Raw genomic sequence first — 57,973 nt, 5'->3', positions numbered from 1 at the left:
CTAAGCTTGGGTGAAGGAGCACTGGCTTTGGGAGCTGGGCTCTGTTAAATAAATTTAGAGCACAGGATAGGTGGGTATTGTTCTGGAGACTTTTGCTATGAGTGGATTATTTATGGGAACCTCAGAGAGAAATCGAGGCAGGGTGCCTGCAGGGTTGTCCGTGAGGGGGTGCCCTGGAAGTGCTGACCCTGTTTCAGGCAACCAAAAATGGAGGCATCAAACATGACTGGTTCCTTTTGGAAATGTGTGCCTGCACTCTCACGTCACGTTGGTCAATTCCACCCGGATGTCAAGGCCTGAGCTCACAGGACCCGATCCAAAGCCCGTTGAAGTGACTAGAAAGCCTCCAGCTTTGGACCAGGTCCACAGGGAGGGACCTTTGCATATGGAGCTGAAAATTGGGATGGCTGGGTTTGCAGCCAAGCTGTGTGGCCAACACATCTGATTTGCTGTCTACTGTCACTTCCAGGCCCGTATCAGTGTCACAGCTTCCCCATTCCTCTCTCTGTGTCCAGGATTATCCCCCCAGCATTAGCTTGTGTCTTCTCCCAGCGTGGGTCCCATGTGACGGTTTCCTGCTGGAGAGGGGTGAAGTATGAGTGAATAGCTGTGCAAGTAACGTCCGATAGCTAGTGCTGGTGACCCTTCCATGTACAGGTTCATGAGCGTTCTGACTTACTAGAGTGCTCACCCAGTCTCTAATAGTAACAGAGGGAAAGCCATAGGCGCTGTCTGACTCCAAGGGGAGACTAAGAGAAGCCAGAATAGCCCTTCCCGGCCTCCAACAAACCCCACACCCACCCGAAGGTTCCCTCCCACAGCAGGATCCCCTCCCACAGCCTGGAGCTATCCAAAGTGCCTCATCTTCTGTTGCCCTGCCCCTTGTGTGGTCATTAACACCAATGCCGAGTGTGTTACCAAATCAGACTGCATTGCACACCCTTTCTGCACTGGTGTAAATGCTTGCACAAGCGGCAGGGGACATTTTCAGCCTTTCAAACACTCTGTTGGTCTTACTTTAGTTTGACAAGAAATTCTTTTGATGCTTTAGTGAGATCTATCTGCAGCCTTAAAGCTGGGAGCAAAGCGGTTTCCTCTTGCTTGGTAATATGGTATGTCACCAAGACATCAGGCAACCCCCAGACTAAATCAATCCGCCAAATTCACACTTCCCCTTGCTTTAGTTCAGTTGCATGCTGCTAGCCAGTTACCTCTCCCTGCTGTACAGAACGGGTGCTTGGAAACGCAGCAGTCTGACACAGGAAGGGACTGTTCCTGGGAGCAGTGCTGCAATGCAGTGGCTGGGAAAGAGAAAACATGGGAAGGGAAAACAGCTGTCTGGAAAATTTCCAGAGGAACGGTTTTCCGTCGGAAAACGCCAGTTAGTCAAAAGCAGACCATTGTGTGGAAACGGGTCCATTTTTATAGCAATGGCCTTTTAAAAGAAAAAAAAATGTCCTTTGAGAAGGTCAAAGTGACTTTTTCAGAGCAGAATGTGTCAATATTCTGTTTTGAAAAGTTTTTGTTTCAATGTTTTTCATTTTCTATTAACATATAAAGAATAAAGTAAATATAGAATATAAAGTTTTAAAAGCTCAAAAACAGAGCTAACCCTTTTGAGGTTATCAAAATGTTTCGATCTGATGAGCACAAAATTCCTTTTTTTCAGGATGTAATTGCGTGAGAAAGTTTGAATGTTTTTGTTTTTCTTCTGTTTCAGAATGGAAAAAAAACACCCCAAAATCGTGGCGTGTCCCACTAAACCAAAAAAACCCTGGTTCTTCCCCCGCTGTAAGGGGGAGACTAGCAGGAAGTGGAAAGAAGCTGTATAAGGAATTCATAGCTGAAGAGCTGGAGGAGGGAATGAGATGGGAGGGGCGCACATAAGAAAAAAAAAGCCATGTCATAGCCTCTGCGGGACGAATGAGTATCATGAACGTCGCTATGAGGAGAGAGAAAGCTGGATGTGTCATTGTCAGTTTCCAGACCGATAAATTAGAGGATATAGATTAGCTAATCATAAAACCCCGTAACCAACGGCTGGAGTGTGCATGTGGCTCGCTGCCCTCTGCTGGATGGGATCAGAACTGCCAGAGCTGAACACAGATCCCCACTAATGGAGGGGGCGGTTTCTTGTGCTGAAGTGGCAGCATCTGGTGCTTTGGGGGAAAGATCTGAGTTCTGTCCCTGCATCTCAGACAGCCGTATCAGGCAGCACAGTGACCGTGTGATCACAGTGGTCCCTTCTGGCCTTGGAATCTGAGTGTGTGAATCTAAAAACGAGGTTCCTAGAGGGCCACCGCTTGCGGTGCAGTCCCAGCAATGGAGCGTGTCCCAGCAGGGTGGAGAATAAAGTGTAGGCAGAGGCAGAAAGACAGGAACAGAGGCAAAGACGCTCCCTAAAGGTAGCTATGGGGTCTTGGAGGACAGAAAAGGCAGACAGAGTCTACAGCAGAGGGGGAGAAAGAAGATCTGGTTCTGTCAGCGCCATCTCATTGAAGCCAGGCCGGGGCTGCTGCTACGCCGGAGCACTCGCACCATTGCCCCTGGCGAGCCGATGGTACTTCTGGCCGGCTAACGTTTGAGTCAATGGGCACAGCACCTTGCAATCTCAGCCCCTGGGAGAAGGGATGAAGACCTGGACTTAGGTAAGGGGTTTCACAGTTAGGGCCCTGCGGCCTAAGGCAGGAAGAGGTCCCTAGAGGGAGAGGGGAGAGAGAGAGCCATGAGAAACACTGAGGAAGCAAACAGTGCAGAGTGAATCAGAGATGGGTTCATAGGCGCAGAGGAAAAGAAATGGGGAAGTGAGTCTAAAAAGGGGGCACTGGAAATTAAGGCCAAAGTGACTAGGGCAGAGATTTGGGGACCCCAAACTGTGATGCCTTAAAGGATGGTCAGCACCCACCCTCTGAAAACCAGGCCCCTTTTAGGTGTCTCCAGTTGGCCCCCCAAATCCCTAGTCACTTTGAAAACTGTCAGCCTGATACCCCAATTCTGTATTGACATAATCACAGCTGCCCAGGGGTATGGGGCTTTGCCAGCACACATCTCAGGGCAGGGCTGGAGAAAAAGGCTGAACTAAACCTGTGGAGAGTGTGGTGTGTTGAGGACTATGTTGGAATTGCAAGCTATCACTTTAAGAGCTGGGTGGGGGGATGGAGGGAGGCAGCTTTTCATAGTCCTGTTGGCAGGCAAGGGCTCTGTAAGGAATCATGCAATCAGAGTCAATCTTGAAAAAGCCAGCTTAAAGCAAGGTACAGTGAGTTGTGCTTCTCTGCTTGGGGGAGCAGCCTGTTTTTTCTCTCTCTGTTTTTGGGTTCTGGTGTGTTACTGTTCTGAATTCTAAGAAATAAAGTTGTGTTACATTGCAACCTTCCAGCAAGAGTATTTATGCTTTTATCTAGATTCTTTCTGTATGTGCTCTGAACATAACAGAGAGCTAGCTCCATAACCTGTTGCTAGCCAAGAAGCGTATAAACCTGAGATATTGCCTCTCTTTTGGATGCCACAAAAAGAATCTTTCTTGGCTAAAAAGAAAATAGAAATAAAAAAAGTTTCTTTTATTTTTACTGAATTCTGATGATTTTACATTGAAAAATAAAACTCCAATATATTTTTTGGGATATTTGGAATAGGCAACGGTACCCAAACTAAAGCTTTAATGAAACCAAACACATCTAGCATTTTTTCCTATTCTAAAATGAAACAGGCCAACATATGAGAGCCATACATTACATCTGATAAAACAGCAGGGTTTGAAATCTTCCATCTGGCATAGAGATGTGCTGCTAGCTCAATATTACATAGGATTTCTATTTAAAATATGTATATTCATGTCCAAACAGCTCTGAGGCCGAATGTTACATTAGAGTTCATGCTTAAGTTATTTCCAGAAAATAATATGATGCCCGACAACTTATAATAAGGAACTCATCAATACCTATAGAAAATTACATGGACTCGTGTGTTACCAGATTTGGCTCGGGATGCTGGTCTTTTGGTAGACATCAGAGAATTACATTCAGGGCTGGGAGGAATCATTTTGTATTTGCAATAAAGCCATTCATTGTTTTGTTTTTGTCCTTAGGGCTTGTCCTCAGGGTCGATCCAAAGTCCACTGCAGTCAATAGGAGTCTTCCTAGGGTCTGGATCAGACTTTATGAGACTGATCCTGAAAAATGCTGTGCCCCCACCTTCCACTGAAGCCAGAAGAGGTTGAGCATTCTGGACACCTTTCTGAAGGTGCTCAGGAGTAGGGGTGCCTAAAAAATCCCCACTGACTGCTTTGGATGGAAAATTGGGCTTTTCACGTGACAGTTTTTTTCTGAAGTGGCTACTTTCCCCAGGAAATATTGAGTTTTTGTTGAGAAACTGAAAACTCAAAAAAACTGAAGGGTTTTTTTGGGGCAAAAACTGAAAGCTTCTGGGTTTTGGCCAAAATTTTTGTTTTGTTTTGTTGTCAATGAAAAGCGGAAATTTTCCACAAAGTCAAAAAGGAATTTCCTTTTGGTTTTTCTCAAAATGTTCTGTGGAAAACCCCCATTCCCAGCCAGCTCTACTCAGGGGATATCAGTGTCAGCATCTGTGGCTGGACTTGATATGAAGGGGTATAGACAAGGTCCTACCCTCAGCAGGGCCCCTCATTTCAGGCTCTAGTTACCCTAATTTATGTTTGAGATGCACCCCATTCTATTGAGACATTTTTCCAGCTGCTTGGGGCCAGAGTGGCAAAGAATACTGAGACTGTCATGAAGATAACATCCTCATCTTGAGTATCTCCATACTTACCAGACTGCAAGATACAGTGCAAATTGCAGGGGAGTTCTGAGTGACTCTGCCCATAATTAAATGCCATACCTCCTGTGCTGAGAATTCAGACATCACCTATGATCTCGAACTTAAGAGGTGACTTGATCACAGTCTATAATTATCTGCACGGGAAAGATTTCTGAGAGTAGAGAGCCCTTAATCTATCAACTAAAGTGTGACAAGATCCCATGGCTGGAAGCTAAAGCTAGATAAATTCAGACTAAAAATATGTTTCAAAATTTTACCAGCATTGTAACAATTTACAAAAGGATGCAGTGATTCATAGATTCCAAGGTCAGAGGCACAATTGTGATCATGTAGTTTGACCTCCTATTTAACACAGGTCATAGATTTCCCCCCAAAATAATTCCTAGAGTAGATCTTTTAGAAAAACATCCAAGCTTGATTTTAAAATTGTGGTGGATTCCATGATGGCGAATCCACCACAACCCTTGGTAAATTGTTCCAGTGGTTAATTACTCTGACTATTAAAAATCTGTGCTTTATTTCCAGTCTGAATTTGTCTAGCTTCAACTTCCAGCTATTGAATTGTGTTACACCTTTCTCTGCTAGATTGAAGATATTTGTTCCCCATGTGGGAACTTCTAGACTGTGATCAAATCACCCCTTAACCTTCTCTTTGTTAAGCTAAATAGATTGAGCTCCTGGAGTCTATCAGTATAAGGCAGGTTTTCTAATCCTTTAATCATTCTCATGGTTCTTCTCTGAACCTCTCCAATTTATCAACATCCTTCTTGAATTGTGGCCACCAGACCTGGACACAGGATTCCAGCAGCCGTCACACCAGTGCCAGATACAGAGGTAAAATAACCTCTGTGCTCCTACTTGAGATCCCCCTGTTTATGAAGCCCAGGATCGCATTTGCCCTTTTGGCCACAGCATCACACTAGGAGCTCACATTCACCTGATTATCCACCACGACCTCCAAAACCTTTTTCAGAGTCACTGCTGCTTCAGACAGAGTCCCCCATTGTGTAAGCATGGCCTACATCCCTTGAAGTCTTTAATTCAAGATGGGATGTCTTTGCAAAAGATGTGCTCTAGCTTAAAACATTTAGTATAAAAATTCACAACCAGCTCGGGAAAGGAATTTGCTTCAGAAATGATTCCTGAGCTTCCTTCACACAAACTTTAACTTAATGGAGCACGAGACAGAACAGAACTAGCTGATAAACCATGTGGATGGATTAACTACAGTTTTAACAATATGTCACTACAAAAGGAAATAGAGACTCATATTTAAATTCTACACATAGAAGACAGGAACTGGCTTGGAGCCTGCAGGCTCGGGAATATAAACAGCTCAGGGAAATTATGATGCTCTTAGAAAATAAATCTCTGCTATGTCTCCATGCAAAGATCCCTTAAAAAGGTGGATTGTAACACCCCTCGCTCCTCAATCATGGGGAATTAAGCAGGGTCTTAGTGCAGGGGCTCTCATGCTGGGGGTCTCAAGGTTGTTACATGGGGGTTGTGAGCTCTCAGCCTCCACCCCCAAGCTCCAACATTTATAATAGTGTTAAATATTTTTTAAAAGTTTTTAATTAATAAGGGGAGTTGCATTCAGAGTGCTGTGTGAAAGGGGTTACCAATACAAATGTTTGAGATCCACTGTCTTAGTGGTTCCAGTCAGTTAGTCGCAGAACTAGGAACAGAACATAAGATCGGCTATATTGGGTCAGACCAAAGGCCCATCTAACCCAGTATCCTGTCTTCTGACAGGGGCCAATGCGAAGTGCCCTAGAGGTAACGAACAGAACAGGTAATCATCAAGTGACCCATCCCCTGTTGCCCACTCCCAGCTTCTTGCAAACAGAGGCTAGGGACACCATCCCTGCCCACCCTGGCTAATAGCCATTGATGGACCTATCCTCCATGACCTTAACTTATCCTCCATGAACTTATCTAGTTCTTTTTAGGAAAACACGGTAGGCTGGGAAATGTAGTCCAGTGTGGCAACCATGTTTGTAGTCCTAGTTTCTGGCAAGGCATGATGGGAAATAAGGAGTGTATATAAATAGTACCTTTTCCTCAGGTCACAGAGAAGTCCAGAGGTAGTTTGGCTATTCTGATGGTCTCTCCTGCCGGGTATAGATAAATAAACATGATTTCTGTATCTTTATTTTGCTTTGTCAGGACTTTTGGGCAGACAGCTCAGGGTGTTTAGCACAATCTGAGATCATGGCAACATTTTACTGTGGTTTGGAAAGGATTAAAATAAAGATCTACCCCCAAGTCAGGGGAATTTTCTGTTTACACATTCCAACGACGCTGCTTTTTTAAAATCAATGTCTTTGGCCTGAGGTTGTGACCGATCACAAGATGGCTGACACTAGCTGTAGCTCATGTCACCTGGGCAGTGCTTTTGATGGCAGAACAGTACAACAGTCTTAAAGCAGCTTCTAACCACACTGTTAATAGTCAGACATTAAGGTGGAGCACCTCTTGTCTGTAAAATTCACCTTTGGAAACAAGGGGAGAGCTGCCGTCTGAAAGAGCAGAAAACCCAGCCCATTTTGATAGTAAGTGGGACTACATCAATCCCTGACCTGTCGTAGGTACCTTTGGCAACATACCAGTTTAACCATGTCCCCAAAATTGTTTCATTGCTGTTTCTTGCTCCTGCAGAAATCCAGCAAGCTCAGAGCAGTTGCAATGGGAAAGCAATGGTCTTACCTTTAAGGACACAACCGGCAATTACATTTAAAGCTATACTCTTTTTTCCCCCCTCTTTTTCTTTTTTCTGAATAGCATGCAGCACCATCGATCTTTCAGCTGGGCTGAGTGAGCCCATTTGGCTACGTTCTAAATGGTACATTGCACAAAGGCAAGCGGTCACCCTGGAAAAGTTTGCCTCGGGAGGTGTGAGAACAGCCCCTGAGGGGAATAGCAAGGTTGTACCCATTTTCTTTGACAGAAAGGGCTTGTTACCTTCGGGTTTGCTGACACCCCAAGGTAGAATGCAGCAGATGGTCACCCTGAATGCTGCACTTTTACATAATACCTTCTGCTCTGCCTCTAGGGTGACCAGATGTCCTGATTTTATAGGGACAGTCCCGATTTTTGGGTCTTTTTCTTATATAGGCTCCTATTACTCCCCACCCCCTGTCCCGATTTTTCACATTTGCTGTCTGGTCACCCTATCTACCTCTAATGTAGTACAATTAATAGAATAATTGACTTTACTGCTGGAGCAGCACTCCCAGGCCTGGCCTTCACTGCTAAGAAAGTTACTCTGAGGTAAGAAATGCAGCTTACACTTGTGAGCTAGCCTGAGGTAAAACGCAGTGAAGACCAGACACTTTTGTTTTATGGTGAGGTAAACGAGGTGAGGTCAGAGCTATGCCCCCATCCATGATTGACCTTGGCAATTTTACCCTGTGATAAAACTAAAGTGCCTCATCTTCCCTGTGTTTTCATCTCAGGATAGCTCACGTGCATTAATTACCTTGATGTAAAAGACACAGTATTTTGAGCAGTGAAGACAAGCCCCTCATGTGGCCATTTAGGGTATGGCTACACTGTAATTACAAACCCACGGGGCCACATCAGGGTTGCGCAACTGTATGGAGGGCCGGGTAGGGAAGGCTGTGCCTCCCAAAACAGCCTGACCCCCCCCCCCCCTCCAACCCCCCCCCCCCCCCTCCCCCCTCCGCCCCCCCCCCCCCTCCCTCCCCCCCCCCCCCAGGACTCCCACCCCCTATCCAACTGTGCTCTGCTCCTTGTCCCCTGACCATCCCCTTCCGGGACCCCCCGCCCCTAACTGCCCCCCTCCGGGATCCCACCCCCTTATCCAACCCCCCCTGCTCCCTCTCCCCTGACTGCCCTCCCGACCCCTACCCACACCCCCGCCCCCTGACAGGCCCCCCAGGACTCCTACTCCCAACCCTCCCTGTTCCCCATCCCCTGACCGCCCCCCCAGAACCTCCGCCCCATCCAACCACCCCCTCCTCTCTGACTGCCTCCCAGGACCCCCCGCTCCCTTACCCAACCCCCCCCTCCCCCTTACCAGCAGCAGGAGCTCGCAGCCGCGACACCCGGCCAGAGCCAACTGCGCTTCCCACGCTGCCCAGCGGGAGCAGTGGGCCAGAGTGCAGCCCACGCAGCGGCGTGGCTGCAGGGGAGGGGGAACAGCGGGGGGCGAGGGGGCGGGGACTAGGCTCCCCGGCCGGGAGCTCAGGGGCCGGGCAGGATGGTCCGTAGTTTGCCCACGCCTGTGCTAGCTTCACTCAAGCTAGTGAAGTAAAATAGCAGTGTAGCGCGGGCAAGCTGGCTGAGTATGTACCCAGGGATATGAGCACCCAGGTCCCATTGAAATGAATGGAAACTGGGTGTTTCTTTAGTGGCTTTTAAAATCTCGACTGTCGTTGGAATCTTCCAGTCAGGTCTGACTGTCTTTCGAGCACACTGCAGTTCAAACGCACGTTGTTGAGCAAAAGGCATTTCTGGGGGCGTTTCTACAGCCTGTGCTGTGCAGGGGGTCAGACTAGCGGGGTCACAATGGTCCTTTCTGGGCGTAAAATCGATGGATCTATGATAGTGAAAATTCAGCATGATCTTTAAAACGTAGAGAAGTGGAGGGGAAGGAGGTTTAATAAGCACAAGAGCAAAGTGGTTTGTGCAGAGGGCGGGAATAGTGTAATGCAAGCTGTAAGTACAGCATGGGAGAATCCAGGCTGGGCAGCTAAGGGAGACAGATTAAATGTGTCGGCAGTGTGATCTGTCGCTGATGAGTGCTCTATCGGGGACTATCAGGAGAGATTTCCCATGTAAAACAAAGATACTGCTGCAGTATCAAGGTCTGGTCCTGCTGCCATTGAAGTGGATAGCAAAACTCCCACTGACGTCAGCGGGAGCGGTGCCATGCCCTTAGGAGACAGCAGGCTGAGAGCTGTGTTCAGCTTGGGGCACTGTGCTAGGGAAAGAAAAGGACAGTGACGAGGACTTTCAAAGATCTGAAAGAATCTAAAGTAGGTCAGCAAAGAAAATGATCAAAGGTTTAAGTGGCTTGACCTCTGAGCAGGGGTTATAGAAAGCGAACCGGAGAAAAGATGTGTGAATTGAAACACGAACCTGCCATTAAATACATATAAGGATGTTCCCACTTGAAGAGAGTGATTATTCTCCAGAGCCAATTGTGACAGAACAAAAAATAACCATGGTCTTAAAGCTATAGCAGAGAAACTTTAGCTCCAAGGGGAGAACACAGCAAGCTTTCTCGCAGAAGATCAGACTAGATGATCCTAATAAGATCTATAAATCAACTTTGGGACAGGGATTGCAACTATATATGTTTGTACAGCACCTACCCCAATAGGGCCCCAGCCGATTGGCCGTTAGGCGCTACCACACTGGAAATGTTAAATAATAAATGTTTACCATTCTACGATTCTATGAGCTGGACCTGATTTTCAACAGCAGATGGGTGCACGTTTGCCCACACACTAGTAGGGATACATGAGGTGATCCCCATTTTGTGTGCGTACATGCCCAGTCGGGTGCATGCCCAAATCAGTGTTAGCATCCAGTAATGCACATGCTAACAGGAACACACTGGCCCATGTGTGTCAAGCTATCTGCTGAAAATCAAGCAGATGAGGACAGTTATGGGGCTAAGACAGATGCTATGGAATTGCCTTTTCCGGAACCATTCAAGGCCTTAAGTAAAAAGTCAGCAATCTGAGGTTGCTTTAGGAGCAAGGATAACTGTGATGCAGAAAGACAGATGAGATCAGTGGTATCAGACTCTCTTGGTGCAGAGGGGCCAAATTCCACAGTTAATTATGAGTAGGGCCCTACCAAATTCACGGTCCATTTTGATCAATTTCATGGTCATGGGATTTTAAAAATCGGAAATTTCATGATTTCAGCTATTTAAATGGGAAATTTCAGTGTTGTAATTGTAGGGGTCCTGACCCAAAAAGGAGTGGGGGCGGGGTCGCAAGGTTATTCTGGAGTGGGGCCGTTGTGGTACTAGTAGCCTTACCTCTGTGCTGCTGCTGGCGGTGGCGCTGCCTTCAGAACTGGGCAGCTGGAGAGCGGCGGCTGCTGGCCGGGAGCCCAGCTCTGAATGCAGAGCCGCCGCCAGCAGCAGCACAGAAGTAAGGATGGATGGTATGGTATTGCCACCCTTACTTCTGTGCTGCTGCTTCTGGAATCATCTAGCCATGTGATCCAACCCAACATCCCGTGGTGATCTACAGTATGTGAGACAGGAGTTCTAATTTAGATTGTTGGCCCTGAACACAAATCCCAGCTCTTCAAAGTTGAGTCTGCAGATTGTCTTCTCCATTGTTGCGTTAAGAAAAATGTTAAGATCCCATTATTCCCTTGGAGTATTATGCGCTCTCACTACTTATTTCTCCAAAGGGCAAGACATCTCTGATGTTCTTCTATTATCTTCTCCCTTTGTTGAAACACTGTCTTGCCAAAGATCTAATTAAGCTGTAAAACTATTTCTAGTTGACAGAACTACAGTAGACTTATTACTCCAGTTCTATTCTGCTGGATTTAATTAGAGGCTGTGAAGATTTTTATTTTATTTTATTTTATTTTTTTGCAGTGTGTCCTAACACATCTGGAAGTTTATATTTTCAATTTTTTTCTGTTTAACAAAGAGAGAGAATTCCTGGCTGATCTCTGCCACATTGTGAGTTTAATTAAATTTGTCAGCTTTTGGATTGACATTTAAACAATATTTTCTCCCTCTCTCTACAAAGACATTAGTTATCTTTAATGCAGTTTATAAATGTCTGAACTTTTCAATAATTTGTATAGCTGCCAATTTCATTTATTTCAAGGAGTCTGTATTACAGTCTTAGAGACACTTCCCCATAACAGGAAATTTCCACTAGAGCTGGTTGAAAAAATTCATCACTTTCCTTTTTTGGACGGTTTAAAGTTGAAACTTTTCAACTATCTCTAGAATTGGTTGGAAAATGGCCCACAATTTTTTTTTCTTCATTTTTTCATTTGAAATTTTGATTGAAATTTTTCTTTTGACAATTTGGAACAGTTCACATATCTCTACTGCACTATTTTCCCTCAGCTTTGACAGCCTGGTGGAAGTGATACATACAAGAAAACCTACATCTCTTGAACAGACACACTGTCTTTCCTATTCTATAGAGAGCAGAGACCAGCAACATTTGGCAAACTTTACACCAATCACACTGAAAAGCAAAAGTGCACTTTGGGCCAAAATCTTGGTCCTAATGATGTCAATGGCAAAACAGCCACTGAGATCAGTGGAACAAGGATTTGGCCACGGGAGCTTTGCAGAATCACATCAAACATTGGGAGGTTTTGCCTTTCTGAGAAAGTTGGCTTCAGCTAGAACTTGGTGGAACTGCAGGCATAACTATGACTTTCCAGTATTTTTCAGCTCGTCTATACCTTATTGGTAGGGCCCTACCAAATTCATGGCCATGAAAAACACATCACGGACCATGAAATCTGGTCTCCCCCCATGAAATCTGGTCTCCCCCCCATGAAATCTGATCTTTTGTGTACTTTTACCCGACACAGATTTTACGGGGGAGACAAGCCTTTCTCAAAATAGGGGTCCCGACCCAAAAGGAGTTGCGGGGGGGAGGGTTTCACAAGGTTATTTTAGGGGGGTTGCAGTATTGCCACCTTTACTTCTGCGCTGCCTTCAGAGCTGGGTGACCAGAGAGCGGCGGCTGTTGGCCAGGCACCCAGCTCTGAAGGCAGCACCCCGCCAGCAGCAGTACAGAAGTAAGGGTGGCAATACTATACCAGGCCATCCTTACTTCTGCGCTGCTGCTGGTGGTGGCTCTGCCTTCAGAGCTGGGCTCCCCGCCAGCAACCGCCGCTCTCCAGCTGCCCAGCTCTGAAGGCAGCGCCGCCGCCAGCAGCAGCGCAGAAGTAAGGGTAACAGTACCACAACTACCCCCTAGAATAACCTTGTGACCCTCCCAACTCCTTTTTGCGCCAGGACCCCTACAATTACAACTGTTTCAGAGTAGCAGCCATGTTAGTCTGTATCCGCAAAAAGAACAGGAGTACTTGTGGCACCTTAGAGACTAACAAATTTATTAGAGCATAAGCTTTCGTGGGCTACAACCCACTTCTTCGGATGCATATCATAATTACAACTGTGAAATTTCAGAGTTACGTAGCTGAAATCATTTTACAATTTACAATTTTTAAAATCTGATGACCATGAAATTGACCAAAATGGACCGTGAATTTGGTAGGGCCCCAGTTATTGGTAATCTGACGGTCGAACCTAGGAGCCTCAACTGAGTGCTTTACTCCTTGGCGTGTCCTCGGAGGAGTTTTAGAATAATGTTTTTAAGTTGCGGGGGATTTTCATGCTCCATTTCTGTCTCTTTGGCTGCTGAGCAGAGAGGGATGCAAGTGGTTAATGTGGCAAGCTGCCCTGCTATTCAGACTCCTACACTCTGGCCCTGCCTTTCCTCCTCCTTTGGCACTGCAGGAGAAGCCAGTGGGGCAGAGGCTACACTGTGCAGTGCTCATGTCCTCCTGAGCATGGGGATGCAGTGCAGTTCCCTTTGCAGTGGCTGCCATGGCAGGGGAAGGGCAGGTGCATTCGCAGTGAGGCAGCTGCATACTGCTCAGTGCAAGGTACGTCTCCATTGCAGTCGGGGCGTGTGATCGCAGCACACATAGACATACCTGAGCTAGCGTTAATCTGGCGAGCTCGGTTACAGTGACGCCATGGCAGCACAGGCTTCAACATGAGCTGTACAAGCCTGCCCGGGACCCAAGGTACACACTCAGCACTGAAGTCTGTGCTACTGCGGCTTCTCTGCTATTGGTACCTTGGCTAGCTAGATGAACGCTAGCTCTGGGATGTCTGCAGGTGCTGCAACCACACCTGATTGCAGGATAAACATACCCAGTGGGGCTCGACCTAACAACCAGACCCAGCCTTGGCAAATACCGGTGGGGCTGCAACTCTGCTGCCATCTCCCCAAACATAACTGAACCCTGTCAGCCCGGATCACACTGCTGTGCACAAGGCTGGCTATGGCTTGAGGGAAGGGCCACAGAGACGTATCCAAAATGTAACTGACCCAATAGAAAGTGTTTTGCGATGGGGAATCTCTGTCTTGGAAATGCAGCCCAGGTGCTTGTCCCCTTCCAACCCCAGCGATCGAGTTACCCTGGCTTGCCTTTTCCAAACAGTCTTCACTAGGAGAGCTGATGATTTGGGCCAGCTCCCTAGCTGTGGTGCAGTGCAGCTCTAGCTGGAGTTCTGGCCCTAATGAAAGCTGAGGTTCTCCTCCCGAAGGCCCAACCACTCTGGTCACAAGCTGCTTGTGCAAAGTCTCAGCCACTCAACCCTGAGCCACTCAATGCACCAGTTTATCATTAAGGCCCTGAGCCCGTGCAACCGCTTCCTGCTGCAGTCTGCCAGCGCCTCCCTCCCCCTCCAGTTTGTGAACCATCAGGGCAAGGAAAGGCCCAACTTTCCTCCAGGGCAGGCAGGGAGCTGGGAGAAGGGCGAGGCTGGGGACTCCAGGGGGGTTGTGTTTTGGGGATGAGGTGTGAAGTTTGTGCAGCTGGCAGGGAAGGGGTCTCAGTGGGTCTGGTCAGGGGCGGCTCTAGGCACCAGCAAAGCAAGCACGTGCTTGGGGCAGCCCATTTGCAGGGGCGGCAGCCGGGGGATCCAGCCTGGGAACTGAGAACCAAGAGGGGGCCCTGGGAGCTGTAGTTCCTTGGTTAGCTCCCTGCCTATAGAGCCAGCCCTGGAGCAGGGAAAGAACTACATTTCCCAGCATTCCCTTGGCCACTACCAACAGGAAAGAGGGGGAGGGAGCGAGGAAGCTGAGACCTCATGCTGCAGTGAATGGAGAGCTGTGCTGTGAGTAGGGATTCCATATTTTAACATTCAAAAAATAGGACACTCCACGGGGAGGGAGCAGCCCCACCCTGCCCCCATCCACTCCCTCCGACTGCCCCCCACAAAAACCCCAACCCATCCAACCCCCCTGCTCCCTGATCACCCCCTCCCGGGACCCCTGCCCCTAACTGCCCCCCAGGACCCCACCCCCTATCTAAGCCCCACTGGTCCTTGTCCCCAACTGCCCCCTCCTGAGACGCCCCCCAACTTCCCCCCTAGGACTCACCCCCTACCTGTCCCCTGACAAACCCCTGGGACTCCCATGCCTATCCAACTGCTGCCTGTCCCCTAACTGCCCCCCCCAAATCCCTGACCCATTTAACCCTCCCTTCTCCCTGCCCCTGAATGCCCCACCGAACCTCCGCCCCATCCAACCCCCCCTGCTCCCTGTCCCTTGACTGCCCCCCCCGGAACCTCCTAGCCCTTCTCCAACCCCCCAGCCCCCTTACCGTGCCACTTAGACCAGCGTGTCTGGCTTCGTGCAGCGCCAGACACGCTGCTGCATACATGCTGCTGTGCTCTCCTGCAGAGCCACAGCCCCCTCCCCCCCAGCACCTGCCTTCCAGATTTGAACACCTCAAAATTCAGGAGTGCTCAAGCTCAGTTTGGGCAGCTGTTACTTCATTTCTCCCAAATCAAATATACCGATCCACTGTAACTTGCTGTAGAAAAAGTAGGATAAAATTGAGCAAGAAATGCTTCCCAGTGGTTATTAGGACTGGAATTGCTATTTTCAACAGCCATTGCCTTTTGTTTGTTTGTTTGTTTAAAAGGAAGACAATGATATTGCATTGGCAAATTCCCCATAGAAAGAAAGAATGGAACAAAAGAATAATAAAGGCAGCTCAACTTTTCCTCATTTATGTAGGACAGTCTTATAATATGCATCCAGATATCCTCCAATCACACAAACTGAAAATTGTTCCACTTTACTGCAGTTCTGTAACCTATGGGAACCAATCCTGTCTGTGTTCTGTGCACATCTAAAATTCCTGCTGAATGACCTGCCGTGGGAGCGAGTTACCAGTGACCCAGGGCTGCGGCGGAAGGAGAGTGCAGGTGGGGTGGGTGAGCCCAGGGCTGAGGCGGCAGGGTGTGTGTGTGTGGGGGGGGGAGAGCCCAGGGCTGGGGCGGCAGGGGGGTGCGGGTGAGGGGGGTGAGAGCCCAGGGCTGGGGAGGCAGGGAGGTGCGGGTGAGGGGGGTGAGATCCCAGGGCTGGGGCGGCAGGGGGGTGCGGCGAGGAGCCCAGGGCTGGGATGGGAGGCAGCCAAAAATTTTTTTGCTTGGGGCGGCAAAAAACCTAGAGCCGGCCCTGGGTCTGGTACGCATGCGTTGGATCTTGAAGCGTTTGTCAAGAAGTGCCCAGGCAGGTGCGCAAGCATTCAGACAGGTCTCACTGAACACACTCATGGCTTTGAACCCAGGAGATCTGGGCTCTGTCACTGACTTCCTGTGTGACCTTGGCACAGTCACTTTGCCCCCAATTCTCATTTACACTAAGGCCCATTTTACACGGTAAGAGGCCTGAAAGTGGGTCTAAAGGGCCCTTGGCGCCAATGGGTCCTTAGCGCCGATGAGAATCTGGCCCTGGATCTCAGTGCCTCGTCTGTATAATGAAATGAGAGCTGGTGACCCTTCCTTTCTCTTGCTCGTCCTTGGTCTTGTCTATTCCGAGTGCAAGCGCTTTGGGGCAGGGACTGGTGGCTATAGATTAGTCTGTCAGCCTGTATTCACAGGAGTCGCTGTATTGACTTCACTGTGTGAGTAAATGCTCAGCAAAGCTAGTAATACACTCCTTTGTATTTGGGCTCTCCTGACATTACCAGAATACACCAACTGAATTATAATTATAACAGTGTGGGAACTGGGTAAGGAGGGAATGGGGGCTGGAATCGTTTAGATAAGGAACTTCTAAGCATAAAATAAAATTACTGCCACTATCCTGTTTCACAGCGAACGCCCCTCCCTGATGCCCCATTCAAGGATATTTTGATTCTAAGACAAATGTTTATAGGTGAGTTTAAATAACCTTCTGCAAATAGTGTTGGAAAATGGCAAATAGTGGGTAGGCCTCCTGTGAGTGGCTGGAGGAAGGAGGCATTGCCCTGCGAATGGAATGATTAAAAACAAACCACGTCACAAGCAGCTGTGCAGAAAAAAAATGGAATTGTATTTTCAGATTGTTCTCGGACGCCGGGCAGCTCTGTGCTGCTGAGGTCCATCTGGCACAATGAGCTTTCTCCTGCTGACTCTGCTGCCTTGGTTAGCCATGGATTGGCCTGCCCGGTCCTCTCATTAATCACTATGATGCATGGGTTTCTCCTCTTGCTTTCAGGAGGCTCTGGCTGCTAGCCACACATTCAGGCTGGGCGGTTACGCAGCACCCTGTGAGGCGTGACACATTCCTGCTGCCGCGAAGGCACCGGGCGACATTTGGCACAGCTGCTCTCAAGTCTTGTGCGGGGGGTGGGGCGAAGGGAGGGGTGTGCTCTGATGCAACTAGCAGCCCTGGCACCACGCTTTCCTCGTGGCATTGGGCAAAGGATCACCCTCCCCCATTGCAACTTGACAAAAGGTGTGATTGCTTTGAAAACCCGCCAGCACAGGAATCGTTGTGTTCTTTTGCATGCTTTAGCTACTTTATCTGAAGAAAATGGCTCTGTTTTCACCGCTTTTCATATCAGGACGAGGCCAGCTTTGCTCCCAAAGTGTATTCTCACTGGGAAACAGTCCTGGTTTGCCCTCTCACTTACCCTTCAGGGCCAATGCCAATATGGGGGGGATTTTCAAATGCATCTGAGTTAGCTGCCCCATTTCCATTGAAAGTCACTGGGTTTAGAAGCTTTTGAAATCTCTGCCCCAGAAGCATACGGCACAATCTTTGTTCTTTGTAGTTTAAAAATAAGACTCCCATGGAAAAAAACAATTACTGTTATTAGACCAGAGGCCTCCACCATGATCAGGGCTCCTTGGAGCCTCGGGTGGCCGCTATCACATCCCCAGAATACTAGAACTTCCCACTACACATGGGATGAGAATCATGAGGTTACAGTGCACGGAGGACACCATTTTGAAGAGCTCCCTGCCTCGGGATGCCAACCCTCCAGGATTGTCATGGAATCTCCAGGAATTAAAGATTAATCTTGAATTAAAGGTTATGTCATGTGATGAAATCTCCAGGAATACGTCCAACCAAAACTGGCAATCTCAGGCCCCTGCCAGCATGACCTCACATGCACTGTGTGTGCAAGGTCATGCTGGTTGGGGCGAAGCAGCACGCTTTTCAAAATGGCGCCCCCCACCCCCATCTGGGAGACCAGACAAAACCACATCCAGTTTTGTCTCCATACTGGACAGGGGACAGAGCCATAGAAAAGAGGATGGTCTGGCTTAAAACTGGATGAATGGCTAGCCTACAGGTGCTAGGCGCTATACAAACACATAGTAAGGGACAATCTCTACCCCAAAGACAGTCTAAATAGGCAACACAGACAGAAATGCTGCCTGTTTTAAATCATAGAATATCAGGGCTGGAAGGGACCTCAGGAGGTCATCTAGTCCAACCCCCTGCTCAAAGCAGGACCAATCCCCAGACAGATTTTTGCCCTGATCCCTAAATGTCCCCCTCAAGGATTGAACTCACAACCCTGGGTTGAGCAGGTCAATGCTCAAACCACCAAGCTCTCCCTCCCCCCCGGACTAATTATTGTTTGTGTATAAAACAGGGAAGATGTATTTTGAGGGGGACTAGGCAAAGAGGGTCAGGTTTCCAGAGGGAACTAGTTTGGCATGACACTTGGAGCTCAGGAATGCAACATGGTTCCAACTGCTACTTGACAAATGCAGGCCTCTCAACAGGTCACACTCGCCTCTGAGCATGCTCAGTAAAGATCTTTCCTACAACTCTACCTACCTGCTGCCTCACTGATTGCTAATGAAAAATTCCCCTTTATGTCTTCTGTTTGTTTGGAACGTTTATGTATTTCTGCTTCCGCTGGACTTGAGCTTACACTGCCAGCGAGAGAATGCTGGGAATCCCCCAGTTCTCCAGCTCAATTGCAACAGGGATGCTGAAGCATAATGTCAAAATGAGCCGCAGTGGCAGAAACCTGCCAGACGCAGCACCGGCATCACCTTGGTTAGTATTACATAAGATGAAGGACAAGCTCCTGATTAAAAAGAGGGAGGAAGAGTTGATATATAGAGGGAATACTGGAACGGGTATAGAGAAGGGCCACTAGGATGATCCGAGGAATGGAAAACCTGTCGAGGAATGGAAAACCTGTCGTATGAAAGGAGACTCGAGGAGCTCGGTTTGTTTACCCTAACCAAAAGAAGGCTGAGGGGGGATATGATTGCTCTCTTTAAATATATCAGAGGGATAAATACCAGGGAGGGAGAGGAATTATTTCAGCTTAGTACTAATGTGGACACGAGAACAAATGGATATAAACTGGCCGTCGGGAAGTTTAGGCTTGAAATTAGACGAAGATTTCTAACCATCAGAGGGGTGAAGTTTTGGAACAGCCTTCCGAGGGAAACAGTGGGGGCGAAAGACCTCTCTGGCTTTAAGATTAAGCTTGATAAGTTTATGGAGGGGATGGTTTGATGGGATAACGTGATTTTAGTCAATAGGTCAATAACGTGCCATCGCTGGTAATTAGTAACAATGGTCAATGATGGGATATTAAAAGTTACTACAGAGAACATTTTCCAGAGGGTCTGGCTGGAGAATCTTGCCTGCATGCTTGGGGTTCAGCTGATCGTCATATTTGGGATCTGGAAGGAATTTTCCTCCAGGGTAGATTGGCAGAGGCCCTGGAGGTTTTTCGCCTTCCTCCGCAGCATGGGGCAGGGGTCGCAAGCTGGAGGATTCTCTGTGACTTGAAGTCTTTAAATCATGATTTGGGGACTTCAACAGCTGAGTCAAGGGAGAGAATTATTCCAGGAGTGGGTGGGTCAGCTTTTGTGGCCTGCATCATGCAGGAGGTCAGACTAGATGATCATAATGGTCCCTTCTGACCTTAAAGTCTATGAGTCTATGAATATATCACATCTTCCTATTCAGGGAGCTAAGAGAGCTGTTTATTTTGCTGACCTGGCATTCCTAACCTGATGGGATTGAAGCAGGAAATGAACTTGTAGGAAGAACCTTGCAAACGTGACTGTGTGACCCGTCTGCAGTGTTTCACGGTATCACTGTCCGGGGACAGCAGTAGAAACCACTTCAGATACTAAAGCACAAACATTCCATTGCTTTGCTTCTGGCTTTAGGACTTTCAGTGCATACAGACAGTCTCTCCGGAATATCCCCCTGGATTTCATCGGGCTTTCAGCATTCCGATCAGGCTGCAGAAGCATTTGTTAGCACAGCTCCATGTCATTCTTTGCTCTATCCCAACAATGGTTTCTTGGAAGCCCTCCATGACACGTGGTGAACTTTGGATGCCATAAAAAAGAAGCAGTGCCTTTCCACCGCAGTCTCCTGTGGTTTCCTTGGCAATCCATTTCTGTCATACTGCAGAAAGAAGGCCGTGAAGAATAATTATACATATTTATCTGCTATGCAACGGAATGAAAACAAAAGGTGAGACCAATGCTGCTCCATATTGAAATTGTGTGAGAGCTTCTGTGAAGGACAAAACAACCCCCAGCTTTGCAGATTCTTTCACAATTAGCTAAATCCTCTAGCATAAACCTGTCTGGCATCCAGCAGCATTATCACAGCTGTAAAAGCCTTAGCTAATATCAACTGTTCTTCTTTCAGAAGGAGTTTACTAAACATTTAGCTTTTATTTTTGTACTATCATCAAAGTAACCCATGGCTCTTATCCAGCACTTCTCATCCTTAGTTCCCAACTTAAGAACATAAGAATGGCCATATTGGGTCAGACCAATGGTACATCTAGCTCAGAATCCTGTCTTCTGACAGTGGCCAGTGCCAGATGCTTCAGAGGGAATGAACAGAACAGGGCAATTGTCGAGTGGCCCATCCCCTGTCGTCCAGTCCCAGCATCTGGCAGTCAGAGGCTTAGGGGCACCCAGAGCATGGAGTTGCATCCCTGAACATCTTAGCTAATAGCTATTGATGGGTGCATCCTCCATGAACTTATTTCATTCTTTTTTGAATCCAGTTATACTTTTGGCCTTCACAACATCCCCTGGCAGTGAGTTCCACAGGTTGACTGTGTGTTGTGTGAAGAAGTCCTTATTCACATTCTCTACATCCTTCATGATTCTATAGACCTCAGTCATATCCCCCCTTAGTCGTCTCTTTTCTAAGCTGAACAGTCCCAGTCTTTTTTAATCTCTTCTCATATGGTATTCATTCCATACCCCTAATCATTTTTGTTGCACTTCTCTGCACCTTTTCCAATTCTAATATATTGTTGTGGAGACGGGGTGACCAGAACCACATGCAGTAGTCAAGGTATGGGCATAGCATGGATTTATATAGTGGCATTATGATATTTTCTGTCTTATTATCTGTCTCTTTCCTAATGGTCCCTAACCTTCTGTTAGGTTTTTTTTTTTTACTGCTGTGTACATTGAGCAGATGATTTCAGAGAACTATCCATAATGACTCCAAGATCTCTTTCTTGAGTGGTAACAGCTAATTTAGACCTCATCACTTTGTATGTACAGTTGGGATTATGTTTTCCAATGTGCATTACTTTGCACTTATCAACATTGAATTTCATTTGCCAGTTTGTTGCCTAGTTTTATGAGATCCCTTAATAACGCTTCACAGTTAGCTGTGGACTTAATGATCTTGAGTAATTTTGTATCATCTGCAAACTTTGACACCTCACTGTTCACCCCCTTTTCCAGATCATTTATAAATATGTTGACCAGCACTGGTCCCAGTACAGATCCTTGGGGAAACCCGTTATTTACCTCTCTCCACTGTGAAAACCAACCATTTATTCCTACCCTTTGTTTCCTGTCTTGTAACCAGTTACTGATCCATGAGAGGACCTTTGCTTTTATCCTTACTTTGCTTTAGAGCCTTTGGAGTGGGAACTTACCAAAGTATTTTCTGCAAGTCCAGGTACACCATATCAACTAGATCACCCTTGTCCACATGCTTGGTGACCCCCTCAAAGAATTCTAATAGATTAGTGAGGCATGATTTCCCTTTACAAAATGTTGACTCTTCTTCAACATATCATGTTCATCTATGTGTCTGATAAGTCTGTTCTTTACTATAATTTCAACCAATCACCTCTGGAAACTTTTTTAAAAATCAGAGTTACGTTAGCTATCCTCCAGTCATCTGATACTGGGGTTTATTTAAGCAATAGGTTACATACCACAGTTAGTTCTGCAATTTCATATTTGAGTCCTTCAGAGCTCTTGGGTAAATATCATCTGGTCCTGGTGACTTATTACTATTTAATTTATCAATTTGTTTCAAATCCTCCTCTATTGACACTTCAGTCTGGGACAGTTCCTTAGATTTGTCACCTAATAAGAATGGCTGAGGTGTGGGAATCTCCCTCACAACCTCAGCCGAGAAGACCAATGCAAAGAATTTATTTAGCTTCTCTTCAATAGTCTTGTCTTCCTTGAGTGCTCCTTTAGCACCTCGATTGTCCAGTGGCCCCACTGACTGTTTGGCAGGCTTCCTGCTTCTGATGCACTTAAAAAAATTTCCTGTTAGTTTTTGTGTCTTTTGCTAGATGCTCTTCACATTCTTTTCTTTTTTCTTTTTGCCCTGCCTTATTATATTTTTTAACTGGACTTGCCAGAGTTATTCTCCTTTCTATTTTCCTCACTAGGATTTGACGTCCAATTTTTAAAGGATGTCTTTTTGCCACTAACTGCCTCTCTTATTCTGCTGTTTAGCCAAAGTGGTATTCTTTTGGTGGTCTTACTGATTTTTTTATTTTTTACTTTGGAGTATGCATTTAGTTTGATCCTCTATTATGGAGTTTTAAAATAGTTTCCATGCAGCTTGCAGGCATTTCACTCTTGTGACTGTTCCTTTTCATTTCCATTTAACTAACTTCCTCATTTTTGTGTAATTCTCCTTTTTGAAGTTAAATGCTACTATAGTGGTTTCTTTGTCATTTCCCTCCCTACTTGGATGTTAATTTTAATTACCTTATGGGCACTGTTACTGAGCGGTTCAGCTATATTCACCTCTTGGACAAGATCCTCTGTGCCACTTAGGACTAAATCAAGAACTGCCTCTCCCTTTGTGGATTCCAGGACTAGTTGCTCCAAGGAGCAGTCATTGATGGTATATAGAAATTTTATTTCTGCATCCTGTCCTGAGGTGAAATGTATCCAGCTGTTCGGAATGGGCCACATCCCCACCATGATTGAATTGGCCTCGTTAGCATTACAAAAAGTAATTTCCCCGCTGTTGATATTCACCTCTTCTTGTCAACTGTTGGGAATGGGCCATATCCACCCTAATTGAATTGGCCTCATTAGCACTGACCCCCCCCAACTTGGTAAGGCAACTCCCATCTTTTCATGTACTGCTATATATATCTTCCCACTGTATTTTTCACTCCATGCATCTGATGAAGTGGGTTCTAACCCACGAAAGCTTATGCCCAAATAAATTTGTTAGTCTCTAAGGTGCCACAAGGACTCTTTGTTGTTTTTGCTGAAATCCCCCATTATTAGTGGGTTTTCTGTTTTTGTAGCCTCTCTAATCTCCCTGAGCATTTCACAGTCACCATCACCATCTTGCTCAGGAGTATGTTGCTATTGTGATACTCTTATTATTTATGCATGGAATTCATAGGTCAGTATCTGCACTTTACAAGTGAGGAAACTGAGGCACAGAGTGAAAGTGACTTGAGCAGAGCTGGGAAAGTACGCAGGTTGTCTGAGTCCCAGTCTAGCACTCTACCCACTAGTCCATGCTGCCCTAGCCAAAAGCCTTTCCTTTCACAAAGCTAGAAAGAGAGGCATAACGAGATCCAATGACAGCAAGCTGAAGAGGAGAACTAATACAGATTTTGAACAGTGAGAGCAATTAACTGTTGGAACAGCTTCCCCGGGGACATGGTGGCTTCTCTAGCATTTGCAGTCGTTAAGTCAAGGCTGGCTGTCTCCAAAACGATGCTATAACTCATAGAAAAGTTATGGGCTTCTGCAGAAATTACTGGCTGAGGTTCCCTGAACTGTTGTACAGGAGGTCAGACTAGATGATAATAATGGTCCCTTCTGGCTTTAAAACGGCTGTATCTATAAATAAAACAAACACTTGTTTAACGTTAGTCTTTTGCTGCATTTGCATAAGGCGCCCAAGCAGTACGCCCATTGGCTGACTGTTTGCTTTTGCTTGGACTGATGCCTATATCTCATTTTGCTCTACCACCCATGCCAAGGACACTACTTCCAGGATCAGAGCCTTAGTTGCAATAGAGATATGCACGAACGGAAGAGGGACATAAGAAGAGCTCTGTGTAGCTCGAAAGCTTGTCTCTCTCACCAACATAAATTGGTCCAATAAAATATATCTTCTCACCCCCCCCCCCTTGTCTCTGATACAGGAAGATATTTAAGCATATGCTTAATGTTAAGCATGTGAGCCGTCCCGTTGAGGGATTCACAGGCTTACGATTAGGCATTTGATTACATACCTTATTGAACCAGCGTCATAGTTACAGTGGGTTTATATGACTTGGAGCAGCTTTTAACTGTGGAGCTGTTAGCTCATGTCTACATAATTGGATGCTGTGAAGCAAGCAAATAAGCAGAAAGTGGAGGAAGCCTGGTTCTGCAGTGCTGATCTGCAGTGGAGAGATCAAAGCGGCCTCTGCGTTTCTGCAACAAAACGCCCCACCAGATATTAACCTAAATGTTTCTCAGTGGCAGTTTAAATAAAATCAGTGTTTTTTCTCCTATGCCCTGCAGTGCAAAGCTGGGTCACACATCAACTCCAAGTGCATGACTTTTTGGTTCAATATGACAGCATTCCAGCTTCCTCCACCATGGCACGGCACTAGATCCCCATCTGTATTTTGTATTTTTGCTGCCAGAAAAATAGAAATAAATGAAATAACCCTCATGGTAACACCGTACCGAGACTGACTGATTGATCAATGCATAAAATATTAATGAAATGCCAGCCAGCTCCAACTGAGGGCCACGTCTTCTGCTGGTATAAATCGGTGTAGCTTCATTTCATAGAACCATAGGGTTAGAAGGGATCACAAGGGTCATCTAGTCTAACCCCCATAATAAGCGAGCGCTTCACCATTTGAGCTAATTCCCCATCACCTCACAGGCAATGGAGTTATGTTGATTTGGAGGCAATGGGTGGAGTTATGCTGATTTTATACCAGCTGGGAATCTGGCCTTATCTGACCAAGCCTAACTTTTATTTAAAAAACACCCCCATACTAAACGTATGGGTCTGTTGCAACACACGGGAATTTTTTGAGCAAAATGAGAAGCTCCAGAATATGTGTTGGATGGATTTCAACTACGGGAAGAGTACTTTACATAGGGTTGAAGGGATTTAATGGCCAAATGTGGGACTAGCACAGAACTTGCACTAGTGCCTGCCCTGGACTTAGCATTTAGGATCTTCAGCGAAAAGGAGGACGCCTGCATGAGCATGTTCATGCAGCAGAGTTGCAGATTGCTGTGCATGGCCTCACTGGGTTCAGCTAAGCCGTGGACCAGCTGTAGCCTCCACGATGGAGCAGATTTGTCCCAGCCGTCTGTGGTTAAAAGACGGATGAGCCGAAATGAGAAATAAACTAGTAAAAAACGGATAACACACACTGAACTCAAAGAGAAGGGGTCTGGGCTTCAAAGAACAAGTACAAGAAGACTAACATGACTCTACTAATAACTCAGAGTCCATCTCAGGATGGACAGACCAGAATTATATCAGCCTCTCCAAAATCCAGGATTCCTCAACCCTTGTGACTGCCTGCAATGGGAGAACGAGTCCCCTCCCCCAGTCTTTCCAATGGCAATCCATCATGTGATGATCTGGAGTCATCCGGAGCATGACCAGGAGCAGGACAGGCTGGAGTCAGCTCAGTTCAGAACTGCAGGTCACCAAGTGTCAAGATGACCCTTTCCCGGCACCAGTTCTCATGCAAGCCCTCCACATAGAATCATAGAAGATTAGGGTTGGAAGAGACCTCAGGAAATCATCTAGTCCAACCCCCTGCTCAAAGTGGGACCAACCCCAACTAAATCATCCCAGCCAGGGCTTTGTCAAGCCGGGCCTTAAAAACTTCTAAGGATGGAGATTCCACCACCTCCCTAGGTAACCCAATCCAGTGCTTCATCACCCTCCTAGTGAAATAGTGTTTCCAACCTAGACCTCCCCCACTGCAACTTGAGACCATTACTCCTTGTTCTGTCATCTGCCACCACTGAGAACAGTCTAGATCCATCCTCTTTGGAACCCCCTTTCAGGTAGTTGAAGGCTGCTATGAAATCCCCCCTCACTCTTCCCTTCTGCAGACTAAATAACCCCAGTTGACTCAGCCTCTCCTCGTAAGTCATGTGCCCCAGCTCCCTAATCATTTTTGTTGCCCTCCACGGGACTCTCTCCAATTTGTCCACATCCCTTCTGTAGTGGGGGGGGGGCCCAAACTGGATGCAATACTCCGGATGAGGCCCCATCAGTGCCAAATAGAGGGGAATAATCATTTCCCTCGATTTGCTAGCAATGCTCTTACTAATGCAGCCCAATATGCTGTTAGCCTTCTCGGCAACAAGGGCACACTGTTCACTCATATCCTGCTTCTAGTCCACTGTAATCCCCAGGTCCTTTTCTGCAGAACTGCTGCTTAGCCAGTCGGTCCCCAGCCTGTAGCAGTGCCTGGGATTCTTCCATCCTAAGTGCAGGACTCTGCACTTGTCCTTGTGGAACCTCATCAGATTTCTTTTGGCCCAATCCTCCAATTTGTCTAGGTCACTCTGGACCCTATCCCTACCCTCAAGCATATCTACCTCTCCCCCCAGTTTAGTGTCATCTGCGAACTTGCTGAGGGTGCAATCCATCCCATCATCCAGATCATTAATGAAGATGTTGAACAAAACCGGCCCCGTGACTGACCCCTGGGGCACTCCGCTTGATACCGGCTGCCAACTAGACATCAAGCCATTGATGCCTGTTGAGTCTGACAATCTAGCCAGCTTTATATCCACCTTATAGTCCATTCATCCAGTCCATACTTTTTTAACTTGCTGGCAAGAATACTGTGGAGACCATAACAAAAGCTTTGCTAAAGTCAAGATATATCACATCCACTGCTTTCCCCATATCCACCGAGCCAGTTCTCTCATCATAGAAGGCAATCAGGTTGGTCAGGCATGATTTTCCCTTGGTGAATCCAGGTTGACTGTTCCTGATCACCTTCCTCTCCTCCAAGTGCTTCAAAGTGGATTCTTTGAGGACCTGCTCCATGATTTTTCCAGGGACTGAGATGAGGCTGACCGGTCTGTAGTTCCCCGGATCCTCCTCCTTCCCTTTTTTAAAGATAGGCACTATATTTGCCTTTTTCCAATCATCTGGGACCTCCCCTGATCTCCACAAGTTTTCAAAGATAATGGCCAATGGCTCTGCAATCACATCAGCCAACTCCCTCCGCACCCTCGGACGCATTGCATCCAGCCCCATGGACTTCTGCATGTCCAGCTTTTCTAAATAGCAGGGCTTTGGAGTGGAGCCCGGAGCTGGAGCGCGGAGCAGCTCCGGAGCAATGGAGCTGCAGGTTTTTTCCTGGAGCTGGAGCACAGCTCCAAAGCCCTGCTAAATAGTCCTTTACCTGTTCTTTCACCACTGAGGGCTGCTCATCTCTTCCCCATACTGTGCTTCCCAGTGCAGCAGTCTGGGAGCTGGCCTTGTCTGTGAAGACAGAGGCAAAAAAAGCATTGAGTACTTCAGCTTTTTCCACATCATCTGTCACTAGGTTCCCTCCCTCATTCAGTAAGGGTCCCACACTTTCCCTGACCACCTTCTTGTTGCTAACATACCTGTAGAAACCCTTTTTGTTACCCTTCACATCCCTTGCTAGCTGCAACTCCAATTGTGCTTTGGCCTTCCGGATTACACCCCTGCATGCTCGAGCAATATTTTTATACTCCTCCCTAGTCATCTGTCCAAGTTTCCACTTCTCGTAAGCTTCCTTTTTATGTTTTCGCTCACCGAAGATTTCTCTGTTAAGCCAAGCTGGGTCGCCTGCCATATTTGCTATTCCACCTCACACTCCGCCTGACAGGCAGTTACTCCCCTCCAGCAGCTCCGGGATGCCGGCCTTCCCTCCACTGAGCACGGCGGCTCTCCTGAGCCTGCTCGTTCTATTCAACACACGAGGCTAGTGTGAGCTGGCCCAGTGCCGTGTAACCCCTCCATGTGGTGCTCTGTCCCTCGTGAGTGGTGGCTGCTAGGCCTTAAGAACATAAGAACATAAGAACAGCCATACTGGGTGAGACCAAAGGTCCATCTAGCCCAGTATCCTGTCTTCCCACCTTGGCCAGGTGCCCCAGAAGGAATGAAGAGAACAGGGACTCATCAAGTGATCTATCCCCTGTCGCCCATTCCTAGCTTCTGGCAAACAGAGGCTAGGGACACCATCCCTGCCCATCCTGGCTAATAGCCGTTGATGGGCTTATTCTCCATGAATGTATCTAGTTCTTTTTTGAACCCTGTTATAGTCTTGGCCTTCACAACATCCTCTGGCAAAGAATTCCACAGGTTGACTGCGTGGTGTGAAAAAATACTTCCTTTTATTTGTTTTAAACCTGCTGCCTATTAATTTCATTTAGTGACCCCTAGTTCTTGTGTTTATGAGGAGTAAATAACACTTCCTTATTTACTTTCTCCACACCAGTCATGATTTTATAGACCTTTGTCATATCCCCCCCTTAGTCATCTCTTTTCCAAGCTGAAAAGTCCCAGGCTTTTTAATCATATGGAAGCCGTTTCATACCCCTAATAATTTTTGTTGCCCTTTTCTGAACCTTTTCCAATTCCAATATTTCTTTTTTGAGATGGGGCGACCTTTTTTGAGATGGCCTGGCCCTCTACATTGCCCAAGGTAACAGCCTCTCACATCAAATTGTTTCTGAGACTCAGTAAAAGCTGGAGACAAGCAGACTGGGACAAACTGGATGGTTTAGATTAAAAGCAATGTGCTAAGGGGTCTGCAAGGCTGCCAGTAAGGTTATAGGTTGGCATGGCAATGAGCGGAAAGATTCCAGAAATCGGAGGGGGATGTTTTTATAGCTGAAGTCACTGAAATGTGGTTTCATTGTTCTTGTTAATGAGATGCTGCTGCCACCCCTTCCTGGGCAGTGTTTATCTGCGGGTGGCTCAGTGGGGGCAGGGAGACAGGTGGGCCGAAAGGAGTGAGCTCTACCGTCATGGCTGCCCTCCCCCATTTCCTGAGACTGCGGGATCCACCATGAGGCCATCTTGATCGTGAAAGGCATCTTGATCAGACCAGGCCAGGGCACGGGAACCAGATGACAGTCTTAAATGACAGTAGCCACATGCTCGCACTACACCAAATCACACCAGTTGAATTCTACAAAAGAAGCTATGATTAGAGCTTGTCGATCTACTCATTGCAATAAATGTAGCCTTTTTTCCCCTGTTGGTGAGTTATCCATGAACAGGCTGTGACTTTTAGGGCTTCGGAGGTTATTCTCTGTTGTTTGTCAAATAGACTCTGCAAACAAGTTGGCTCCTGACTTGTCTGCAGACTGATCAGCGTGGTCCAGACCCTCAATATCCAGTATATTGATTCCTATGGGAGTCAGGCGCCTAAATACCTTCAAATATCTGAGACTAATAGTATTCACTGTTCATCCGTGGAGTTGGTCAAAATATTTTGACCGAACAATTTTCCCAGAATAAAAAAGAGGGTTGTCAAAATCAACATCTTTCATGGGAAAGGATCGATTTTTACTACATTCTCAGATTTTCTGATGGGAAGGTTTGAAACAAAAATGTTCACTTCCAATTGCCAGTTTGAAATGAAACTTTTCTTTTCACTCAAAAGTCAACAATTTTTCATGTCAACCTTTCCAAATAGCAAATTCTTAGCACTTGTCATTCCATGAACATTTTCTGATATTTCAAATTTTTATTCTGTTTCCAGGATAAAAACAAATGTCAAAACACTGAATTTCCCAGAGGAAGGAATTGTGTTTTCTGAACAGCTCTACTGATGAGTTGCTATTCATACCATGTGATTGGTTTGTCTCCTAATAGGATGGCCTACGTGGATTTATAAACTCAGGCCACCTTTCTAGCCCCTGTTAAACAAGATGCTTATGCAGATGCTTAATCCGCAGCGCATGAGGAATATCCCATTGATTTCAATGTTGAACTGGTACCTCTGTTTGTGAAGTAGTTCTCCATGAACAGGTAGGTTGTGATTTCTATTAATTGGTTTACAGTTTGTAATTGTTGAACAAATCTTTCGCAGACAAGGGGGGAGCTGCTCCTCCTGGCTGTGAGACCATTTCCAGTGGGACTGCTCTCGTGAATACTCGTTTTTCTTGAGGCCTCGGCTTTAGAGAATGTTCTTGTCCATAAAAGTTGCTGACCTGAACATTCATGATTTCGCCTATACAAGGGGTGACAAATACCAGTGCAGTAAATTGGCAGGTTTTATGCACCAGGAGATTTGAAAAGACTCTTTGCTGCATTTGATTTTAGACTGTAAGCTGTTTGGGGCGGGGACTCTGATTTACTCTATGTTCAACAACCATAACTTGCCCAGCTCTAACGATGTTCTCAAGCAATTCAACACGTCTGAGTGGGATTTACTTACTATTAACATGTTATTAAGGTTTGCAACACCAGAGGGCAAGGGCCCAAGGCCTGGAACTGGTCAGCTCCATCCAATTAGCCCTGCCCACCTCACCTGGGCTGGGGTGTGGAGTTTAATTATTAGAGCTCGCTGGATATGGAGGCGCTCCTTCCCCTATAAAGAGCAGTAGGAAGCTGGTGAGGGGAGACAACCAGAGTGAAGCTGGAGTAAGAAACTTCAGCAGAAGCCAGCTGCTTCCCCAGCCAGGGAATGGCTGCTACAAGTGAACAGTCAGCAGCAGAGAACAGTGAGTGTTAAGGGAATGGGCTCCCCACAGGGAGGGTCTGGGAGACCCCCTGCAGGAAACACGGGGAGTAGGGACTTGAAGGCAATTTGAGATCTCTCTGTTGGTAGTTTTGTTATGTTACTAAATCCAGCCCCTGGGATGGGTGTTGTTGAAGCAGAGAAGAGTTTGTTTTGGTAACTTGATTGGGAGAGCCCTGAAAAGTGGGGAAACTGAGGCAGGGCCACTGCAGAGCAACCTCTGCCCACAATGGGGCACTTGGGAGGCAGCCAGCCCCTTCACACAGAGCATACAGCTAGGGTTACCAGATAGCAAGTATGAAAAACTGGGAGGGGTAATAGGCACATATATAAGAAAAAGCCTTGAATATCAGGACTGTCCCTATAAAATTGGGACATCTGGTCACCCTACATACAGCTAAGATTTACCTGTAACGGTTACCCACCCATCTCTCCGTCCCCAAACATCTTCCCATAGGCTAATTAATAATTGAGTCCAAAACCCAAAGAAAGAACCAAATAAAACCCTGTGCCTTACAAAAAGCAAGCAAAACCAGAACCACATCTGAGTTGAAAGTGGAATGCATTCGCCAAGGTCACGGACCAGATCCTAAGCTGGTATCAACGGCCACAACTCCAGGACTTCAGTAGAACTATGCCGACTTACACCTCCTGAGGATCTGGCCCATTGACTTTCAGTGCATAACAATCTGTCGAACAGCTAGAGCACTAGCACTTCTATCATCAATACACTCTAGAAATGGCCTCCATGAAGGGTGGCTCCCACTCAGGCAGAGACGAAGACAGTGGTTCTGAGCTATACGATGACTTGGTGGCATACCCAAACCACTCTCAAGTTTTCTGACGTTGCTATGAGGACTGGTTTCAAATCTACCCCTTGCCATATATGAAAGGATAGAAACGTGAATGGCTGGGATGATTTAGTTGGGATTTGGTCCTGCTTTGAGCAGGGGGTTGGACTAGATGACCTCCTAAGGTCCCTTCCAACCCTGATATTCTGTGATTCTATGAACTTTTCCGTGTTGCTAGCTGTCCCACCTGAAATCCACTACATTGCACAAGTAGAGAGGGCTGGTTAGCAGAGGGAAAGGATTGGTTTGCTAGGGGTTCCACAAGAAATGCAGCGTATGAAAATAAGGTTCAATGCACAGGGCGTCTTTTCAAAGATCTGCACATAGTTTTACTTGTCTGAACTACATCAGGATCAATGGAAGTCACACGGCTAAATACTTAAGTATCAAAATGTACTTCACAGAATTTTTCCTATTTACTTTGATCTTTCTGACAAACAGAGAGGAACGCCTACCCCCAGGCTTAAAGCCAGCTTATATTGCATATGTAAAATATCACAGTGTTCCTGGCTGTTAATAAATTACTGAGAGTCTTCAGCGATTCCACGCTTGTTAATAAATGACATAAGATTGTAAATGAGTAAGAAATCTGCAGGCAGTCTCTGTTTGTGACTTCTCCTGTTCTCCAGCATTGGGGTGGGGACGGGGGGAGAGCAGTGAATCAATAGCATAAATGCAACATTGTTTGTTTATGTAACAAAACAAGCCAATGGAAGATGCAAAGGAAAATATTTTCCCAGTTACTCACATAACAAAGTTTGAATTTAAGGGCCTTGGGTTCAGAACAGAGACCCCAATCCAGCAATGCACTTAAATACATACTTAAGTGTAAGCACTGGTTGATATCCTATTGACCTCAGAGTGATGTGAACTGCGCTGGGGTAGCCCAGGGAAGAACTGTGACAGAGATCTCCTCTTGCTCCAGTAGGGACGTCTAGCATATTCATCTCTCTGCCCAAGCTGCTCCTCAGACAGGGCTAATGCAACTCTGCTAGAGAGCACAGGGCTTTATTAACTGATGCAGCCACGTACCTAGAGCCATAAGGGACGTCTGGAACTGACTCATCTCATCGGCAGTTTGTCTGAAGGCTCAGCCCGAGAAGTAAACTGCCTTGCCCATTCCAAGTGAAGCCTTCCCAATCTGGGCCATCAGCTGGCTTCCAGCTGCAATCAGCATCAGATATTAGACTCAGCTGGAATGCCTACTCGCTCTGTCTCTGCAGACGTAGTTAAGTTAATACAGCAAATACTACCTGACTTTTCTATTATTTTTTTGGTGATCTTTTGCATTGTACTGTATTCTGAATGGCATCAATCTGAGCCCCTTGGTGGAGGGTCTTTTATAAACTCATCATTTTTATTATTATTATGGCAGGGAAGAACAAGAGAGGATATTGTCATCTTTTAAGTAATGGAGATGCTCAGATATTATGGTAGTGAGACCCATATGTGAGCGAGAGATCCCTGTCCATAGACAAAAAGATAGATGGGTGTATATGAAGAGAGATGAATAGGGGAATGGATTAATGCACAGATAGATTAGATAGAGAGGTATATATGGGGATGGATAGATAGATAGATCTGATGAATACGGTGTATATGAGCAGGGGCAGCTCTAGCTTTTTTGCCACCCCAAGCACGGCAGGCAGGCTGCCTTCGGCGGCATGCCTGCGGGAGGTCCGCCAGTCCCGCGGCTTCGGCGTACCCACGGTCGAATTGCCGCCGAATCCGCAGGACTGGCGGACCTCCCGCAGGCAAGCCGCCGAAGGCAGGCTGACTGCCGCCCTCGCAGGGACCGGCAGGGCGCCCCCCGCGGCTTGCCGCCCCAGGCACGCACTTGGAGCGCTGGTGCCTGAAGCCGCCGCTGTATATGAGGATGGATGGATGGATGGATAGATAACTTGGCCATTAATGAGAACATCGTGACGGTTGGTCAGCGTCACTAGTTAGATCCCAAATCAACAGGCACCTGAGTCTCCTTCCAACCGAAACTGTTTGTGCGCTACCCAAGCCCGCTGCCCCAGTGGGTCTTATCCATTTGATGTCCCTTACAATATGTGCTAACTACTTATGCTAAACAATCTGCTCCACCCTTCATTTTGCTGTGATGCTGGGAGTTCCTTCCCCAGACTTCAAGAAGGGCTCTGTGTGAGCTCAGAAGCTGGTCAAATAAAAGGTATCACCTCACCCACATGGTCTCTATAGTGATCAAAGGCAGCCTCTCCTCCTTTCCTGGGCATCGAAAGATCTTTCCCTGATGGATCCCCGGTTGTGTGGTGGGCTCCTCCCTCCACTCCCTTCACCAGCTGTCCTGGTTTGGCAGCCTGTCAGACTGGCCCATCTGTCAGCTAAAAAGAGAAACCATTCGTACAAATGGCAGCTTCAACACTGCAGTGATCAATGGCAAACTATCAGCAGCAGGCCTTATCCAGTGGTGGTATAACTGTGTTGGTCCCAGCATATGAGAGACAAGGTAGGTGAGGTAATCTTTTATTGACCAACTTCTGCTAGTGAAAGAGACAAGCTTTTGAGCCACTCAGAGCTCTTCTTCAGGTCTGACAGGAATGGGCTGTTTGCCTTGCTGAGCACTCAAGTACGAAGAGGTTATGAAGTGACTCTGGGTAATTTCAGAGTGAGTAGCTAATACCTTCAACTAGGCCTGGTCCACACTACCACCCCACTTCAGACTAAGGTACGCAAATTCAGCTACGTTAATAACGTAGCTGAATTCGAAGTACCTTAGTCCGAACTTACCGCGGGTCCAGACGCGGCAGGAAGGCTCCCCCGTCGATGCCGCGTACTCCTCTCGCCGAGCTGGAGTACCGGCGTCGACGGCGAGCACTTCCGGGATCGATCCGGGATCGATTTATCACGTCTAAACCAGACGCGATAAATCGATCCCAGAACATCGATTGCCTGCCGTCGGACCCTCCGGTAAGTGTAGACGTACCCTTAGACACGTATGGTATTGTGGCAAAGAGGACATGTTGCATAATATAATGAGATAATACAGTATATTTCAAACTTTAACCTAGGAAACCTGGAAAATTTTCCATTTAGACTCTTCTTTAGTTCCCCTCCAGAAAACTGATTTTCCATTGAGTTGAAAATCATTCATGGTGGGGGGGGAGAGATTCATTTTGTCAATAAACTTTTCACTTTTAATTGAAATCCCAAAACAGAACAATTTTTACTGTTCTGCAACCATAACCCAACACTTTAAACTGAAAAATGTTGGGTTTTGGTTGCCAGAACCCAAAAAAGTTCAGTTTCTGACAAAAACCTGAAACATTTTGAAGAAAAATATTGACAAAAATGAAAAAAGATTTTGTTTTCATTGAAATTATTCACAGGAAAAAAATATAATTTTCCAACCAGTTCTACTTCAACCACATACAATTAACATCTGCCTTGTCCTTTGGGGATGGTCTTGGACCCAAAAACCTGGGTCTTAAAGGTAGAGGCAGAAAGAGGCTTAACTCAAATGCCTGGATCCCAATCCAGGCATTGCCAAATTACAGGCTATTTGGCTCTGAAGGGTTGGTTCAGACCTATATCCAGTTAGCAGGTGTATATTGGCTGGATTCTCACACAGCCAGTCCTCCTCCCATTGAGGTCCTGCTGGCTGTAATGGGGGCAGTTTCAGGGCCTTACCCTGGGTAACTATTTGGGATGGACTCTTCTCTTTTCATTGCGCCTAGATGAGTTATTTGCTTCCTGGTTTGGGCCCTGAATCAGCAAAATGCTTTAGCACATGAACATCGAAGGCACTGAAGCACACATTTACAGGTAAGCGTGGGCTTGTGTGCATTGCTCAGATAGCTGCATGCTCCTATTTTGAACATCTGGATAGACCACTGCAAGTGGTGTCTCATGTGAGTGATTCACATGGGGTGGAGCTTATTTTGTGAGCAGGGCGTTGGAGAGTATTTGGTTCCCAGTCCGACCTCTGACTCATAGAAATTGCCATACTGGGTGAGACCAATGGTCCTTCTAGCCCAGGATCCAGTCTTAGACAGCGGCCAATGCAGAGCTTCAGGGGAGTGTACAGAGCCGGCAGCTGGAGTTAACCACCTGGTCTTACCCTCCCAGCTTCAGGCAGACAGAGGTTTAGGGTTGCCACCAAACATGGGGTTGCGTCCATGACCATCTTGGCTAGTAGCCATTGATGGATCTATCCTCCATGAACTTATCCAATTCTGTTTTGAGCCCACTTATAATTTTGGCCTTCACCACATCCCATGGCAACAAGTTCCACAGGTTAAATTGTGCATGGTGTGAAGAAGTATTTCCCCTTGTTTGAATTAAACCCGCTAATTATGCATGGTGTGAAGAAGTATTTCCCCTTGTTTGAATTAAACCTGCTGCCTGTTAATTTCATTGGGTGACCCCTGGTTTTTATTTTGTGGGAAAAGGGTAAATAACATTTTCACTTTCTTCACTCCGTTCATGATATTATAGACCTTGGTCATGTCCCCCTGCCCTTACTTGTCTCCCTTCTAAGCTGAACCGTCCCAGACATTTTAATCTCTCCTCAGATGGAAGCCGTTCCATATGGCCTAATAATTTTTGTTGCCCTTCTCTGCACCTTTTCTAATTCTAATATATTTTTTGAGAAGGGCAACCAGAATCGTAAGCAGTATTCAAGGTGTGGGTGTACTATGGATTTATATAGTGACATTGTGACATTTTTCTGTTTTATTATCTATTCCTTTCCTAATGGTTCCTAACATACTGTTAGCCATTTTGACTGCTGCTGCACATTGAGCAGAAGTTCTCAGAGAACTATCCACGGTGACTCCGAGATCTCTCTTGAGTGGCACCAGCTAATTTAGACCCCATCATTTGGTATGTATAGTTGGGATTACTTTTACTAGTGTGCGATATTTTGTACTTTATCAATGTTAAATTTCATCTGCCACTTTGTTACCCAGTCACCCAGTTTTGTGAGATCCCCCTGTAACTCTTCACAGTCGGCTTTAGACTTAACTACCTTGAATAATTTTGTACCAGCTGCAAACTTTGCCATTTCACTGTTCGCTCCCTGTTCCAGATATTTTATGAATATGTTTAACAGCAATGGTTCCAGTACAGATCTTTTGGGGATCCCACTGTTTACCTCTCTCCATTGTGAAAACTGACCATTTATTCCTGCCCTTTGTTTCCTATTTCTTAACCAGTTACTGATCCATGAGGGGACCTTCCATCTTATCCCATGACTTTTAGTTTCCTTAAGAGCCTTTGGTGAGGGACCTTGTCAAAGGCTCTCTGAAAATCCAAGTACACTGTATTGATTTTTTCACTCTTATTTACATGCTTGTTGACATATTGACACCCTCAAAGAATTCTAGTAGCTTGGTGAGGCATGATTTCCCTTTACGAAAGTCATGTTGACTCTTCCCCAACAAATTAGATTTGTCTATGTGTCTGATAATTCTGTTCCTTACTATAGCTTCCACCAATTTGCCTGGTACTGAAGTTAGGCTCACCAGCCTCTAACTGTCAGGATCACCTGTGGAGTATTGTTTTAAAAATCTGTATTACCATTAGCTACCTTCTGGTCATCTGGTACAGAGGCTTGTTTCAGCAATAGGTTATTAGTAGTTCTGCAATTTCACATTTGAGTTCCTTCAGAACTCATTGGGGAATACCTTCTGGTCCTGGTGACTTATTACTCTTTAAATTATCAATTTTTTTCTAAAACCTCTACTGCTGGGTCATCCATGTGGGACAATACTTCAGATCTGTCACCAAAAAAAGTAAAGCTCTGTGGGTACCTCTCCGACAGCCTCTGCAGTGAAGACCGATGCAAAAGATTCCCGTAACTTCTCTTCAATGGCCTTGTCTTCTTGAGTGCTCCTTTAGCACCTTGGTGGTTTGGTGACCCCACGGCCTGTTTCACGGGCTTCTTGCTTCTGATGTACATAAAAAAATGTCTTAGTGTTAGTTTTTGCATCTTTAGCAAGTTGCTTCTCAAATTCTTTCTTGGCCTGCCTTTATTATACTTAACCCACCAGAGTTTGTGCACATTTCTATTAAGCTCACTAGCATTTCACTTCCAAATTTTAAAGGATGTCTTTTTACCTATAACGGCCTCCATTATTCTCCCTTTAGCCTTGGTGGCGTTCTTTTGGTCCTCTTAGGGTATGTCTACACTGCAGTTAAAAACCGCGGCTGGCCCATACCAACTGACTCGGGCTTAGGCTAAGGGACCATTTAATTGTGGTGGAGATGTTCCAGCCCAGGCTGGAACCAAGGTAAGAAGAGAGCCTAGGGTTGGATACGTACTGCCGCTGTCACAGAAACTCCCTTCCTCAGATGAAGGATTGCTACTAGGGATTGGTGGTCTGTATCAGGGATAAATTTCCTCTCTTCTAGGTACGGGTGGAATTTCTTCACATCCCGTACCAAATGTAAAGCCTCCTTGTCCATTTGTGCATAGTTGCATTCTCTCGCTGTGAGCGATCTGGAGGCAAATGCTATGGGTCTCTCAGTGCCACCTGGCACAGTGCGTGATATAACAGCCCCTATTCCTCGTGAGGAAGCATGACATGCTTTAACCTTCTCCTGAGATTTATGTAGGCCTTGTGCATCAATAACACGCCCACAATAAGCTGTCGAGTCCTTGGAAAAAATTGTATTTTATGCAATTGGCTCATAACCCATATTCTTCTAGACATTTTAATGCCCTTTTCATGGTTTCCAAATGTTCTTCATCACTTCCATGAGTCACAATAATGTCATCCAAATACCACTCTTCTCAGGATAACTTTTAAACTTGGTCCGCTGCCCATGGCCATAGAGCAGGAGCTGAAGTAACACCAAACATTAGCTTGTTCTACTGGTACAAACCTTTTGTGCCTTGTGTCTTGATTGTGAGGTATGGTTCAGACAGCTTCCACTTGTAGGTAGGTCTGTGACAAATCAATTTTCCTGAATCATTGTCCCCCTGTCAGTGTAGCAAAAATGTCTTCAGTTCAACACAGGCTAAATTTCAACTTTCGGCACAGGGTTTATGGTGACCTTTAAAATCTCCACACACCCTTTCTACACCACACTTTTTTACAACTGGAAGGATAGGCGTTCCCCACTTGCTCCAGGCCACTTTTGAAAGTATGGCCTCTCTTTCCAGACGTTCCAATTCAGCATCTACCTTCGAGTGAATACTGTAAGGGACAGTTCAAGCTCTGTGAATATGCATCTTCACATCAGCAGTCAGAAGGAGTGTGGAACCCTTTTCCACACCAATAGCATCTGTCTGGTGAGCGGACCGACTCTTGCCTTGGGTTACAGATAGTTTATGCATTCCTACTTCTGTTTTAGTTTTGGTATTCAATTCTATTGCATCCCTTGTCGCACTTTCCATCACAACTCCAATTTCTACTGTGTTTAAAGGTAAGTTTTTCCTTAGCTGAGCTGCCTCTGTATGCTTTGTTAAGCAGGCCACACACAAATCTGTCTCTTAAGCCCATCCTTAAAAGCACAGTGTTCAGACAATCTTTTTATCTCTGTCACAAAAGAGGAAATAGATTCTCCTTCAAGTTGACGCCATTGAACCTTTCTGCCATAATCAGTGGCTTGGGTCCCAAGAGCTCTTGGACAATTTGCACTCTCTCTCAAAAGGTTTTGCTTGCTGGCGTCTCTTGGGTGATCAGACTGTGGGTACTAAACTGTGCATTTTTCCTCCCATCTCACTCAGTATTGCTGCTCCATGATTTTCTGAGGGAACCTCATTAACTTCAAAATACTGCTCCAGCCTCTTGATACATGCCAGTCCTCCATGGCACTGTCGAAGGCTTCCATTTCTCCAGCAGATCTTGCCATTTCACCCCGCTGCTGTCAGTTTAGTAGTTCGGAGCTCCCACAGTTGTAGCAGACTCCTCTCTCCCCCTCGGGGCTGCAAGCATTGTCATCGATTGTTTTGCTACTCTGATTCATGGAAGGCTCTTGAAGGCCTTGTTGCCAATCATTGCATGCGGTAGAGTTAGCACAAATCCCCAATTAGAAACACAGATGGAGCTGGAGTCATGATGGCTCGCTCACTCTTGTACTGCAGAAGAAGGAACACGGTAACCACTCTGTAACCAATTCAACATATTCAACTGCTTAAAGAACTGTACCTGCGAATTCACATCAACTGCTGCAGCACTGTGCTCAACCCTTCAAATATATCACACTCTGCACTGAGCCCTGTTTCACCCACAGGTCGCTGCAATCTGTCACTGCAGCCATGTGTGACAGGCTGTTGAGAGTGTAACCGCTGTGATGCATCATCACATCCACCCCCCAGCTTAGCACACTGAAAGGATGCATTTCCTACGGCGCACTGGGGGGGCAGAGCACTTTTCTAGGCTTTTAGAACAACAGGGTGGACACATGTGGAAGAGGTGGTACTTTCCCTTGTCGTCCATACTGACTGCTCTCTAAACGTGAAATCTGATTCGGGTGTTGCCTACGTTCTTGCAGAGAGATGAGTAGAAACGGGTGCGCTACTTTCTTTTAGGGCCCGACCCAAAATTTCCCATTAACTGCAGTGGGCTTTGGATGAGGCCTTTGAAGTTTTGTTCCCAGAAAAATTATTATTCCAGCAGTTCCCAGAGGCCCCAGCTGAGAGAGAGAGAGGTGTGTGTGTGTGTGTGTGTTGGTTGGCTTTTAACTCATGCACTAAGCTCCAGAAGCCCCAGGTTCAATCCCACCCACCGACAACCGGGGTCTGTCGGCGTTACACTTACAGCCTACATAGACAAGCTAACGGGTAGGAGGGGAAATGGTGGGACAGAGAGGGGAGGTGACTGGCCCACAGTCACAGGAAGAGCTGCATTGGGACCCGGGTATCCTGAGAACCCTGCCAACTTGCACATATTGCCGCCTCATAGCTTTGGACACTGGTAATTTCTACGTCTGAAGGGGTCTAGTCTTTTTTTAGCTATCTGCATTAAAATCTGCCTCTGTCTCTGCTGAGCCCGAGATCGCTGTTGCATGGCCTGTGCTAGAAACACAGACTATAAAAAGACACCCGCGTTAGTCGTTCCCACTGAGGCTGTGACGTCAGCTCCTTGTAACTCACCGGGAGTAAAGCACCACAGTTGTACATGCAGCCGCTGTAACAGCGGCTGCATTATCAGGTAAATACAGTGTCAGTTTACAAACAATGGGCCAGATCCTGAGCTGGTGTGAATTAGCATAGCTCCATTGACGTGAATGGCACTGTACCCATTTACAGCGGTGGAGGATCTGTCCTGATATAATCGATCCTGAGAAAACCAAGGGCCTGACTTTGTCACTGTTACTCTGTGCACAGTCCCGACTCGCAGAATAAGGTCCTACGCTATGCAAATAAGGCAGGCAGAAGTGGGCCCTACATTAGGAACGGCTGTTCGGGTTGTAAAAGCGTGTCTAACTCTCGGGATTGACTTTCTCTGATACTGTCGCTGTATTAAAAATACCAAATGCACTTTAATGCTTTTCTTACTTCATCGAGAAAATATAGATCTGAATCCCTCAAGGCAATATAATAAGGAACCTGTGTGCATAACAGTGTCAATAGAATGCTGCCACAAAGGTGACTTTTAGCTGATTCCACAGCGATCAGCCACGCTCTTCACACACTAGGGCTTCCGGAAAAGGCTGCGTGATTTAATTGTCTATTTATAGATGGTTTGTTAAATCAATGAGCCTACACTTTTTTTTGACTGCTTAAGCTCAGGGTGAACCAGCTACCTTTCTCTCTCTCGTTCACTCTTCTATTCTCCACACACAGAGCTGCCGCTATCTTTGCATTTGTACAGCACCTAGCGTAACATTGTAATATAATTATTCTTAAGACAAAGGAAGGATTGATGGGCGTTAGGTGCCTAAATACCTTTGGGGATCTGGACCTTAGTCTCCCCGGGCTAAATTTTCAAAGGTGTTTAGGAGCCTAGCTAAGCTTTATTGCTGCCCATCACCATGCTATCTGAGCGCCTTTTGTGTGAAATCAATAGCAAAGTCCCTAGCAGACTTTGTGGAGTCTGCAAACGTTTAGTGGCTCAGGGCTGGCCGTGGCATCCCCGCAGTTGTATTCAGCATGATGTTCCCATGGGGCGGGCGCATCTGGCTGCCTCCAGCACTGTCCCCTGATGATCCGCATAAGCCAGTGGAATGGGGTGGAGAGAGGAGTTAAATTCATAGAGTTCTTGGTCCTCTAGTTCCCAAGAGGCCCAGGAGAGGCTCTGGGAGGAACTTGGTATAATGAGGCACTTCCAGGTAGGAGGGCTTTCTGCTTAGCACAGAGGGTGAAATCCTGTTTTGTTTTCGTTTCAACAGGCCCAGGATTTCACCCATGCAGCCTGTTGTCTTTCTGCTCATCCAGCAGCGTGAGCTGTGCCTACTCCGCCCAACACTCCTCAGCAGGTGGCTTGCTGAAATCACCAGCTTGGAATATTTGTGCATTTCTCCTCTGTTGCTGTTTCACTGTTTCAACAGTTCTGTGGAGCAGGTTTATTGTGGGCATCCTGACGGGTGCTGCCCTCCTCAGATTAACCCCACAAATGCCAAATGTGTCAGGTTACCCCAAGCCAGCTTCATCCTTATGTTCTTTCTGGCTGGGGTTTTGTGTGCATTCCACGTGGGTATAGCAAGATGTGGCTTCCCGAGCCAGTGCTATACAGATATTATTATTTATTTCTATTACTGTAGTGTCTAGAAGCCCAGGGCCCTATTGTGCTCGGCACTGTACAAGCACAGGACATAGACAGCCCCAAGACACAACCCATACACAATTCCCTTAACAGCTTTAATGCCATGTTACTAGGAATGCTGATTAAGGCTGTAAGAAAATCACAGGCCACAACTTTGTTGCAGAAACCACAACTTTTAATGCTTGCCACAACTTCCAGCACTCACGGCAACTTTTTATAGTCGCCAAGAATTTGAGTGGCGTTGTGACCCCATGCACCAGGTCGCAGTGCCGCTGACAGGGTCACAACATCACTCAAATTTGGCCTGGCCACCCCTCCATCATGATCCGGTAGGGGGATGGGGAGCGGGGACAGGGATCCGTGCAAGCTGGAGTCAGTCTCCCCAGGCGGCTTCTCCTGTTCGCTGCCGCAGCTCTGCAGTGAACCCCCTGCCTGCACTCAGCCCTGCTAGTGCTGGCCTCACATTTCACCCAGGTGCAGCTATGCCTCTGCCAGGTGGCACAGGCTGGGCCCACCAAGCAGCAGCAGCTCCTGCGTGACTGAGGACTTTGCCTTCTGCAGCCGCCCGGCCATGCCAAGAGTCTCTGAGCTGGGGACGACTCTAGGGGTCCCCTGACCTTGTCCTGAGGATTGGGGGTGGGGGTAATCCAGCCCCTGTTGGGGGGCAAAGGGCCCTGCTGCCAACTCAACATCTACTCAGCTACAAAACAGGAGTTTAGGTCTTGCAGCCCCCAGCCGGCCTCACAAACCCTCCACCCCTCTGGTCTAAATGGCCCCTACACCTCTGTTCTGAAGCCCACCCTACCCTGTATCCCACCACGCCTCTGCCTTGAGGGCCCTTCTACACACACCTGCCCACCATGATGGAGGGGCAGCCATTTTGTATCTGTTGTTTTTTTAACGGTACTTGAACTGACCACACCGAAACCACCACTTTAACTGCGGCCGCAACTTCTGAACCAAACAGGCGCAGCTTTCTTACAGCCTTAATTGTGGTTCCCTCTGCCTAACAATCGCCTCTGCCCCACGGACCCCATTCAGCAGCGATCTGGGGTGGCAGAGAAACAAAAAGCCATGGAGTGCCCTTTCAGACCTCGAGCCCCATCTTATTTCAGCAGCAGGTTACCGATTGACTCGTTCGGTTCACAAATTATATGTTATTTACCATCTCTTTGACAGTTTTACCATATATGGAGGCCACAGTGAGTCCATTCAAACTACATCACAAAACACATTTTATAATCTGTGGGTTTTTATGACAGCCAAATTATACTCCTTGGCTTTTAAGGGAATATATTAAGTTAGCTTTCACTCGAGGTGACATGACATATGATTTCTCATTTAAAAAAAAAAATAGACCAAGTTTGTAATTTCAGCCCGCTGCACGTTTTTCATTTTGCATGATTTAATGCTTTAGGCCGAGAGCGATTGGAACAGAAGACGAATCCTCAGGCAGGTGTATATTGAAAGCTCCTGCAAGCTCCGTTTTGACTAATGCAGCTACACTCAGTCCACAGCCGTTTGGTTCCCTTTGGTTTTTCCCCTCTTTTCTGCATCAGCGTGAAAATCGCAGCGTGCCTGGAGTATATAAAGGGGCTTTGTTAAAATCGTCCCTTTGGCAAAAGCAGCACACGGATACTGGAAACAGACACGTACACTGTGCCCTCCAGTTTCTCCTGGGGGAATAAGAAAAGGAAGCTACAAATCTTTGACAATAAATGAGGCAGGTGGTGGGGAGTTTGAGGAGTCAAGAGCCCCCCTCTCAGCAGCCAGCCCGGGCGGGGAGCAGAAGGGGTGGGGCCAGAGCCTATTCCAGCCATTGGGATGCTGCCTGGTGCAGCGCGGGCGCTGCCTGGGAGAGCACCTGGCTGCAGCGGTGGGCTGCGCCTGCGCAGGCTCGGCTTCTGGGGACAGCGGCCGAGAGAGCTGGAGCCCCCCCTTGCTCCCCAGCATGCTCAGCCCCTGTCCCCGGAAGCTGCTGCTGCCCCTCCCCAGCCGGGCTCTTTCCCAGGCAGCTGGCTACACTTCACGGAGCAGCAACCTGGAGTGGCTCCGTCCTGCTCCCCACCCAGGCCTGGCTGCCAGGGAGAGCTAATGTAGTGGAAGGGATAGCTCAGTGGTTTGAGCATTGGCCTGTTAAACCCAGGGTTGTGAGTTCAATCCTTGAGGGGGCCATTTAGGGATTTAGTTGGGGTTGGTCCTGCCTTAAGCAGGGGTTAGACTAGATGACCTCCTGAAGTCCCTTCCAACCCTGAGATTCTATGAAGGACAGAGTCCCTTCCCCCCACAAGTGACATTGGGTGGGGGAGAGCGTGGGGCTGGGAAAAGACACTTGTGGCAGTCATGTGTCCTCCCCTTTAGCTTCTGCTGCCCCAGTATGGGGAGGCACCAGGCGTCTATATTCCATACATCTTAAATGTATGTTGTTGATTGCTCCCTTCAGTGCCGTAGCAATAAAGAACGTGGCTCCCTCCGAACGTGGCCCCCTCCGAACATATGTCCGGGCGGGGCCCCTTACAATGCAGAAACTGGAATGCGGTATTTATTTTGCCACTTTTAGGGGCCCCCTTCCTTGCGGGGCCCCCTCCGGTCGGAGGGTACGTAGGGCGCTCGCTACGCCTCTGGCTCCCTTTGATGCAAGGTAGAAACCTTTGTAGATGTATGAGAACCGGGCAATGGGGAAATAAATATTGGCAGAGCTCTACAAATCCCCCTGAGAAAAGGTCAAAAAAGGGGTGTTTGCAATGGTCCAGAATAGCTCACAGTTGTATTCCTACAGAGAGATCAATTTGCCAATGGATTTGGGAGTGAGTTTGTTCCTAGAGTAGGTGGGAGCTTTCCTGCCAAACATAAGACTTTAGAGCCAGGTATTTAAGTGTCTAAAGATGCAGAGAGGTGTTTAGTGGGATTTTCAAAAGGACCTGGGAACCTAAATCTAGGCCCAGATCCTCAAAGGCTCCTAATGTAGAGACCCTTCATCGGGGGGAGACAAGTTGCCAGCAGACCTGAATCTCATGCAAGGAGGGTCCCAGCCATCCTAGCTGAAAAACACTGTGGGAAGGGCTTTGAGTAAGCAGGACCTTATTAGACGGATGGCAGCTTGTTCGTTAAGTTTAAGTTCTAGAATGCATGTTATGGTTTTATTTGACATGCAATCCTTTGTTCCCATGAATCCTACTTGCTCTTTTGACTCTCTGCTCTTAGTTCAGTGAACGTATTCTTGTTTTCACTACAGACATAGCTAGGTGCGGCGAGCTAAGCTGAGCTGGGTTCTGTGGTGTAACTAGGAAGCTGGGGTGTAGTGTTCCTTTGGGACCAATGGCTCTGGTAATTCTGTGAGCGTCTAGGGGCTGAGCACTGCAGGGGGACACTTGAGGGCTTGGGCGTTGGCGCGCCTATCGCTCGCCTGCAGGAGGGACAGCGGAGCCTGCGTGGGCTGAGAGGGAGGTGCTTGTGTTGCCTGTGTCTGAGGCCTGGTCTACACTAGGACTTTAATTCGGATTTAGCTGCCTTAATCCGAATTAACCCTTCACCCGTCCACACTACAGAGCCAGTGAATTCGAATTAAAGGGCCCTTTAAATCGATTTCTGTACTCCACCTCGACGAACGGAGTAGAGCCTAAATCGATTTTGTTAATTCGAATTAGGGTTAGTGTGGACGCACACCACCGAATTACTGTGTTTAAGTTAATGGGGTAGTGTGGCCGCACACCACTGAATTAATGTGGTTTAAAACCGCATTAAGGTGCTTAGTGTGGCCGCGCACAATCGAATTTATACAACCTGTTTCCCAAATTCGAATTATCTAAATTCGGATTAATCCTGTAGTGTAGACATACCCTGAGAGAGACAGGAAGCTAACACCTGGCAGATACAGACAAGGCTCCCTCATGCTAAGGGCAGGTGGTAGAGAGGTGCCCCAAAGCCCTGGGTACCCCTGGGGAGCGTAACATGTTGCTTTGGGACCAAGCCATCTGCAACAAGCCCAGGTATCGAGCTACCCATGTGAGTGACCAGTTTGGCCTGGATAAGGGTTGCAGGGAATTGGCTCCAGTATTAATCATTCCTATCACTTACACCATGCTTTCCATCAGCCGATCTCCCAGCGCTTTACAAGGGAGGTCATTGTCAGATGGGGAAACTGAGGCACAGAGCGGCAGTGACTTGCCCTAAAAGCATACAGCAATAGAAATAGCTTTTCCTAAATGCAGGCAGGAGCTTTATCCTACACAATTAGAATTAAGACGTGTGCACACACACACAGGTCTGTTGGCTGCATCCACCCAAGGAGTTTATTTATTACTATTTAGTACTATTAATGTCTTAAAATCATCTCAGCTGATCTTACATTCCTATAACAGAGTGAGATGTCTGACTTTCCACCCCTCCTTTAGGGCAAAAGGCTGGTGTGAGACAAACAAGCACAAACGAACCAGAATGTGACATTCCAACCTTGCTGGGAGATGGACCGTGGGAGAGCTGAATGCCAGGTCATCCAGATGCAGAGCCGGCAATAGAACCAAGGTGTCCTGCATCCCAATCCAGTGCTCGATCCACTAGGGCACAAAGTAATTCCACATTGATCAACCCAAACATTAAATACTAATGAACGGACTGGCCTCTTTCCAGGGGATTTACTAGGAGAGATTTCATCCCTTGTAATGTCTAGGTGCCCCAAATGAGAACAAGGCTCCACAGTGCAAGGCGCTGTACATACTTATAGTGGGAGACAAACCCTGCCCCGAAGGGCTTTCAGTCTTAATAGTTAAGATAGACAAAGGGTGGGAGAGGGAACGAAGGCTCAGAGAGCTGAAGTGATTGCCTGACAGCAGCCAAGCTCCGAATAGAGCCCAGCTCTCCTGACTCCCATCCACTGCCCCATCCACTAGATCGCACTGCCCCCTGTGCTGCGAGCGCATCTGCCTACCCTACCAGGGGAGCTGTCGCCTAAACAGAGGCCAAATGCAAAGACCCAGCAGTAGTGTGGGAAATCTGAAATAATCTAGAAATCCTCAGGAACGTTTTGAATGATTAAGTTAATATTCGCACTATGCACGTCTAATTGCCAGTCTGAATTCTCTGCAGGGGCAATGTATCTTGTCCCCTCACTGCTCCGGCGCTGAAAAGCTCACACCAGAGACAATTTTTCCCTTACATATCTGATGTCTTTAAGATTTCTGAGAATTTGTTTGTACTCACAGGCCATGAAAGACTCGGGTTCTGGAATCCAACAGCCACAAGAGGGACTGTTAATATCTTTTCCCAGCCATTGAGGTGATGTGATTGTGTAACATACCAGGATGTATTTATATCTATTTCTGTACTGAGCCTCATTCGCTGGCCTGACTCCATTGAAATCACTCCATATTTAGGTGTCCAAATAGCTGGCCTGTTTTCCAAAAATGCTGAAGTCCCCAGGTGCTGGGTTTTTTCAAGTCAGTAGGAGCTGCTGGGTGCTCAGCACTTGGAAAATCAGGCCAACTATTTAGACACCTACGTAAGAATTTAGAAGTAACGTATTTTCAAAAGAGCCTAAAGTGCCAATCCTCAAAGGTATTTAGGAGCACACTGGGAATTAGGCTCCTAAATACCTTTGAGGATCTAAGGCTAAGTAACTTGGAAGCCTAAATAGGGTCTTTGTAAAATTTTATGTTAGGAGATTAACTGTAGACCCCCACTTTTTAAAATCTTGGGTGCCATATTTATCTTCTGAACACTAAGCTGGATGTTAACCAAACACTTCCTTGGCCAGTAAACAATGTTGCTAATTCTCACAATTTTTCTCATGAGTCTCACAATATTTTGTGTTTTTATTGAGAACTATTTTTGAAAGCTGAACATTTTTCACAGGAAATTTTGATGAAAACGAAAAAAAGTTTTGAAATTTCCCACAAAAAATGATTGGTATTTTCAGCCAGCTCTGCTAATGCAGCTGTTCGTGTTCTTATCCATGGAAATCGACAATCCCTTGTGCAATCTCACTAAGCTCTTAATTTCAATGATGTCTTGTGGCAATGAGTTCCACAGGATAACTGCATATTAAAACTTTCAGCAGTCGTTTTGTAGATTATGGTTTGTGTTAGAAACTGTGATATGATCCTTCAAAATACTGCACTACTTTATTAGTAGGCATAACCAAATTGATTGTTCTAAGGGGTCAAATTTGATCAGATGATGTATTTCTCTATCTATTTGGCTCCCATAACTGTAGTATCTGAGCATCTCACCGTCTATAATGTATTTATTTTCTGGAGGGCAACCTCACTTTTTAGACTTCTGTTGTATCATTTCATGGTAATTCGTGACTCATCATGCCATCAGGTAAAATCTTAAGCAAGCGAAATTAAGAGCACAGTTCTGTCGCATCCCATGCTATCATTATTGATCATTTTCACCAAGTTCAAATACATTAATGCAGTAGAAAGCACAAAGAACTGGAAATACTGCAGGATACTCCATTTGCAGCTATTATATCCATTTGAGGACAATTTTTGCATGCCTCTAGTTATCACTGGGGATTCAAAATGACCTGGTGCCAGATGGAACGATTTGCTATCGCTGTGAAATTCATACAGCGTAGCTAACTATTTCTTTCTCTTAAACTTTTCCTGATGATTTGGATTTTAAGGATGGAACTTCCCTGGCTAGTAGGAAATTGCACAAGAAAGGATGGTGCCTAGGAGTAAGGTAATATGTTATTTCAGGGATTGGCAACCTTTGGCACGCGGCTCTCCAGGGTAAGCACCTGGCGGGCCGGGCCGGTTTGTTTACCTGCCGCGTCCACAGGTTCGGCAGATCACGGCTCCCACTGGCCGCGGTTCGCCGCTCCAGGCCAATGGGGACTGCAGGAAGGGCAGCCAGCACCTCCCTTGGCCCCCGCCGCTTCCAGCAGCTCCCATTGGCCTGGAGCAGCGAACTGCGGCCAGTGGGAGCCGCAATCGGCCGAACCTGCGGACGCGGCAGTAAACAAACCAGCCCGGCCTGCCAGGGTGCTTACCCTGGAGAGCCGTGTGCCAAAGGTTCCGGTCCTTGTGTTATTTGTTAACACTTTGATACTGAATCTTCAATAATACTTGACTAGAAAGAGCTGCATGATTTAGGGGCTATAGCGGCAAGGACTGGGATTTAGGATCCTGACTTCTACTCTCTGACTGCATGTGTGTGTCCATTTGCGGCCTCAGTTTCCCCATCTATTAAACATGGCTTATAATTAGAGCCGAAGTGGAATTTCCATTCTGCAGGAAATTTGACACATTTTTTTCATTCAGAATCAGAAAAAAAGCCGAAATTTTTCAATTTCCTGTGGGGGGGAAATTCTGAAAAACTTTGATTCTGGACCACCCAACAGTCATGACCGTTTAGGAACATTGTTTTTGAGACACTTCCCAGAGTTTTAATGACTGCAATGAAACTGAGTTGTATACAAGTGTCAGAGAATAATGTAAAGAGCTGTAAAGTTTTACCAGAAAGAACTCACTCCTTGATACCAATGCAAAGTGCAATGATAAGACTCCATACTGTATATTATTTTCCTGAAGAATATTTTTATAATAACGATCATTCAGTGCTGAAGCTATAGCGAACCATCTGACGCTAGGGAAGAGAAGCAATAGAGAATCTTTAATAAGAATACAACTCCAAAAGGATTTAGCTCAGCACTCTAGAAATATGGAGCAGACACATAATTTGCCAGGTCTTTGGTGAATAGCGAGGGGAGTTTACAAGAAGTATATTGTCCACTGTAGAACTTTCATATGTATGCAATAAAGGGTCAGAAAATGAAGGCAGAGCATTAAAAATTGAACACAAGGGCAAGATTTCTGATACCTAGAGAGGCAGTGTTGCCTAGTGGATATCGCACTGACTTAGGACTCAGGGCAGGTCTACACTACCCGCCTGAATCGGCGGGTAGAAATTGATCTCTCGGGGATCGAATTATCGCGTCTCGTCGGGACGTGACAATCGATCCCCGAATCGACGCTTCTACTCCACCAGCGGAGGTAGGAGTAAGCGCCGTCGACGGGGGAGCCGCGGAGGTCGATTTGAGAGAGAATTTCATGAACCCTGTTTCACAAAAATGGTGAACATTTTTTCACAATTTTTTGAAGTCAAAATGTTGAATTTTCTACCAGCTTTATGATGCTGGTCAATACACAGAAAAATAATTCAGCGAAGAAAATTGTTGACTTTTCAACATTTTTAAAAATATCAAGTATCTCCACCTGTCAATATTTGGGGTGAAATCCAATCCCAGTGAATCCCTGGGCGTCTGGCCATTGACTTCAATGGAGCCAGGAGTTCACCCAGACTATTTCCAAGATCCGAGTATGCCTAAAGACTGATACCGACAGTGAGTGTCTGCCCTAATGGAACAGCTCTCTGGATCAAAACCTACAGAATGCAACTCTGAGTCAGCTGTTCCACCACAGGACCCGGTCCAGTAGAAGTCTTGTGTGAGTAAGAACGGCGACATAGCAAGACAGATTACTTGGGAATGGTCATAAAAAACACATCAACATATTCAGATGGGGTTTGCAAAGCAGCCAGATTTCTTCTGCCTTAATTTTATTGCTTCAGTTCTTTGGTATAACACAGAATTAAACAAAATCATTGCCAGTCTAGGATGCTTATTGGGTGAAATCCTGGCCCTATTGAAATCAGTGGCAAAATTCCAATGGTCTTCAATGGAGCCAGGATCCCACCCTTTCTCTTTTTGTTTCAGTTGGTGGGATTTTTTTTTTCCCCTGAGCATTCAGTGATCCTGAATTCAGTCATTACCGAGCCCTCTGACAGCTGTCACGTTTCAAACAAAAGCTGTTTCAGGCAGATAAATGACAGCAAGTCAGAAGGCACAGAAGCCTTACTCAGAGCTGACAGTTTTCCTTCTCCCTTTGTTTCCAGTGAGATGGGTGAGCATAGGGCCCATGTGAGGGCTGCAGCACAAACACACATATTTTATATGCTTCAATCCACCCTTGTTATTGTGTTAATATAACAGGCTGTTATTCTACTGGGAAGAGAATGCCACTATCTCTCTAGCATTGCTGCCAGTCAACAATTGCCTCATTTAATTAATACTTATGGCAGTCTTCACTTTCTCCTTGAATTTTACTTTCCAAAACTTGATTTATGCATTCTTCACTTCAGCCTGTGTCGTTCGTCCTACTCAGTACTGACTGATTCCATTTCAAACGCTCTGCTTCTTTCTTTTTAGCCTGGTGAGTTGGGCAAGGTCGGGGCAACGGAAAAGATTCAATTTTGGAAACTCTAACTTAATTTTCAAATGCAGCGTGGTAGAAGTTAGATGGTTTTCTAAAATCTACATGCAGGAGGCAATAGCCTCCCTTGCTCCCAGCCTAGTGGCTTACAGCTGCTTCCGTCGAAAGATCGTAGGAGAACATTTCAACCTCTCTGGTCACTCAGTAACAGAGTTAAAGGTGGCAATTTTGCAACAGAAAAGCTTCAGAAACAGACTCCAACTAGAAACGGCTGAGCTTGAATTAATATGCAAACTAGATACCATTAACTTGGGTTTGAATAGAGACTGGGAGTGGCTGGGTCATTACACATATTGAATCTATTTCCACATGTTAAGTATCCTCACACCTTCTTGTCAACTGTCTGAAATGGGCCATCTTGATTATCACCGTTTTTTTTCTCCTGCTGATAATAGTTCATCTTAATTAATTAGCCTCTTACAGTTGGTATTGCTATTTTCACCTGTTCATGTTCTCTGTATGTATATATATCTTCTTACTATATGTTCCATTCTATGCATCTGATGAAGTGGGCTGTAGCCCATGAAAGTTTATGCTCAAATAAATGTGTTAGTCTCGAAGGTGCCACAAGTACTCCTGTTCTTTTTGCAGATACAGACTAACACGGCTGCTACTCTGAAACCAGTCTTGTCTCAAGGAGTCTTGTTTCGAGAAGGCCTGATCTTGGAGGACCGTGCCCTCAGGACAGATCCATGGATTCACCTGATTTTTCAGGCAGGAATTTCTAAAGATCCAAAGGGAGTATTCATAGAATAGAATAGAGTTTAGGCTCTGGAAATGGCTGAAAAAATTGTTTAAAAACCAGACTTTTTGACTGAATGGAAAATTCTGTGGGTGAAAAGATCTGTTTCAGTTGAAGATATTCAGGTTTTAAACAACAACAAAATCCCCTTTGGGGGAACAGGTCTGGCAGCTGGCAGCTCTGCTCATTTCAAACCCTCTGTGAAATGCAAATGCTGAAACAAAAACAGTGGGAGCTGGTGGGGGCTCGGCAGCCCGAGAGCCAGCCTACTGAGGGGCCCCAAAGACTCTTCAAAGCCTAGGTTGAGCCCCTTGCATTAGTTGGTTTGGGCCACCAGGGCATCGACAGCGGAGTCATTTTACAGATGCCAGGCTGCCCCTCCCTCACAGGAAATGGGGGGAGGGGTTCCATGAGGTTCCCTCACCAGTGTCCTCCCTCCACCTGTTTTGTGAGGGCAGGACAGCGTTTTCCCACCATGGCATGAACCGCATGGGCCTGTCCCCAAGTCTCTCAGATCCATGTAGGAGACCAAGGCCCAGGCCTTGAATAGGCTCTATGCCCTGCCCAACAGCAGAGGCACACCAATGGAGTTATGCCTATGTACCCCACTGCTCAGTGGGTGCTACATGCCCCTGCTGGCTCTGACCCACATGGGAAACGGGTCTGTAACAGCTCTTGGCTCAAGGGGCTAGTTCAGGGGTCCACAATGCGGTGCCCGCGGGCGCCATGGCACCCGCCGGGGCATCCATGTGCGCCCGCTTACTGGCCGCCGGTAAAGCAGCTGCCGAAATGCTGCCGAGAAGCGGCAACGTCAAGAAGCGCTACCGCCGAAATGCCACCGAATTTCGGCGGCATTTCGGCAGTGATGCCTCTTGACGTTGCCGTTTCACGAATTTTGGCGGCATTTCAGCGGCGATGCCTCTTGACGTTGTCGCTTCATGGCAGCATTTCGGCGACTGCTTGTCCAGCGGCCACGGTCCTCGGCGACTAGTCGTCCAGCACCCACCCCACGGAAAAGGTTGGGGACCACTGAGCTAGTTCTTTAGCTCGAGCACTAGAAATTCATGGCTTTTAGCTCAAAAGGTCACTAGTTTACAGTTAGGGTAACCAGATGTCCTGATTATATAGGGACAGTCCTGATATTTGGGGCTTTTTCTTATATAGGCTCCTATTACCCCCCACCCCCGTCCCGATTTTTTCACACTTGCTGTCTGGTCACCCTATTTACAATCTGCCAGGCAAGATGGCAGCCATCAAGCTAAAAAGGGAATCCCACTCCAGGAGAAGGAGGGGGGGTTTATTTTTACATTTAGGACATAAGTAACACACAGGAGGCGACTGGAATCCACGGGGAGAAGTGGAAGCAATAAAACTTCCCCAGAATGTGCTGCAGAGAGAGCTGTATTTCTCAGCACTTGTTGCAAATAAAAGAACCACAGGGAGTTAGTCAGGCTAGTCTCCCCCCTCCAGCTAGCTCATACAATACTTGGGAGTTGCACCCTCAGAGAAAAATGATAAGCTTTCCGTGTTGTGAAACAAACAACTTAATTGAAACAAAAGGCGTCAGTGGCTGTTTTTGTAATAAAGCATTGCTGGGGGCACGGGGAAGAGCAGCGGTTTCGAATGTTTGTTCTACTCCAGATGTGTGTTAGGGCAAGGGGCAGGAGAGACTGCCTGAAATTCCTACCTGGCCGCAGAAAAACCAGCACGCAAGGCTGAACGTGCAGGAATAAATAGGCCGGATGGAAAAGGCCGGATGTTTTCCACAAAACACTGTTGTCCATTTGCAATTTTTCATGGAATGTTTGGGTTTTTCAGTTAACTGAATCCCCAAAACTTGTCAGTTTTGGAAGACTGGGTTGTTTTTTTTTGGGGGGGGGGGGTGTTTCCCATTGTGATGGGGTGTCTACCTTACATGGCAGTGAAGGGTTAATGGGGGCTGGAGAGAGGCCAGTTAACCCACCTGGCTGCACCTGGAGGGTGGGCCGGGCTTACCTAGACAGACAGTCTAGCTGGGGAAGGAGCTGGCTGATGAGTATAAGAGTGAGAGTCTGGAGTAGTTGGAGAGGAATTCTGTAGTCACTGTCCGGGACTAGAGAGTGAAAAGACGAGGAAGGAGAGTTGGCCCAGGAACCTTTCCTGAGGAGAGAGGTCTGGCAAGAGGCTGGGAGAGACCCAGAGCAGCCACCAGGGTGGAGCAGGCCCTGGGGCTGTGCCCTTGCAAACAGGCAGGGTCTAGACTTCCCGGGAGAGAGTCCTGGGAGGGGTTGCATGGAGGAACAGAGCAAGGGGAGCTTACGACAGATGAAAGGCCGAGCCTCAGGAAGGTAGAAGTTGATACTTTTTGGTTGGGGATGTCGTGGGGGATTCCAGCGATGGCCCTGTAAGTCCTGGCCCTGAGAGATGGGTGAACCTAGACAGACTGTGGGAGAGGCCTGCTGACAGGCTACGTCCAGGGAGGGAACTGCAAGGAGACTGAAGGAGCAGACCCTGGCTACTGGTTAAAGGGTCCCTAGACAGGAACCTTGTTTCCTCTACCAGCCACTGATGAGGTGTTGTGAGGCCCTCGGCAAGAGCCTAAGGATGAGTTAAAACCCTGAGAGAAGGGTCTGAGGACCATGGGGCCCAGAACGAGGGCCTTACCTTTTGTAAAGGCATTGGACTGTTATTTGTTGGACTTCCTGTTACCCTGGAAGGCAGGGACTAAAACGTGACCTGGCTGGAGGGCCGAGTCACACGAAAAGAGATCACAGGAGCAACCTTTGGCAAAGGCCACTGAGAAGAAGAGCGCTGCTATGCGACGTCCAGCCATGAGGGGGTGCCCTGGCTGTGATTCCACCTTCTACGCCCACCGCCACCTCGTTCTCCCTTCCCCCTATATTTTGCACAGAAAAATGGGGAGGTGGGATAAACAATCAAAAATTTTAATTGAAAACTGGATAATTTTGACCAAAATGAAAATGTTTGCGGCGGTCAGCTAGCTGTTTGTCTTCATTTAAAAAAACATGAATTAAAATTTTTAATTGAAATAGTTGAACAAATTTTGACCAGCTCTAGAACAAACAGTGTCTTCCCACTAAGGAAACACAGCCATGACTTGTAACTAGGTGTATCCTTCATGCTGCTGTAGGATGGGCTGCCACTGGCCCCCAGCTCCCCTCTCTGTCCCTTCCTGCCCCTTCCCCTCCACACATTCCTCATGCAAAGAAGGTGTAATTCACTCCCTCCCACAAGGGTGCTCAGACTCCGTGTGGAGGGAGGGTTGCTGGGTGAACTCCCTTCCCAGACCAAAGGCCAGGGTCTGAGGCTCTGCACATGCCCCGATGGCCACTGTTCCAGCTGGAGGGATCCACACCGAGCGCCTGGTGGTGATTGCTTTACACAGCTGACGCTTCCATTAGTTGTGAGTGTGGCTGTGCAGGGCAATACGGAGGCCAGCAAGCCGCTACACCCACTTCTGAGCAGGTGGATGGGAAGAGTTTTGGCTCTCCCAATGCACTGGGCCAGCACCGCGGGGGAGGGCTGGTGCAGATGACTTCCTCTCTGGAGCAAATAGGGAGCTAGGACCAGATGGTGCCTTTGACTCAAGTCAGCTCCTGTCCTGCTCTGGCACAGCACAGCTCCCAACTGTCCCTTACTCAGGCTGGTGTGCACAGGGCCACTTCCCCCCAAGGGGAGCATTGATGGAATAAAGAGCACAGGATTGGGCCCTTAAATTGGCCTCTTATTAAGACAACTCTCCCGTTTCCCCCTTTGTGGACTTCCAGTGATTGTGAAATTCCTCTTTATAAGATGGGACTCACTTACTCCGCCTGGCTGCCCCTGCATTAACCACATTCTGTTTCCCAACCTGCCCCAAGAAATTTGACTCGTCTGCAAAAACCAACCATCAACCTAGTTTCCCAATTCCAAACACTTGCTAATGACCACACAACTGGTCAGAGCCAGGAACAGAGCCTGGGTCTCTGCAATCCCAGACTAGGGCCTCGTCCACGTCTCAAAGGCTTTGTCTAGACTAGGATTTAGACATGTGATGTTATCTCATTAGTAGGGCCCTACCAAATTCGGGACCATGAAAAACGTGTCACGGACCGTGAAATCTGGTCTTGTGTGCTTTTACCCTATACTATACAGATTTCATGGTGAAGACCAGCCTTTCTCAAACTGGGGGTCCTGACCCAAAATGGAGTTGCAGGGGGGGGGTCACAGTATTGCCACCCTTACTTCTGTGCTGCCTTCAGATCTGGGCAGCTGGAAAGCAGTGACTGTTGGCCAGGTGCCCAGCTCTGAAGGCAGCACCCCGCCAGCAGCGCAGAAGTAAGGGTGGCAATACCATACCAGGCCATCCTTACTTCTGTGCGGCTGCTGGCGGCGGCTCTGCCTTCAGAGCTGGGCTCCCGGCCAGCAGCCACCGCTCTCCAGCTGTCCTGTTCTGAAAGCAGCACCACCGCCAGCAGGAGTGCAGAAGTAAGGATGGCGTGGCATGGTACTGTCACCCTTACTTCTGCGACCTCCCCCCAACTCCTTTTGGGGTCAGGACCCCTACAATGGCAATATCATGAAATTTCAGATTTAAAGAGCTGAAATCATGGAAGGTACGATTTTTTTAATCCTATGACTGTGAAATTGACCAAAATGGACCATGAATTTAGTATGGCCCTATTAATTAGGACCCTCTCAGGGTCTGACTGCAGTAGGGACAGAGGGAACAGTGACACCGAAGCCAACAAACAGAGCTGGAAATGGGGGAGTTTGAGTGGGAATTTGTAAGGGGAACAGTGGGGAGGGGAATGTTTTGTTTGTGTGTGTTTTCTTTTTTCTTTGCAACAGGAGCTTCGGAGGGGAGGCTATGAGAACTACAGAGGCAGCTGTGGTAGTGACCCAAGACATGGAAAAGATGGTGAAGATGACCGGATATAGAAGCTGAAGCATGTACGTTATCCTGGAGCGGGTCCCACCGCCTCGCTATACAGGGGCTGAGGCAAGGTCTATAGCAGCCCAGGCCCTAGCTCAGGGCGGGGCAGTAATCAAACAGTCAGTCTGACACCCAGGCCCTTAAGCAGGGGCGGGGTCAGAGTTTGTAGCAGCCCAGGCCCTAGGTCAGGGAGGAGCAGCAAGCATATAGTCAGTCAGTAACCCAGCCTCTCTAGACCAGGGGAAAAGGGGGAGTCTGCCACCCAAGGAGTGGGTGGCAGGGAGGACGCAGGCCCTCCCACTCCACTGCGTCCCAGCCATGGGCCCTAGCAGCGACGGAAACTCACTGCTGTCAGTGGGGATCCTGGCCGCAACACACTGACATCGGCTCTGGCAGTGCAGCAGGCAGACTGGGGTCGGCTGCCCCCGGGCTACTTCCACACTCCCCCTCGTATGGTACCTGGGCCGTCCTAGTGTCGTTGGTGCTCTCCACTAGCATCGGTTCCTCTGGGTAGGTAGCGAAGGGCAGGCTCGGCTCCTCCTCGGGGTAGCTGGCACGGGGCAGGCTCGGCTCCTCCTCAGGGTAGCTGGCCCGGGGCAGGCTCGGTTCCTCCTCGAGGTAGCTGGCACGGGACAGGCTTGGCCAGTCCTCCTCGGGGTAGCTGGCACGGGGCAGGCTCGGCTCCTCCTCGGGGTAGCTGGCACGGG

At 47.2% G+C, this 57,973-nt stretch overlaps 1 long non-coding RNA gene across 1 annotated transcript; it reads left to right on the top strand.

Moving 5' to 3' along the window:
* The first annotated feature begins 29,874 nt into the window (after window positions 1-29,874).
* LOC113405378 lies at window positions 29,875-42,241 on the top strand. Its single transcript, XR_003369482.1, has 3 exons — window positions 29,875-30,089; window positions 35,354-35,441; window positions 41,958-42,241. It is a non-coding gene; the product is annotated as an uncharacterized LOC113405378 (long non-coding RNA).
* Window positions 42,242-57,973: the final 15,732 nt, after the last annotated feature.

The sequence above is a fragment of the Terrapene carolina genome, unplaced genomic scaffold, assembly GCF_002925995.2.
Source record: "Terrapene carolina triunguis isolate 2854851 unplaced genomic scaffold, T_m_triunguis-2.0 Scaffold35098, whole genome shotgun sequence".
Classification (NCBI taxonomy): domain Eukaryota; kingdom Metazoa; phylum Chordata; order Testudines; family Emydidae; genus Terrapene; species Terrapene triunguis.
Note: the sequence above shows the minus strand (reverse complement) of the source record. Positions and strands in the feature narration are given on the sequence as shown.